General features: G+C 35.2%; 1 pseudogene; it reads left to right on the plus strand.

Annotated features, from left to right (window-relative positions):
* The first annotated feature begins 9,533 nt into the window (after positions 1 to 9,533).
* Positions 9,534 to 48,927, plus strand: LOC116591177 (annotated as a pseudogene).
* The last annotated feature ends 23,162 nt before the right edge of the window (positions 48,928 to 72,089 follow it).

Raw genomic sequence — 72,089 nt, forward strand, 5'->3', positions numbered from 1 at the left:
TACTTCATTCATAATCAAATAAACTATTACCAGAATTTAATTTGAATTGGGAACAGGAACATTTAAAAGAATGAAAGTCCTAGATTAGTTGACTTTCTGAATGGCATGGCCATCTTAGAAATTAAAAATGGAAGGTTAACTATTATTTAATTATCTATGGTTGTATGGAAATTTCATTATTGCTGATTTTGAGGGTTCTGAATATATAAGTCTGTGAACACACACACATTTCTGTATATTAGCCCTTCATAGTTAAAAGGGCAGGATGAATTATGTATTGATTCTTGTCTGAAACTTCTTTCTTGTTAGGCTGCCCCCTTTCCTGTTTCTTTGGCTAAAGAGGGCAGACTTTTGTAAGGACTTTTTAATGTCTACAACCATTAGCATTTCTGGGCGGCCAACTTCAGCTAGGATACATGAGGCAAAAATATAACTCACCATGCTATCTTTCCTTGGGTCCCTAAGTCATAGTTGGTCTGCCTTCTTCTGTAACGTTTCGAGTCTCCTTATTGCTATTTTCCATATAATTCCAGGGTTATTAATTGTACTTAGTGGAAGAAACGAGGTCTGTCTATTCCAACTTCCCAGAAGAGAAGTCCCAAAATACTTTTTTTTTTTTTTAAGATTTTATTTATTTATTTGACAGAGAGAAATCACAAGTAGTCGGAGAGGCAGGCAGAGAGAGAGAGGGAAGCAGGCTCCCTGCCGAGCAGAGAGCCCGATGCGGGACTCGATCCCAGGACCCTGAGATCATGACCTGAGCCGAAGGCAGCGGCTTAACCCACTGAGCCACCCAGGCGCCCCCCAAAATACTTTTTAAAAAGCTAATATGGTACTGACCTTTAAGAGATAGTTTCTATTAAGTATTAGCAATGAGTAACAATCTTTCTACACAGCACAGGATAATACAGTTAATTGTGCTCTTTAGTTCTATCTGAAAGAATCATTTAAATTAATGATGATGATCATAGAATATTTGAGTTAAAAATATCCTGAATGATCATTTAATCCTTCAAATCTCACACTTAATAGCAGCTCTATGATTAGAAACCAAATATTTTATACCTAGAAAGCTAGTGACTTTCTTAACTGTAGAGCAGCAAACGTCATAAAACTTAGTAAATGCTCAGTTTGTAGTTAAATGCTCAGTTTGTAGTTAAAATTATTGAAAAATACTCTAAGTTTGATTCCTAGTTAAATTTTCAAATTCTGCCCTCTCATTATAACTCTTCTTTTTTAAAAAAAAAATCACAGTTATAAAAATAAATATGTCTTGGGATGCCTGGGTGGCTCAGTTGGTTAAGCAGCTGCCTTCGGCTCAGGTCATGATCCCAGCGTCTCAAGTCCCACATCGGGCTCCTTGCTCGGCGGGGAGCCTGCTTCTCCCTCTGCCTCTGCCTGCCATTCTGTCTGCCTGTGCTCACTCTCTCCCCTCTCTCTCTCTGATAAATAAATAAAATCTTTAAAAAAATAAATAAATAAATAAATAAATATGTCTTTACCTGTCTAGGGCCCATTTGTCTTAAAAACATGCTTACATGTTCTTTATGAAACTCAAGGAATATATCATACCAGAGATATAACTTACCAGCATAGCTAAAGATATATATAATTAGCCATACAACTTATCATCTCTACCATTTATATTTATAAACACTATTTCTTATTTCTCTATGTCACAAATCAAAAGAGTTCAAAAGACACATCATTGGCACCATGTCCCCATTTACTCCCAACAAGTCTGTTCTCTACATCAATTAACTTTAAAATATGTGTGTGTGTGTGTGTATCAGATTATTTTTCATCAGTCCTGCTCAAGACTCCCTGGAAATTTAAATTCATACATAAAATAAAACATGCCTTTAAACTTTACCTGATCTGGATCTTGCCTCCTCCTTTGACTTCACTTCTTTCCCCATCTTCAGCACCCGCCAGTTCCCCACCCCAGCCACCAATGGTTACCATATTTCATCCATACTTGTATGCTCTTTGTCATGGAACACATCTAGGTTATTTCTACTTCTTGGCTTTTACATAAACATTACCTTTCATTCATATATCAGACCAAATGTCATATCTCTGATCTCATCTTTCTATTTCTTCCTAGTACTTATCATTATCTGAAATGACCTTATGTATTTGCTTGCCTATTTTTATTTTGTTTCCCTGACTATATAGTACAAGTTTCATGAAAGCAAAGAACTTGTCCATTGCAGGTACTGTAATTGACCGTGCCAGATATTTTCATATATGCTTCCCATGCCAGGTACTAATATAAGTGTTAATATAAAATGTAGTTAAATTAATTTATTGAATGAATAATTTAAACTTTTATTGTTGATTGAAAATTACCATGCTGAATATTTGTTACTCTATTATCTTACAATATGGTAAGCTGTTTTAAGAGCTGCTGAGAATTTAAGAACTTCATAACTCCAGATTTCCATACAATTTGAGTGCTAATGTGCTTGGTTTTCTTAGGTTCATTGACTTATCCTTCTGTTGACAGTAAATCTTCTTTAAGTAACCAATAATCCCACTCTACCTTATCTACTATTGTTTTGAAATCAAGAAAAGGCAGTTTGGTATGCATTGTGTTCAAAGTAAAGGTGAAAAGGCTTTGAATGTAGATCTAGGCCACTCTTGTGTAAGAAAAGCATAGAAGCTTTCCTTATCAGATTTTGGGGCATCTGTTGGTCCTAGTACTGAAAAGCATTTTAAAAAACTGACTTTTTCTGTATGTACACAAAAAAGATCTAACAACTGTTTGTTTGATAAAATTTTACCAAGTAAACATACCCCTGTAACTTCCTCCCAAACAATAAATATAAATATAATCTATAATTTAGAAGCTGCCTCCTACTTCTTCCCAGTCATTGGCTTGGTTTCAAAGATGAGAAAATTATTTGGATTTCTATCACGATCAATTATTATTTTTTTTTTTAATATTTAATTTATTTTTTATTTTATTTTTTTTTATTTCCAGCATAACAGTATTCATTATTTTTGCACCACACCCCGTGCTCCATGCAATCCGTGCCCTCTATAATACCCACCACCTGGTACCCCAACCTCCCACCCCCCGTCCCTTCAAAACCCTCAGATTGTTTTTCAGAGTCCATAGTCTCTCATGGTTCACCTCCCCTTCCAATTTCCCCCAACTCCCTTCTCCACTCTAAGAATTTAGAATCATAACTTTTTTTTTTAATTTGACTTCTTTGGCTCAACAGAACCTTTGTAAGATTTATCCATATTGTTGCATGTAATAGTAGTTCATTCTTGTTGTTGTATAATATTTTACTGTATATATATATACCACAGTGCATTTATCCTTTAAATTGTTGACAGACATTTGGATTCTTTCTAGTTATTCGTTGTTACAAATACTGCTCTATGAATATCCTGGTTTTATGCTCATATATCTGATAGATATTTATGCTGTATTAGAATTGCATAAATACATATATTTATTTATATATAATAATAGATTATATGTCAATTCTTGAAGTTATCAGTCTTCTTCATTTGCCATTATGGTACTTGTGAAATTGTATCACATTGTTATATTAATGGGCCAATCCCTGATAAAGTCAAACTTCTTTTTATATGTTTATTGGCGATTCTGATCTTCTAATAAAATTCCTGTCCAAGTATTTTGTTTATATCTCTATTTGTCTTTATAGTATCAGTGGGTAGAAAGTGTGTGTGTGTGTGTGTGTGTGTGTGTGTGTGTGTTTGTAGATGTCTTTTGTCGAGATAATGCATTGCAAACATATTCTGCCATTCTGTGGTGCGTTTTAACATTCTTAATAGTGAATCCTGATGAGGAGAAATTCTAATTTTTATAAAAATAGTTTTATTTTTTTCTTTTATGCTTAAGCAGTTTTGTGCTATGCTACTCCATAGTCATGAAAATATTCTCCAATGTTTTGTTTTAGAAGGCTTATTGTTACAGTTTTTATATTTAAGTTTATTATCCATTTCTAATTTTCATATTTGGTTTAAATATATGTTAAGATTCATTCACAAAGAAAACCACAGTGAGGCAAATCATAATCAAATCACTAAAAATATGATAAGGCTATGTGAAATTATAACTTATTTGAGAGATTTACATTTTGGATGGTGACTTTGAATAATAGTTTAAAAAGAATTTTGAGACTTATTTATTTACCGGCCTCAGAATTCCAAATGGAACTTTAAGATGATAGGAGAGACAAATATGTGTTTAATTTTTTGAGGAAATACCTGAGCAATTTCCAGAGTGGTTGTAAAGTTTTCTATTTCAACAGCAATGTACAAGAGTTTTAGTTTTTCCATATTCTTGCTAACAATTTTCAATCTTAGCTATTCCACTGTGTATCTCATTACACTTTTAATTTTTCCTGATAACTAATGATGTTGAGTACCTTTTCATGCACTTATTGGGAATTCATATATCTTTCTTTATGAAGTGCCTGTTTAAATATTTTGCTCATTTTAGAAATTAAATTTTACTCAGTACTTAGAACAAAGGTTGCCATTCTCAGTGTTACACAGTTGAAAGAAGAAAAGTATAAATAAAATAGATGAGGATATAGGTACAGTAAAAGCAGACTCAGCCTCATGGAATCCTGTTGGTCATAATATGGGGAAACAGTGTTTGGACAGAATCTCAGAGGATTTAGGATCGGAATTTAAGCTTATGGGTTAGTTGTTATTTACTACTTGAATATCAGCTTATTCACAAGAAGGGGAGGGTCCAGCTTAATCAAACACTGTGTTCTCTTTTTTTCCTCAAATAACCTGAGGTTTAACTATTTGTATTCAATTTTAGAAGATTTTTAATTTTTTAAACATTAATAAATTATTAGCATTTCAAATGACACTATTGACACTTAGTAGCTATTAATAAGGTTCACATACTTTAAAAATGTAAACTAATGAAATATTTGTCTCTTGACAAAATTGAAATTGAAGAATTGCCTTTATATAGTCTACCAGTCATCAGGTTCTCATCATGATATCCACCCATTGTTTTTCCTTTATTGTTACAAGTGAAATGATACATTTTACAAGTAACATAATCAAGAAATGGGGAATTAGATGTAGTTATAAGATACTCAGGAGTTCAGGATCCAATGGCCTATGATGTGAAAAACAATTGAGGCAATTTCACTTAAATCTAGATATATAGGGCACCTACACTGACATTCACGTTATGGAAATAAACATGTTTTGTAAATTTTTTTGAACATCATACGTCATCAGTATCTATTTTTACCAAATACTGACATTTTTAAAAAATGTGCTTCTAGAATGATATTTTAGTAAGTTAAAGCAAGACAAGGTATCCTGATACCAATAGTATCCTGACACGTTCATCTCAGAAGTACTCGGATACCTAACATCCTCTGTCTTCCTTTAAGTGATATTAATTCCAGGATGCTTACCCTTATTTGATATCATAGAAATTCAAAGAGAATCTCAATTTCCCAAATCATGTTACTGCCTTTGCCAGAAAACTACTTGCACTATAAAAAAGAAAAACCCACGGTTGGCTGTTATGTGTAGCTAGTGAATGAGAGTGCTATCATTTCTGCTTCTCTATTTTCACTATTCTGTTGTTATCAATTATCTATCAAAAACTATAAAAGAGATGTTTACTGAAATGTGTGAAGCCTCAGAATATAACTAAAGATAAATGCTAAGTTATATATAATGTAATCTGCTTGCATAAAAGAACGATATTGTAGATTATATTTTCGACTATGTCACACACTTATCATCAATGGAAAACAACAGAGTTAGCCATGGCGTTAAACCAGCCCATGCCAATTTTGTTATTTCATATGCTGCTCTCAAAGCAATAGCTCTGGAAGAAATCCAAATGGAAACTCAATTCAATGGCACTCTGTATTCCAAAGGGTTTATGATGGGACCAGAAGTATAACAAATGTGACTTGAGGGCACAATGTTCTAAGAAGAAAAAATGACATATCTTACATAAAGGATGAGCTGATTTTAACTAGTGGGGGGCAAATTATAATATGTGCACGGATATTCAGATAAATAAGAACACAACAACATTACAGCTACATGAAATAATATACTCTACATACTCAAAATCTGAAGTTTCACTATCTGATTTAATTTTACCTCAGAGGTTTTTTTTTTTTTTTGCACTTTACATATTAAATTTTATTACTACCAGTATAACAACCTGTTGCTTTGTTTTCCTTTCCTTAGAGAACATTTCTTCTCTTTCCATTTATTGTAAACTAAATGAAGCTATTTATTGTCAGATGATAAACATGTCAACAATATCTACTTGTACATAGTAGAAAAGTTTCTTAGGCAAAATGACCATTTTTTCCCCCCTGAGGTAACAAAATATGTAATTTATCTAAGTACAAATGTTTCATTTACATTAGTGTAAACATGAGGCAAAAATGTAAAATTCTCACATTTTTAGTGATTTCTTTGGGTATGAGACCAGCATGAGGCTGGGAATTTTAGAGTAATTTTGCCATAAATTTGCTACAGATTTACTAGGCAGATGTTGGGTAGAAATACTTGTGTAAGGGGCAGCCTTGATAGCTCAGGTATTTAGGCACCTGCCTCTTGATTTTAGCTTAGGTTTGTTCTCAGGGCCTTGAGATCCAGCCCTGCATAGTGCTCCTCACTGAATGTGGAAACTGCTTAAGATTTTCTCTCTCCTTCTCCCCCTGCCCCTCCCTTCCCACCTCCTGCCTACATGCATGCTCTTTCTCTCTTTCTATATACAATATGTGTGTGTGTGCATTATGTATGTATGTGTGTGCACACAGAGCACATAAGCCATCTTCCCTTGAGTCACTCTAGAATCTTGGCACTAAGGATAAAAATTTGGTCCCAATGTGAAACACGTGAACAAGAAGGAAGGAGTTCAATTGCCTTCCTTCCCAATTACACTTAAATATCACCATAAAACTGTCCGTATTTCCTTTTCTTAACAAAATACAAATATTTGATGGATTAAACTTGCTAACATGCACCAGGAAACGGCTTATCTTTCCCTCTATTCAACAACCTTCCAACTTGCTTTCTGATTTCCCTCCCCTTGGCTTTTGATGGCAACTCAAGCTTTTCCCATGAGTTTACAGCGACTTTCAGATATTAGACGTGTCTTTATTTCAGATATTAAAAACTTCAGCACAACCCATGCAAAAACATCAATTCTCCTTGCATTTGACTACTAGCCCCAATCTATTCTAACACATGGCCAGGCAAGTAGTATCAAGGAAAAGGACATGTATTATCTCTTCTTTTATCTAGGTTTTGTGGAAACTAAAGCATTTAAAACTTAGGGAGGAGCACCCCTTTACCAAAAAATACTACAAATTAATAATACAAAATGTGGTACATGGCATCCCAAGATCTGTGCAATGAGTGACACTGAAGTTTGAGTTTCATTAGCTTCAAGGTAAATCCACCCCTGCCTTCACCTTGCCCTTCCTCTCTTTCTCCTCATCCTCTTCATTCTTCCAGGAATTAAAGTGTAATGAAGAAGGCTTCGAGGAGATAAAAGGTCTTTTTAGTGGGTGGAATTACTGGCTATCCTTTCTTGGCTCACTGGTTAGTTATTGCCCTCTGTCACGGCATAAGTCCAAACACTTGTACTTTTATGAAGCATGTTACTGGATTCTTTATGAACCACTCCTCTCTGCCCACCCCATGGTGATATCCACTACTATATGTTCTCTGGCAAAAATGTGGCAATCCTGAGCTGACCTTTTGATTTCATTCTCAGCTAGTGCCTCTGGCATATTACACATGAAGTCCTCACTATGGCAAATATCCTTTTTTTTTTTTTTTTTTTTTTGGTGAGGGAGGGGCAGTACTTTCAATAGCTGTGTTCCACAGTTTTCACTTGACTCAAAGCAACGTAAACCCCCTTGATTGTCAAATTCTAGAATTTTGGCTTGCTTCTACTATGATTTCTCTTCTCTTTACCTTATTCATGTAGGGTGAGCTCAAGGCATCCTCCCGGCTTCAAAACTTTCAATGTGAGAGTCAAGTTGCTGTTTCCTGGCTGCCAAAACTCTAGGAGGCAATAGGTCAAGCTCTCCTAAAATGTCAATAGTCTCCACCCTGATAGCAAGGCCCTGGGTTTCTGAGCTCAGGAACACGCAATCAGGGAGTAAGAGGTTAATTTCTCCTCCTTGACCCCAACTTCTCCTGATCTCTTCAAGGATTTTTAGAGCTTTCTAATTCACTTGAAGGGGTACCTATGAGGAGGAGAGGGAAATCCTCACAGTTATCCTTATTCTTACAAATTCCTTCATCTAAAGAAATCCTGTCCTCACTGATACACCTTTAGCCTTAATCTATATAGGTTTCCGGTGAGTAATGGCTGCTGGGTTAGTTTGGCTTTCTTTTCATCAGTCCCATTATGATGTATGCAGTACCTCTCTTTGAATTATGGAATTTGGATTAGCAACCAAAAGCATAAACAGTGTGGCTTTAGCCAAGGTTATAACGGGAAAAGTCCCCTTCCCCTTCTAAATGTTGTCGTGCTTTTTCTTACAGGCTGTGAAATGACCAAGCCACTATTTAACCCAAATTAAATACTGGCTTTGTGACCTAGAAAAGTGATTCATCCAGAATTCTGTTCCTTTATGGTTTATGGAATACCAGTGTAAAGGCTTGCAAAGTGCAAACCTATTATTTAAGGTGAGAAATGGGCTTTTAGAGATGTCTCAAAATTATCATTGTTTAAGTTATGTGGGGGCTCGGAACTCTTTCTCTTTTTTGTACCTGGCTTCCTTTTTTAAATTTTTTTTTATAAACATATAATGTATTATTAGCTGTTTGAGCTTTATTAAATGAAGTTTTTATAGTTTCAAATTTTTCTTTCCCTTTTATACCAAATAAAAATCTTTTAGCAGCTATTCATTGTGCATTGGCCAGAGTCCATCTTTATTCACTTAGGTATTTTAAATCTCTTGCTATTAGAGCATAAGCCGTGTGGACAGTCTTATTTTTATTCTATTCCAACTTATTTGATCCATTTTCTATGATCAACTGCCCAAGCACTCTACCATGACTTTATTTATATACTCTTTACACCTGGAATTCTTATCCTTTTCATTCTACCTTATTTCTATTTATTCTTTAATAAAATCTCTCTAATACATCAACACAGAATGGATGGATGGTCCTTATACAGAATTGCTAGTATGTTTTTATTTTTTTCTGCTTATGAGACACAATCAGTTGGCTATACATTATTTTTTTTTCTTCAGTCACTAGTATTGAGCCACTACCCTATTCAGAATGCATGTAGTAATTTGTCTTCCCAACAGCATTGTAAGACTGTGAGACTTTGCCTTACATCCATAGAACTATGCCTCAAAGGTACTTATTAAATCTTATATTTTCATTGATTCACATATGAGAGAATTGATAGAGCAGCCAAGAAAAGAGAATTTTTATATGCAGACTAAACAAAATAGCTGAATTTTAAGAATAGAATTAAGAGGTTCTCTTGTAACAACCACTTGAGAGTCGCACTGTAAGAGGCAACAAGCTTTCCTCTTCTTCTCTGCCATCTGCTTGGCAGCCACAAAGCAGCAACCATGCATGAATGCATCTCCATCCATGCTGGCAAGGCTGGTGTCCAGATTGACAATGCCTGCTGGGAGCTCTATTGCCTGGAACATGGCATCCAGCCCAATGGTCAGATGCCAAGTGACAAGACCACTGGGAAAGGAGATGACTCCTTCAACACCTTCTTTAGTGAGATGGGTGCTGGCAAACATGTGCCCAGGGCAATATTTGGAGACCTGGCACCCATAGTAATTGATGAAGTTCACAATGGCACCTACTGCTGGCATTTCCACCCTAAGCATCTCATCACAGGCAAGAAAGATATTGCTAATAACTGTGCCCAAGGACACTACACCATTGACAAGGAGATCATTGACCTCATCACCTCTCTCTGTTGATTATGGCAAAAAGTCCAAGGTGAAGTTCTCCATTTATTCAGCCCCCCAGGTTTCCACAGCTGTAGCTAAGCACTACAATTCCATCCTCCCTATCAACACCACCATGGAGCACTCAAATTGTGCCTTTATGGTAGACAAAAAGGCCATCTATTACATCTGTTGTAGAAACCTTAATATTGAACGCTTAACCTACACTAACCTGAACAGGTTGATACGTCAAACTGTGTGCTCCATCACTGCTTCCCTAAGAATTGATGGAGCCCTGAATGTTGTTCTGACAGAATTCCAGACCACCGACTGTTCTGTCCCCACATCCACTTTCCTCTGGTCGTATATGCTACTGTCAACTCTGCTGAGAAAACCTACCATGAACAGCTTTCTGTAGCAGAGACCACCAGTGTGTGCCTTGAGACAGTCAACCAGATGGTAAAATGTGCCCCTCGCCATGGTAAATACATAGCTTGTTGCCTGTGGTACCATAGACACATGGTTCCAAAAGATGTCAACATTGCCATTGCCAGTGTACCAACCACTTTGTGGACAGATGCTCCTCTGGCTTCAAAGTTGGCACTGGTTCTCAGTATTCCAATGTGCTACCTGGTAGAGACCTGGCCAAAGTACAGTGAACTGTGTGTATGCTGAGTGGCACTATAGCTATTGCTGAGGCCTAGGCTTGCCTGGACCACAAGTTTGACCTGCTGGATGCCAAACATGCCTTTGTTCACTGGTATGTGGGTGAGGCCATGGAGGAAGGAGAGTTTTCTGAGGGAAGGACTACTAAAGTTAAAGATGTCACAAAGGTTTGTCTCCCTCTCTGATTTTTTCCCATTCGGTTTTCCCTCCCTTCCCCTATGGTCATATGTGCTATTCCTTATATTCTACATATAAGTGAAACATATGTTAATTGTCTTTCTCTGCTTGACTTATTTCACTGAGCATAATCCCCTCCAATTCCACCCACATTGGTGCAAATTGTACATATTCATCTTTTCTGATGGCTAGGGAATATTACATTGTATAGATGAACTGCATCTTTATCACAAATAATGAGTCACTGAACACTACATTAAAAACTATGATGTACTATATGTTGACTAACTGAACTAAATCAATCAGTCGATCAATCAATCAAACAGTTTCCTCTCCGTCAAAAAAAAAAAAAAAAGTCACAAAGGTGCTGCTTTTTACAGGGAAGCTTACTCTGTTTTAAACATTGAAATGTTGTGCTCTGACCAGCTAATTTGTATGTAATAGTGTACACTCTCACACACAATTACTGACCTATGATTTAAAATGTGACTTTTTGTTATATCTACCCAAGCTGGAGGGGAGTTCGATGGGGGGATGGGGTAATTGGTGATCTGTATTAAGGAGAATACTTGATGTAATGAGCACTGAGTGTTGTATGGAACTGAAGAATCACTGAACTCTATCTGAAACTAATAACACAGTATATATTAACTAAATTGAGTTTAAATAAATAAAAAAAGCAAAAAGTAAAAAAAAATAAAATAAACAAAACATGATGCTTTGTTATAGACTCAAGTTGACCATTTTTCTGGTGAGTTTGAATAAAGCATTTCCTGTCTTAAATGGAAAAAAAAAAGAATAGAGTTAAAATAATCTAATTTTTTCTTTTAGGAAGCATATGCATGAAAAAAGATATCTGGAAAACAATTCATCAAAGAAGCTGTAACAACTTGCTATGACATATTTTCTGTTATCAACTACTATCAACTGGGCAAGTGGCAGTCATGGGTCAGTGCAACAAAAGTCAGAGAGGATCGTTTTGTTTTTCTCTTTCCCCCTGCCCTCCTCCTCCTCTTTCATCTCATTTTGATTAGATCACATTATATAATGTTTAGTAAACTTTGTCATTCAGAGCATCATCATAAAAGACAAAGATGAGGGGTAGAGTCTTTTCTAAGACCACAGAGTGTATATCTAGCTTATTTATCTATTTATTTATTTATTTAGGCATTTATGCTATTAGTTAGAAAGACGAGTTAGTACAGATCAGTTATACCCAGAATGTACGACACCCACTGACTCAAGCTCAAGTGGTCATAATATTCTAACTCTTCCCTCTGTTTCCATCCTTGGCCCCCTTCAATCCATTACAATTTCAGAAACTGATGTGATACTTTAAATTATATTTCACACCATTTTCTTTTCCAGCCTAAATCTGACAATAATCTTCCATAATATTCAAATCAAAGCCAGGGTCCTTACAATTAACTCCAAGCTACTGTATGACTACTCCTCACTGTCCATTGCATCCACCCTATAATTCCATTTCATCTGGCACTATTCTCCACCTTTATCTTTCACCTTCAGGGCCTTTGCACTTGTTGTTGTATCAGCCTACAAATCTCTTCCCCCCAGGTGTCCCATGACCTTATCTTATACTTTTTTCAGCTTTCTTACTTTTCCAAATATCACCTTCCCCTCTGTCACCCTATGTACAATGACATTTCCCCACCTTTTTCACAGTTTTATTTTCTTCCCCAGTTCTACATATTTACTAACTTCCTTTATTCCTTATCTTTTCTCCTCCAACGGGATATAGATTCCATAAGCACAGGAAGTTTTGTGTGTTATGTTCATTATTACATCCCTAGCATGCAGCACAGCACCTGATACTAAATAGAAGCTCAATGAAGATTTGTTGGATGAATGAATGTGTACTTATAGGAATGCCAGAGTACCAAAGCAATGGGGGTTATACAGCAATGTATAAAACATAATCTTTATGTTCAAGGAGTTCACAATATGCTGGAGGAGATCACTATGAACACAATTGAAGATAAAACAAACCCCAAATAGGTTACAAAGAAGTATTACGGTAAAGACTGCCCCAATAAGTAATAATTGTCCTTAATCCTGAAGAACAAGATCTGGTGAATATGAGAAAATGAGGTAAAAACCAATTTTTGCCCAATAATAGAGCACGAGTAAAACAGTAAGTCAGTGTTAGGCAAATATGTTGCATATTGAGATAGAATTGATAACGGAGTTTGGTGAAGTGTTGATATGAGGAAGTAGAGTCCAGCTAGAAAGGTTAGATCAGTGCCATGCCAGAGAAGATTCTGAATGTCAGATGAGGGGAGTGAGTGATATTTTATAGATAGCAGGGTACCTTGTAAAATTTTTGAGCAGAAAAATGAGCTGGCCATGCTTGTGCTTTGGAGGAAAAAATGGGAGTCAGGGAAAGAACAGGACAGATTAGAAACAGAGAGATCAGTTAGAAAATTATTGAAATATTTGTGGAAGTGCATGAAGGCTAAAGCAGGTATTGGGAACAGAAGTGGAAGTGAAAGGTTAGATTTCAGTGAAAACAGAGGGTAGGATGGAAAGAACTTGGTGACTAATTTAATTTTTATCATAAAAGTGCTGTTCATTATCCATGCAGATAATGTTTTGCCCCTACTATCAATGAAAAGTGTTCATTTGAATTAAACATTTTATTTCTATTCAGTCCTACGTTGTGAAAAGATGTTTAGAAGCAGAAAGTCTAAGGACCCTTTCTTTGCATTGCACTAAGAATTCATATGGAATAAAAATGTACTCCTAGACTGAAATTTCCAGTGATGTCAGAGCTCTGAGTAAGACTAATTTGTGCCTGTAACCATCAGATCCAAACAATGGTCTGGCACATATGGGAAGCCAGTCATCCTCATTGCCTCAATTCCACCAGGGAATGATAAAAGAAAGAATATTCTTAACGTGAAACATTTCACGCTTACAAGAGGAAGATGAGCAGCTCTTTCGATGAGAACAAAACCTCCAAAAATATCTCTCAAATTAGAGCAAGAGGCTTGCATACTAGAAGACAAAACACAACAAACAAATAAAGGTGATCAAAACACGCTCAGAATAGCTGAGCAGCAAACAAAGACAGAAAGGGTTATGTTGGGGACACAGCAACATAATTGGATTCCTCTGCCAATCCTGGTAATTAAAATGGAGACACTCAGTACCTTAGTTGCTCTGCAATCCCATAATATGTTTGAGATTAACAACCCTTGAATCCTGGTTTTACTGCTATATTATTTGAATATACAATACGTATCTCTTGCCATTTTCAGAATACACAGATCAGGGTTCCTGTAGGGCTGAGAGGATTTAGAAGCAGCTAACGAGAGAGAGTCTGACTCGAGCTCTCCATCTCATTTTCTTCTGCCATGGATATTTGGGCCAAATTTGAACAGAAAACAAACAAACAAAAAAGAGGAAGTAGCAAGCTTGCTTGCAGTGATTTAAACCTTTGCTTTCCTATTTCTGAGGGGGGAAAAAGAAACAGTTGCTGTTTTGTAGCTTTGTATAGTCACTTCTCTGTTTTGCCAGCATGGGGTGTGTGTGTGTGTGTGTGTGTGTGTGTGTGTGTGTGTGTAGTGCAGGCGCGCGCGTGTGATCTCACCAGTGCCTTGTAAAAATGAAAGATATAAAATGCGTTGTTGGCTTGAGCTGCCTGGCTGGATTATCTGTGAAGGACCATTATCTTCACTGACACTGCCTTACCTGACGAGCTTCAAACCCCCTGTGTCTCCCAGATCCCTGCTGTACCCATCTGCAGAGGTGGGATGAGGTCTCCTCATTGGTCTGTGGCCTTACCTGGCTGGTGCCCATAGGTATCCCACAACCGACTGGCCATGCCAACCAGCCACATGCAGGAGACTCTGCACATACAAAGACCCCTCTGTTGCTGAAATACTTTTCTGATTTTAGATGGTAATTTTGGCTGAATTCCTGCTTGCAGAATGAGAGCTCCTCCAGGCTCTAGTGGAGGTGCTCGTCAGGCAGCAGAGATGGTATTATTACAAAGGAGATGGGAAGTACATGCCAGTAATTAAGATTGTGTCTTGCCCCGAAGGTATCCCTGGTCTTTCTGTATGTTAGTTAGCTGATCCTTCAAACCCTTTGAGAGGTAATGATGAAGTTCATACAAACACTGAGCTTTATATGTAATTTCTACTACTAAACGGGAGGGAGGCAAACAAACACATAAAGCACGTTGGTAATGCCTGAGAAAAAAATCTCAATGATATTGGATATGCAGCCCAGAAGACAGGGACTCCTGAACACTTGTATTTTAGGTTAAAGGGGTTGTTTCCAGAAGGTCTGGTCATGGTGACATGTATCACAAAGAGACCAGGGTAAAAGGAAGTTGAAAGGGCTTAAAGGAAAGCATAGGATGTTTCTGAAATATTTTACTTCTGTTTCCTCCCTGGACTAATCGCTCTTACAGAACAAAACCCAGCCAACAGTAGTAGCTCAGCACTAGTTCAGCATGGCATGGTGAGGAACAGAGCCCAGTTCATAGCTTACCTGTCTGTTTAGTGAAAGAGGAGGTGAGAAGATCCGAGGTAAATCAGTGATGATTTTCACCTCAGTGTACACATCTGTCAATCTTTAGTGGGCACTGGCCATAGCCAAGGAACAAGTGAAACTCACACTTTTAAAATGACTGAAATTATACATAACTACATTTTGTCATTAAAATAATAGGCATTCCTAGGGTAAAATTCCAGTCTAAGCATGTGGAAAATCCTATAATTCATGCTTTTTTTTTTAAAGATTTTATTTATTTATTTGACAGAGATCACAAGTAGGCAGAGAGGTAGGCAGAGAGAGAGAGGAAGGGAAGCAGGCTCCCTGCTGAGCAGAGAGCCCGATGTGGGACTCGATCCCAGAACCGTAAGATCATGACCTGAGCCGAAGTCAGCGGCTTAACCCACTGAGCCACCCAGGCGCCCCTATAATTCATGCTTTTAATCATTCATTTATTCAATAGATATTTACTGCAAGCTTTGCTGCGGCATTGGCCACTGCTGGGTGGTACATGGGATGATCACTGTTTTCAGAGGTTTTTTACACTAGATGATCCACTCGGTCAGATAGTGCTTGAGAAAAATGGGACACTGTAAGCAGATGTGAATGATGTTAGACTAGTAAAACATTAGAAGTACTTACAGGAGAGAAAAAGGATGGATTTCTTTTTAAAAATCAAAAAGATGTATCCCTCCACCCTTTCCCCATGTCCTTATTTATATTGTTGCAATTTTAAATGGACTAAGAGATTATAGTGGAAAGGGAGCCCAGCCACAATACAGTCTCATGAATGCTGAACACGATCTTCCCCCAAAGGCTCAAAATAGCCAAGAGAAATCTGATGGTTCTGTTATTCCTAAGAAGAAATTCCATCCTATCTTGTGATTTAATTTAGTTAAAAAATTCTGATTTGTGATTTACTGCATAAATTCTTCATTACTTCAAGAGGATCATGCCATCTCTTGATCTTCAACAGCCCAATATTTTTAATTCATATTCAATAAAAATAAAACATGACATGCTTTATGTTGAGGATGAAAACAGGGCACTATAAAATAAAACAACGGATGAAGTGTCAAAACTCCTCCAGTATGGACAATCTTTGCATTCATATGACCTTTATTTTTTTTTTTAAAGATAGCACCTATTAGAAAAATCAAAATAGATTTTTCTGCCCAGAAAAGTCACACTAACCTCTTGTAACTATTAATGTCAGTGCAAAAATACCTTTAATGAAAATAAGAGCAGTATTTCTTCTGAGCACCGGTATTGTTCCAATGGCCGCTGGAGTCTGAGTATTTGAGTTCAAGGAGAATTTTAGGATCTGAGACTATCAGGAGAAAAAGGCTCAAGTTTGGGGCTCCATGTGCTCAGCAGGAGTTACATTTCATAGCAGTTGCTCCAGGGGGAGAAGAGAAGCAGATGCAGCTGCGGAGAGAAGCCGGCCTCTGCTCTGGGATGCTTTCCACAGAGCTGGGGCTCCGTGCTGGTGAATGTGGGAGCCTCACAGCATTTTGACGGGTGCGGTGGTTCAGTTGTTATTAGGGAGTGTCATTGTGCCCTGATGGCAAGCACTCGAGTGTTCAGAGGGGGAATCACGGATATCAAATGGAGAAAAACAATACACAGGAGCCTACTATCTTTAAGCGGGTAAATTATCTTTTTCTTGAGAAAGCAGAAAATGTTAATGGCTAAGTCTGCCAAGACATTTTATAATAAAGGTAAATAAAGAAACAAAAGATTGTTGCAGTACTTTCGCGTGCAATTAAAGCATGTCATTCAGGACTCTGAATGAATCAAGGATCATGGATATAAATGTGTGGATATCATAAAAAGTACAATTTGGCTTGATTTTTGTCTTTAGGAAAAATGCTTTGTACCGGGGGATTTTTTTTTATCTATGCAGTAATATTTGATATCATATTTCTATCTTATATCAAGATTTGAGCAAAAGTACATTTTATTCCCATTTATTTTCTATTTTTTCCCTCTTACAATCCATCTTAGTGGAGTATCTTTTCATCAAGACTAAATTTTATTAGTCAAAGCTTCTTTTGTTTTAGATGATAAAATAGTTACTGATTTATAAAATTAGGTTAGGGAGGAAAAAAATAGAACCTGTGAAATAAGGAGTTCTCAGAAACAACAGAGCTGCTCAGGCTGGACAATGCTGGCTTCGTCTCCCTGTCTCCTCTGCCTTGAAGGGAATGCTTTTACCAGATTCACTGGAAAAGTTAGGCTTTCTTTCACCTCTGGGTTACTTCAGGACATGCTGAAGAAGAACTGACCTCCTTACCCCCAAACCGTGCCTGCACCCAGCAATCCACTGGTTAGATGGTAGAAAGCCATAAGTAAAAGTTACTTCTCTGATGTCACAATGGAGTACATTTGATTATTAAAATGATTTCCTAAGTATCCCACTGTCAGCCCTCTCACAAATGACAAGTAGATTGATAGAAGAAAATATGTCACATCCTTAAGATGAGGTGACATGACAAACTAGAATAAACATAGGATGTGTTGTCAGAACTCTTGGGTCTATGTTCAAGTACTGCCTTTATCAGCTGTAGAGAGTAAGGCATTTGGTCTTCCTGACCTTCATAATCCAAATATATGAAAGAATAATAATACCTCTTCCAGTTAACTTACAGTGATTCTATGGTGACTGAATGGGAGAAGGATATGCAAGCATACTTTCAATCCAGAAGCCTAAAATGTGCTACTGATATTTCCTTGTATGTGGCACATTCTCAGTATGTACATATTGAATGAAGGACTTGATATGCCATGAAATCCTTCTAGGTAAGGCAAGACAAACAGGATGGGCCCTCCCTACCACCAAAAAGAAGACAAAGAAGAAGGAGGAGGAGGTAAAAAAAAAGAAAAGGTGGATAGTGAAACTTCATAATTTTGTTAAAGATTTTACTACTTATTTGAGAAAGAGAGAGAATGAGAGCAGGGAGAGGGGCAGAAGGAGAGGGAGAGAGAATTTCAAGCAGACTCTGCTGAGCAGGAAGCAGAGAGCCCACCATGATGCTCTGACTGTGGGGCTTAATCTCACAACCCAGAGTCAAACTGAGTTGAACACCCAGCTGACTGAACCACCCAGGTGTCCCAGTGTAACCTCTTCAGAAAACATTTGGCTTATCTACTGAAGCTGACATTTTATATACCACATGACCCCCAAATTCTACTATGTATATACCCAGAATAAGTTAACATCTATTTTTATCAAAGGCATATACAAGGTTCATAACAGTATTATTTATAATAATCCCAAACTGAAAAATATGCAAACACCTATCAATAATAAAATAGGTAAATAAATCATGCTGTGTTTATCCAGTGGAATACAATACAGCAATGAGAATGAATGGACTATGATGACACATAAAAATATGAGTGAATCTCACAAACACAAATTGAGTGAAAAAAGCCATACACAAGAGAATATATCAGGATTCTGTGTATATAAGGTATAAACATGGGCAAAAGTAATCAATGATGAAAGAAGTCAGGAAGTTTTGTTCTTGAAGGTGTAGTGACTAGGCATTTTAGGATGTTGATAATGTACTGTTTTGTTAATGTGTGTTTACTTTGTAAAAACCCATAGGCAACACTTACAAATAGCACATTTTTCTTTGTGTATACTATATACTTCAATAGAAGTTTAAACCATCTGAGTTAGGTGAGATTTGAGGTGTTTGGGAGTTGTTTTTTGTTTAGTTTGGTTTGGTTTGGTGTGTGTGTGTGTGTGTGTGTGTGTATTTTAGATTTGAATTTAATCCTTCCAGATGCTCTGAATTCACTCTGATTCCCATAGAAGACATCTTGAGTCCTCATATTAAACCCATCTTTCTCTGCTTATCAATAGGAGAGACAAACTTAGCAAATTCACACAGTATTCATGTAACCTATCACACTTACCACACATATTTACGTCTTAAAAAGAGGGCCTCTAAGAGAGAAAAATGTCAAACATTTTTCATCATACACAAAGGTGTAGATCACTAATAGTTGGCTTTCATCGATCACTTAAGAAGATCATCTCAAGGGAAAAATCTCTTGATTTTCCTCAAATCATACTATGTAGGAGGAAATGTATTCTTTTTTTCAGATAATGCTAGATTACAAAAATCAAATTTAAAAGAAGGAAAGGAAAGATGCTGAGGTTACAGAAAGTGCAGGGAAGGATATCTATCCTCAGTCTATAACAAGTATCTCTCTTGAGCTTTCAGTTTGTATCAAACACTGTGCTATTCCCTGGGGTTTCAACAGAACAATATGCCCTCATAAAGTTCACAATCTAGTAGTAGAAAGAATTAATTTTCTCTTTTTTTTTTAAGATTTTATTTATTTATTTGACAGAGAGAGAGAGAGAGAGCACAGCAGAGGGAGCAGCAGGGGGAGAGAGAGCAGGGAGCCTGACGTGGGGCCTGATCCCAGGACCCAGGATCATGACCTGACTGAACCACCCAGACACCCCAAGAATTCATTTTTCAAACAGGGAATGTAAGTTACAACTTTGTTTCAACTTATAGAAGGTACACAGTACTATACAAAGTTGCGTCACTTTCTGACTGTTGAGGAAGTTACCTAACCTCTATGCTTGTTTCTTCTTTATTGAAAAGAACTATTAATTGTACACACATAGGATTGTCATGATGATGAGAAGAATTAACATTCATAGAGTGCTTAAAACAAGGCTTGGAACATTAGCATACATAGCACATTTCATCAATGTAAATTATGTAGCTTTCATATTTTGGGAATCAGGCTATCTTTATCATTGATGATGCCATATTTACTAACAGGGTGTGACAGTTATTATCTAAACATGCTTGGACATGTTTATTTTTGGTTGCTTGATTAGACATTTTTTCAGGTCCATTTGAGGAAAGAGTGAGTCCTAATAATATCAGGAAAACTTAATTTGAAACCTTCTGGTAAACTCAATAAATTACCTATGAAAGTCTTCCAGTGAAGTAGAAACTTGGAGCAAACTTTTAAAAGCCAATGACTTAAATCTTGGAGCAAACTTTTAGGAAGCACTGCACCAACAATGGTTCTGATGGCTTAAAAGACAACAGCATGTGGAAACACATGAGTATTGATCTTTCTGACTTGAAAAGGAAATGAAAGTTGAATTTTGAATGTGAACATTTTAGGAATATATTTATTTCATTTTAAAGTTCTTTTTTATGTATATGCAAGAGGGAAATATGGTAAGTAGGTCTAACTATTTCTGAAAGAGCTCTTTTACAAGGGTAAAATAAAAATTCTGAGTATGAAACATTGTGTCATAGTTTAATTGGCATCACATTGTCTTTCTAAGTGGTAACACATAACGTAAGGTATATCTTGCCATCGCCAGTGTCTTAATTCCAATGAAATATGGTAAGTATTCATTAAATAAATGAAATTATGTGATGAAAGCATAAAAGAGGAAATAGATCTTCTTAAGAAGCTCAAAGAAAACCCCTGAAGAATAATTATTGAGATGAGATCTGAAGAAAGGGCTGTATTGAAGAAGTAGGGAGAGAAGAAGAGTGTCCTAGGCAGAGACAACAGCATGTGCAAAGATCCTAGAGCAAGAGGGAACATGACACTCAAAAGGTATAATTAAGAAAACAGTGGTCATGTAACAACCGTATTTCAACTGATTTCCAAGATTTAGCTTCCATAAATTGAAAGCAAACTCTTCCCTTACACATATTGAAAGTATATTCAATTTCCAGAACTCTCATTCTGGTTTGGAAGCTGATGTCTTTCCTCTAGCACATCTCATTTTTATTTTTAGCTGAAAAGGGAAATCTGCACTCGTTGACAAAAAGATATTTTGTATTAGCTGTTAAATGTCTACACATGGTCATTAATTCAATATGATTTTATAATGACAGCTTTTTAAAAATTGAATAAATATCACTTGATTATGATAAATAATATAATGAATCCTGATACAAAATATGAAAACTGAGTCACTGCACAATGCAAGTTAAATCATAATGAAATACTTTGAGTTTAATTTCAATGTAATTCAAATTACATTGTCACTTTTACATTGTCATTACATTGTTACTTTTTTTCTTTCTTTTCAATATAATGAGCTAATTACCTCCTTAAGACCTCTATATAATAACATTTATAGGGCCAGAAAAGTATCGTGCTCTATGAACTCCAAAAACACTTATGATAAGTATGTATTTAGGATAAATTTGGTAGATTGTGGTAGAAATTATTTTTATGTGTTTCACTGTCATGTTGAAAGTGTAATATTCATTCTTATTGTTTTCAGATTTTCCAGTCACTTTTATCTTGTTAATATTTTTTACCTTATATTCTTCCCTTTTTATGTTTGTTTTTAATTCTTTGGTGATTTGAAGAGTAAATAGTCTGCTTTAATTCTCCTAGAATATTCATCAACAATTTTAAAACATAGACCATTCTCTAATTATATTATCACAAGCCATCGTAGTGGTTGAGTTCCCTTTTCTATAAGATGAGGAAATTTTATTTGCTTTTTTAGATTCTTTACTTGTTAAGCAGGTTCCATACCCAGCATGGAGCCCAACATAGGGCTTGAACTCACAGCCTTCAGATCAAGACCTGAGCCAAGATCATGAGTCGTGTGCTTAACCTGACTGAGCCACCAAGGTGACCCTTAAATTCTATTATTTTTTAACTGCTGCCCTTCCAACTTCTGAATTTTAGTTCATAATTAACTGATATTTTGACTGAGTATATTTTCTACTGATGAGATTTTTTCCCCAGAACCACATTATCATAGAGTTCTATTAGAATTCTCTTATGAACTTGACTATTTTCAGTCTTTCAACTTTTCTAATGAATACACTGGCAAGTGTTTTCTGATCTTTCTCAGTGTTACATGGTGAAAAAACCCCGATAACTTATTTTAAATCATTTGTCTCTTTTAGGTCATTCATGCTTTCTATTACCTTATTCCATATTTGATGAACCTGTTGGTACTGCTTATAGAGATCTTTGGTACTTTTTAGTAAAGTACACAGAAAAGGTAGGAAAAGGAATGAATGATCACTGATGGTTTTGATGTGAACAAGAATTTAAATCATAGACTACCCTTTAAAAAAATAATACACATTTTATTACGGAAGAGATCAATTTCAGGGAAGTTGGTCAGGCAGTTTTTGTCCTATAGAACCTCAGTAATTAAATTTAAATCTGAAATTTGTAGATACAATATCCTCATTTGCAAATTGGCAAGGCTCACTAAAAAAATGAGAACTTCAATGCAGTTCTGCTTCCGTGACCCTTGTCACTAATGCCACCACAATATTTCTTATGCTTTTCTTAAGATTTTTGTTTGTTGTTTGTTTGTTTTTGAGAGAGAGTGCGCATAGAAGTAGAGGGAAAAGAAAACTCTGCTGAGTGGAGCTCAATGCAAGACTGGATTCCAGGACACTGAGATCATGACCTGAGCTGAAGGCAGAAGCTTAACCAACTGAGCCACCCAGGTGTTCCAGAATATTTCTTATGTTGAACACAGATTCACATTATACCAATTGTAGTTAAGAAAAGACAATCACCTTTCATAGGTGCTTCATTTTACTGACCTTTATGGTGCTACCATAGAGCCAAAGATTCTTGATTATTATTGTTAAATTATCTTAAAGAATGTATTTTCCTCTTCAAGAATACTTTTTAACATAGGCTTTTATTTTGGAGTTATACCTGCTTTGGAGTTACCTTTTTTTTTTTTTTTTTTTTTTTTTCCTTAAGTAGGCTTTATGGCCAGTGTGGAGAATAAGGCATGGCTTGAACTCACAATTCTAAGATCAAGACCTGAACTGAGATCATGAGTCCACTGTTCAACCAACCAAGCCACTAGGTGCCCCAGAGTTACATCCTTTTATAACCATACTTCTTTTTCCTTCTTGTAGTTTATCTCTGGTTTAACTGCCACATGTTTTCATTAACTTTTTATTGGGTAACATAGCAGAATAGTTTCTGAGTGCCTATATATGTATGGTTGTCTTTCAATTAATTTCTCATGTGATCAAAAACTCAGACGTATGGAATTTAGGGTCAAGTCATTTTCTTCACCAAGAATTCTCTAGATATCACCAAATCTTTTGAAATTTTGGCTGTAGAGCAGGCATTTAAGGCAAATCTGATTTGCAGTTTCTATTAAGGCAAATGTTCATTCAGATGCCTATAGGATTTTTAAAAATATATATTAAATTTAAAAATTTTACCAGGGTAAACCCAACACTTCTCCATGGTTGTAGAGAGTTGACAGCAGAGCAGTGTGTACCATGTTAATTATTTATGTCATCTGTCTATCATGCTGAATTATAACTTCCTGCTTTCTAGTCTCTGTCAACTAGACATTGTCTTCTTAGTCACACTGGCAGCTTCACCTTCAATCTGTACTTTTAGCACGCTGCACAGTACTTGGTACAGCATAGCTCCCAATAAATTTTTGTTGAGGGAATGAGTAAGCAAGCAAATTAAATTTCCCTTCAAATTCCAGAATGCAACTAAAATTTTTCAACTGAAGTGCAGGACGCACCGACACATAGATATAAGTAGGAACGAGAATTCAAACTCTTTGTATTTTTAGAGATATTTTGAGAGAAAAATTAAAATGGTGTAATAAATATGAAGATATTGTTCTTATTAACGCATTGGCTCTCAACTATTAAGACTGAATTCCAGTTGCCTTATCTCTGTTCCGCCTACTGATTTTTCCATAGATGTTGACTTTATGCTGCAGTTGGCAATTTTTGGTGGTTTGATTATTTCCAGTAGGCATCGTCTTTCCAGGGAAAACCTGTTTTACAGACGTAAGCATACACATGATTTTTACCCCTCCTGAGAGGGGCAAAATTCACTTTCAAAACATTGAGAAAAATTCGAATCTCCTAGCTGCCTGTGGGTAGGCTTCGGTTTCCATTCCTTCCAGGTGGCTTTCTTCCACCAGAGCTGTGGATAGATGGGAGGCTCCCATGCCATATTCCGGGATACATAGCAGAGTATACCTTTTGGTTCCTAAGTATATTTGAAGGCTTCAGGCCTTTTGGGCATGAGGGCTTCATCTTGAATCCTTACTTGGGCATCAAAATCCATGGTCCAATCTCATCAATTTAAATCTCTGTTGGGAAACCATACACCCACCTTGATTTCAGCTCTGCACTGACTGCGTTCCTGCCTCATTGGTAGCAACTGACAACTTTCTTAACATTTTTATTATTTGAGCTCAACCATATGATATTTAATAATTTTTATCTCTATAATATTTTTATGTATTTGATGCAGAAGTGAACTCTGCCATGCTCAACATGGATTCACCTTTGTATTCCCAATGCCTTCTCAAAGGTGGACCACAGTTGCTCAAATATTTGTTGCGTTAATTATTTGTAAGTGAATAAAGCAGATGTGAACACCTGAGGTACTGATGTTTGTTAGAAGGGTGGAGAATAAGCACCCATCAAACTTGTATGATCAGGAAAAAGGAAATAATTAGAAGGAATAAAGGGAAATACGACAGTATAAAAAAAGCAGACAACAAAGTATTAAGGAATAACTTCTGTGATTTGCAAAATTTGGCCTGAGACCCGACTTGTATAGGGAAATAAAAAAGAAGTCATCATTATGACCCCAGGACCTTAATTTTGCCATGTTGATACATCACTTATTTTATTATATTAAGCTCCCTTCTGTAGCTCTTCACAAAATAAACACTGGAAAAATTCTGCCAAAAACGAAGGAAGATGTCAGCGAAAATAAATAGTGAAAATGCCATCTAATGCAAATTTCTGGTAGCAAATTCCTCTCTATGATACCCCCAGCTTGACAAATTTGGATCATACTGTGGATGTATAATTTTTTTGGCAATAATGCCAGTTTTCTCCCAAACAAAAACTATGTGTTCACCGCTTTCCAGATGTACAACTCCCTCTGGTTAATTCTCACAAAAATGGCTTTCATTGTTCAAAAAAAAAAAAAAACAATTTGAACAAGTTTCTTTGTGTCTTTATTGTTTCATTTGATAAAAGCCAGTTTATCTACTCGGCACATACATTGCTTTCTCACAGTACCTTGTGGCAGCCTAGCTATTTTTTTTTTTTTAATCTGCATTTGCTAAATTTAGTATGAACGGTAGGATAATCCTTGCTAGGAAAGTGGATTATAAAGATAAAAGAAAGAAGCATTAAGTTCTTTCCCCAACCAGTTCCAAATGTGCCTTTATGCCTATAATATCCCATAAACACCAGGGCAATTGCGCCAGCTGCTCTTGACTCTCGGAGGGCATGATTTTTCCTCTCATTCTGGCACCAGCCACCACCCCAAAGGAAAGAAACTCTCACAAGCCAGAAGTAGACAGGCGGAGCTTTCACCAGGACTATCGATAAACACTAGGACCTGATAGCTCTCTGCTGACAGCGAATTCCTATAAAAATAAAAAAGTAAAATATAAAAAGATACTAAATCCAGGCATAAAAACAGGCTTCTGGATTTTTTTTCATTATATTCTGCTGATATTTTATAAGTGTGACATCCAGAACTCTTGGCAGTGATGCATTAAATGGGAGTAAGGTTAAAAAAAAAAGGTGGGGGGGGAGAGATTTAATTCCCTGGTTAATACATGGTCGGCTCACTTCTATTAGCATGTGTATTTTCTTTTGTGGTATTGTATTTTCATACAGCTGAAAACAATCTATTTGCTCATGTGAAAGTAAGAAACACCATTCAAATACCATAGCATATGAGGTATACATCATGCTTTATAATCTGGTTTTATTTCATTCTATCAAATGGTGAGATTAGACATTTTCTTACTCTTAAACACAAAGACAAAACTGCACTCCCAAGAAAGACTAAGAAGTGCTGTCCTGAGGAGAATCATCATCCCAACAGTCTTGAACCCTGGCCACAGATTACTACATTACTGTTTGATTTTGAAAAAAATAAAAATAATAATAGCTAAACAAATGAAGGATAAAAAAGGAGTGCTTCCTCATCCCAAGCTTGAGCTACTAGATAATGATCATACAAAGGGGTATCCATATATCATGGCAAGACTCCTACATATATTCACCTCAACTTGTTGCCAAATTCCCATCACATTCCCCACCTTATTCTTCAGTGAAAGCCTGAGGCTGACTACGTGCTGGAGAAAGGCAGAAAATCCCAACCCACTGACTCCTCATCCAACATCATGAGACCCTATTCACCTCTCTAGAACAGGTAGATGAAGCTTCAGAAAAATTTTCACAAGAAACCTTGATTTTAATCTTACCCTGATACTTAAGATCAAATAAGATTTGATGTTTGGTATTTAATTTTTTTTAAACCTCTGCTTTTACTTTTTTTTAATATTTTATTTATTTATTTGAGAGAGAGACAGTAAGAGAGAGTATGAGCGAGGAGAAGGTCAGAGAGAGAAGCAGACTCCCCGTGGATCTGGGAGCCCCATGCGGGACTTGATCCTGGGACTCCAGAATCATGACCTGAGCTGAAAGCAGTCACTTAACGAACCGAGCCACCCAGGCACCCCCTCTGCTTTTTCATCTGCAAAATGCAAATACTGTAATATAAAATACCCTCTGCCATTTCTTCCTCAATGCTTTTTGCCAGAGTAAGATGAAATACTATGTGTGAGAAGCTTTTCAAGATTGTTTACAAAAGTGAGATTTTCCTATTTCTGGTAGGTTTATATTTGGCATATACCACTGACATCTAGAACTGCCTATGTGCCAGATGCTGTTCTAAGTGATTTAAGTATTCAACACATTTAATCCTTACAACAACCATGAAGTAGAGATAATTATTGTCCCTATTTGACAGATCAGTAAACTGAGACACTAAGAGACTAAGTAAATCATCCGTGTTGTTAATCCTTACATTGGACCAAAGTTTTATAGATACCACTGACTGAACTGGTACAATACTTGTGCTGAGACAAGCAGACTGGAGTCTGAAGAGGTTTAGCTATACCACTGTGAAATGTAAGTCCTCAAAATAAAATACCAGCCAATCTTAAGGTGAAGTTAGAATAGAGACTTCAAATGTCTGAATTGTCTGTATGGAAACAATGGAAATCAGCCATAGAAGGACAAAGATTAATGATAATAACCTGCTCTTGAATGGCCCATGACTGTGTAAGATTGGACTTTTATGCCATAATCACTTTGTTAGTGTTATTTTCATAGTCCATGGAAACAGCAGCAGGAAAAAAGGGTGGTGAAGGAAAATTTGGAAAATCCTAACCCACCACATTCTAGGAGTAGGATGATAAAATGGAAAGGTTACCAATAAAATTGTCTGAGCAGGGGAAGGTTGGGAACAGGAAGAAATACGTATTACTAAATTGTTCACATAATCTGGAAGGAGGACTCAAAGAATGCATTAGACTCATTCTATCTACTTTGTGCTCTTTGACTAGAACAGTAAGTCCTTAGGAGCTGATCATAAGTAATAATGGCAACAATAGCATTTTTATGGGAAGGCAGAAATTTGGATGCATTTATGGGGTGTATCATGAGGTGTCTGTTCCTTCCTTCAGCTTTTTTCCCCTTTTTCTTAGACATTCTATTGTTACTTCTCACTTAACGACTACCGAATTGCAAAACATTAGTTCCCAGCATTCATGTCAGTTTCCAGAGAAACAGATGACTTTCTTTTTTGGCCACAGATAATGGCATTTTTTTTTTTTAATCCATTGCTGAATAACAAATTGTACCAAAGCTTAATGGCTTAAAAAACAACTTTTATTATCTCACTGTTTCTGTGGGTCAGGAATCTGGACACACTTAGCTGGGTACCTCCAGCTCAGGGCTTCTTACAAGATTGCAGTCAAGGTGTTATCCAGGATTTTAGTCATTTCAAGGTTCAACTGAGGAAAGATCTGCTTCCCAGCTCACTCCCATGATCATGAGCAGGGTTTATTTCTTTGCAGGTTGTTAGACTGAGAGTCTCAGTTCCTTGTTTGCTATTAGCTAGAGGCTGCCCTCAATTCATTGCCACATCACCTTTTTATATCACAGTTTTTTTGTTGTTGTTGTTTTGTTTCTATCACAGCTCAAATATGACAACTTTCTGAGAAACAGCTTGAACATGAGTGTCTTCTAGATTTGGCCCTTCGCTTGTGAGATTTAGAGGGTTGGTAGTTTCACGTATTGGTAAAATAAAAGGTTAAAATAAAAACAGTGGAAAGTGATAGCTAACCTCGAGTGCCCAAGGTCTTTGGAAACTAGAAGGTCAAGGAAATGAGAGTCCATATATCTGGGGTATCTTTCATGTAAATGTTGAAGTCATTACAATTGTTGACAGGAGTCGGAGTGCACAGAAAATCATGAGAATCAAAAAGTAAGGTTCACAAATTTCAGATAGGGTCGCAACATGACGTGGGAAGCCAGGAAAATCCTTGATCTCACTGGGGAGATAGATTATGTGGAGTGTAAGAGATTAAGCTCTCTGCTTGGGTACACTTGGGAAGAAGTGGTGACTGCTAGGGAGGCTCAGATTATTCCAGTCAAGGAGGTGGAAGGCTATATTCCTTGCAGCTGTTGTGAATAGAGAGGAGTGTCTTTTTTTTCTTTAATATTTTAAAAAAATTATTTATAAACATATAACGTATTATTAGCCCCAGGGATATAGGTCTGTGACTCACCAAAGCACAAACCCTCCCCAATGTAGAGAGGTGTGTCTTTATCATAAAATATGAACTCTGGAATTGTTTGAATAAGTGGCCAACTTGATTAAAAAAAAAAAAAAAGCTATAGTAAATGTACCTCCTTCCATAATTTTCCCTATATCTCGTATCTCCTCCGGGAAAATCTCACACACACTCTTTTACCTCAGGCATTGTTTTCTAGAGAACCCAAGCCAAGACAAAAGGAAAGGGAAATTTACAACACTTTTATCTAAAAGAAGAATCTATACAATTATACTACATAGCAGTATATTTTTAACAAACTCTTATCAAACAAAAAATTTAAGTTACAAATATCCTGTTTCTAGCAATTACCATCACCACCACCATCATCATCAGTCTCTCTCCCTGAGACTTACAAAATGGAAACAGACCACATGATTTAATTGTGGGACACCTGCAAAAAAAGACCAAGGCCAGCCTACAGGTGGGAATGAAGATGTTTATTTTCACACAATTGACATTGATTCATTAAAGTTATGAACATTTCTTTCCCTTTAAATTTGCATATTCTGTCTAGAAGTCCCCAAGTCCCCAAGGTTACTAGAAGTTTTTTAAGATATCTCTGCATAAAAAATTGGGAGCTGATTCTTTTTTTTTTTATGAGGAGAAACTTAAAAAAATTATAATAATGAGTAGATAATGTATAATCAGGGAAAAATTATAGTTTGAGCATGTATAGATTCTTGCCGTAAAAATTTTCTACAAACTGGATGGCTTAAAACAACAGGAACATACTCTCTCACTTGTCTGGAAGCTAAGTCTAAAAATCAAGGTCTTGCCAGGCCCATGCTCTTCCTGAAAGTTCTACAAAAGAATTCTTCCTTGCCTCTGCCTAGCTTCTGGTGGTTGCAGGCAATCACTGCCATTCCTTGGCTCATAGCTGCGTCACTACAATATCTACCTCTGCTTTCACATGTTCTCTTTCCTTTGTGTGTGTCTTTCTGTCTCCAAATCTTCCTTCCCTTACAAAATGTCCAGCCATCCAACTTAGGGCCTAGTCTGATCTTATTTTAACTTGATTATATCTTCAAGACCCTATTTCCAAATAAGGTCACATTCACAGGGACCAAGGTATAGGACTTCAACGTAGCCTACTGAGGGAACATAATTCAACCCACTATAGATAATTATCAAATAATTCTTAGACTTTCAACTCTAATTTCCATAAGCGAAATTACTTACTAAAAGAAGGGTGAAGTAATGAACCTTGGATATTTCTTATTCAGTTAAACTACCAAATCTCATGACTGAGAAGCAACTGAAAAGAATTTATTTCCTCAACCCCAGTTAAGTTAGTTCTTTTTCATAAAGTTATTCAGCCCTTAATTGTGATATACTCACTCTTTAGAAAGTGTTATACAATTAATGACTAAATGCATATGAACGAATTTAGATTAGACATATCCTACCCTCGGTGATATTTCTGCGGTGCTTTGCTCTTTACACTTCTGGGTTGAAAACACTGTAGGGGGCTGAGCAACGGAGGAAAACAGAGAGAAGAAGGGCAATACATCAGAGTTGTTTTCCCACTTCAAGTGACTTGACTCAAAGCTTTCCCACCAGCTCGGGGTTGTCTGGGGTGGAATGCTTAGCATCCAAACAACGTGCAAATGCATACTGTGAAACAATACTCAGCCTCCTTCCCATAAATACCACTGGGAAGAAAGGAAAGGGTGTTTTTTCCACGTTGTCAAATGACTTCTGTCACAAAGGATGTGTGAAAGCAAACAGGTTTTTTTCCCCCCCGGCCTCATCACTGCAAATATGTGCTGCCATGTAGACCACCTTCTCGGGTCTATAAAATATAAGACCTCTGAATAGAGCTGCTATGCACAGAAAGTACAAAGGGCAAGATGCTTGTAATGTCTTCTCACATGGCCAACTGGAACACATATTAGTAGTTTTTTTTAAAAGAAGCTACCATCTTGGGGTGCCTGGGTGGCTCAGTGGTTTAAAGCCTCTGCCTTCAGCTCAAGTCATGATCTCAGGGTCCTGGTATTGAGCCCCACATCGGGCTCTCTGCTCCGCGGGGAGCCTGCTTCCTCCTCTCTCTAGCTGTCTCTCTGCCTACTTGTGATCTCTGTCTGTCAAATAAATAAATAAAATCTTAAAAAAGGAAAAAAAAGAAGCTACCATCTTTCATTATTTTTTAAGCTATTGGGAACAATAATTCCTGGGGAAATATCAATGTGGAGTTTGAAATAAACAATGTGTATGTTTATACAAAAACATAATTAAGAGCCAATCTTAGATATTTTCATCTTTAACTATCTTTTTCTCTTTGATGACAAATTTTTCTTATTTTTTTTAAATTATAGACTATTTTTCCCTTTTGAAATTTTGACATGACCGATTTCAATGTCATGAGGCTATCTTTAGAACTTAATATATGAATACCTGATGTGATTCCTACTGTTTTTCTTCATCACATTTTCATCACCGTAGTATCTCCCCAGATCCCATTTAATTCACTGATGCATCCAATGTAGTTATGTTCTCACAGGTAGCCTTGGCCAGATTTCTCCCATCATTAGTCCATTTTGTCAGCCAGCATTATCACAAACTATGCAAATAAGTCATAATGAACTTTCACCATGCCATTTCTCAACTGATACTCTTCTCCCAATACACTAAATTCAATTTCCCATTAGCTTTCAAACCAGCCACTAGTAACTCAACACTCCCCCTCATGAGTATTTTCGGAGCACACATGATTACCTGGAGCACAGTTATTTTGTCCTCAATGGTCCTGTCTGGAGCACTTTTCTCCAACAATTTCTGAACCTAAAAATCAAAGCCCTTTCAGATCATTCTTCTGTTATACAACTTGCCTACACTATCTCAGCTTCAGTTTCTTTATCTGTAAAATGAGTGGTAGAAATAATTATTATAATCGATGAATTTATGTCTTTTGTGGTCTTTTAAACTTGGAATTAAGTACTATTTTAAATTAATCATATGGAAAACTCAGGAAAAAATTTGATTTAATATAAGAACATACTGCTTCATCTCCTTATTTATAATCTGTTCGCAAGTAAAAAATCATATTAAAATAAATTTAAAAAGTAAAAATATGACTTCACCAAAAACAGATGTTTTGAGAGCTTTTGCTTACACTCTGAGCTCCACTGCTGCTGGCATATTGTTGAGAGTGAACTATTCAGTTTAAATTTTAAGTTAAAACAAGTCAGTGATTTTTGCTAGTAATAATTCATGAGTGATGAGCTATTTTATTTTTAAAGAGTGAAGTGGAAATTAATCATCTGATTAGACAAAATCTTGACAAGAATGTTGGTGGTATACTGTAATGTGTAAAATAAGAAAATCTACAACATTATTTTCTTCTTTTCCTTTTTTGACTATGTGAAAAAGAGAAACCAGAAGCTCTTAAAGCAGAAGTGATAAGAGGAAGGGTGCTGATCTTTTGACTGAAGACATGTATAATGTGGGAAATACAACAATTAAATAAAAATACAACAAAAACTATCATTATTAGCATAATGGCTTAAATAAATATTTAAAGTATATATGCATGATGTAAGACCTTTTTGGCAACTAAACTAAATATGATGTTTTTACTTCAAGATAATCTGAAACTAGAAAGCCAGTCCCAAGATGATTTAGTTTTAATATAGGATTAAGGGTAATAAGAAGTCAGTTTATATCTTCGATATATGAAGTAGGTCAGATTAAAGGTAATGATAAAGAAGTGAAAAATATTCATTTCTATATATTTACTAAAAAGAGATGGATGTTTCTATATAGAATTGTTTCCTTAATTGTGACATTAAGTTCAATTGTTTAAAACATTAATTTTTTAGTACAAAAGAATGGGTAATTTATCAATTTGCCTCTCAGCAACATCTCTCTTAAATTTTGTTTAGTGTGCTGGTGACCACCCAAGATATTAAACTTAAATTCATTTATTCAGTCAATTATATTGATTTAAGAAATGTTTGTTTGCCTAGATGTTGTCATTAAATTTTGAAGGATGAAGAGATAAATATTTATTATCTATTAATGTGCATGACATTTTGCTAACCACTATGGAATATTTGTCTTTGTGAGAGCTTGCAATTCTCTAGATCCATGGTGTTATGGGCTGAGTTGTGTCCTCCACAAATCCTATGTTGAAACCCTAACCCCTACTACCTCAGAATGTGGCTGTATTTGGAGATAGAACCATTAAAGAAGTGATTAAGTTAAAAATGAGGCTCCTGAGTGGGTCCTAATCCAATCTGACTGATGTCTTTATAGGATGAAGGAATTTGGACACCCAATAGGACACCAAGGATGCCTGTGCACAAAGAAAAGAGAGTGAAGACGCAGTAAGAAGGTAGCCATTTACAAGCCAAGGACAGAAGCCTCACAAGAAACCAAACATGCTAACACCTTGACCTTGGACTTCTTGTCTCCAGGACTGTGAGAAAATAAATTTCTGCTGTTTAAGCCCCATAGTCTGTGCCATTTTTGCTATGACAGCCCTAGAAGACTAATACATACAGGTAAAAGCCTGAAGCAACTCCTAGGAGTTGCTTCAGAAAGCTGCCAATTTAGAACACGGCATTGTCAAGGTCTAGATAGAAGGAATGATTGCACCAAAAGATATCTGCACAGATACTCCTGTTTCGGCTTTCCTGGTGGCCCGCTGTTCTTTTATAAGGATATGCTCCTGGTGACCCGCTGTTCTATTATAAGGATATTCTATTATAAGGGAAGGGAAGGTCTACCTGTCCTGGCTTATTTCTGCTCTTTCTAGACACCAGTTCTGTTTCCATGAGTTTGATTCTCCAGGTAATACATAGGGTCTCCCTGGGCAGCCAGACTTCAGTAGGCATCACTACTGAGAGCTAATCTTGCTGAACTTCAAATGGTCCCAATGAGCTACCTATCTACCAGCTGCTCTGTGCTTCCCAGAGCCAAGGCTGGAGAGAGGTGACTTTGCATTGGCATGACCCTGGACGTGAGTGCCTCCTGGACTTTTGCACCTTTGACATTTCACTCTCCTCCCCTGAATTCCAGGCCTGCTGGTACCACACACTTCCTGCACATTCCTTAATCCAGGTCCTTGGCATTCCCTCAGAACATATATAGTCTGGTTGTGGGTACATAAGAGAGATTTATAGGTGATTAAAAGCATATATAGAGACCTTGAAAATAAGGGTCAAATGAATAAGTGAGTTCTTCAGGAGTTGAGGGAAAACTTTGCTCAACCTTGATGTTATAAAAATAGCTTCATAACACAAGGAACTTGAAGAATAGAATTTTAACAATGCCTAAAAGGTGGAATCTTCAAAACCAACCCTTGAGGAGAAGGATTATAAGTACCACAATATCTAATTCAAAAATTTCAGAGAAAACCCTGGTTTCAAGCCTGGCTCTGCCACTTACCAGCTCTGTAGCATGGAGCAAATTACAGCCTCTCTGAACCTCTATTTCCTCATGGGTTTATTTAGATGATTAGAAAAAACCCATGTAAAATGACTTACTTCGAGCCAGGCAAATGGCCTGGACTCATTAAATGGTTCTACACTTATTATCATTGTTTCTTGATTAATGCAAATCTAACCACCATCATCTCAGCAGGCCTCATTTTAGCACTCACATGACGGACATCAGAAATCAAAATTGACCTTAGCAATGATTTAGTCCAGTCTCCTCATTTTTCAGAGAAAATTAATGCCCAGAGAAATTAAATGACTAGCCCCAGGTTAGAGAGCCAGTTGGTGGCAGTGACAGTGTCAGCACAGAGCATAGGATTTCTTACCCACGTTCAGAATACTTTTCATTTCGGAGAATTTCTTTAATAGCAGTACACATATCTTAGTAAACACACGTTTTTATATGTATACTAATTATATACTGTCGTTGAACTGAAATAAATGGCATAATTATTGAATTGGAGAACTGAGGTAGTGCTGCGCATTTATACTCAGGACATGCCAACGTACAGAGTAATTGAGGGTTCTTGACTGTCTAACAGATCTCATCTTTATCACAAGCCCTGACCCTGCCAAAGAGGGACAGAGTTTATGGTGGAAATTTTAACTGGCTAATTAATAGTATCGCAGACTCTGGATTAAATGTGTTTCCCGGAAATTGCTTTGTGCTCCAACTGCCACACACAAGGGTCAAAATGGCAAATGGGAACATAAAGAGGGGACAGAAGGGGACCTCCTGCCTTTGCAGAGGTGGAGGAAAGACCTGGGGCTCCTGGGTTGATCCCTGGGCTCTCTAGATCCTCCCAGTTGTCAGCTGAGGATGGCTGGTCCATCCCCAGGATTCTTGCACGATGTTCTGAGGTACAGCATAAACTTGTGACTTGTTCTCTTAGACACTTCAGGTCTTGATGGTCCTCTCCTTTTATTTTCAAAAATATACCTTCCCCACCCCCATGTGGTGCCCGATTCGGCTATTTGTGCTCTGGCTTCTGCACCATGATCACCTGCCTCTTGTAAGGGAAGCTATAGGTCGGCCTCCAAACTCTGGGCTCAGCTAACTTCCATCTCCTCCATGGTGCATGCGGGCACTTCTGAGTCCTAACCATGTCCCACAAAACAAGGGCAGCTCTGGGCATTTTTTTCAGATACCCTCTCTGCTTAATTCTGCCATTTTCTGATACTCTGTCTGCTTAATGCTGCCAAGTCTTCATTTTTTTCTGTGCCATGTCTGACCCATGTTACTATAAATACCACAGTGTAGAGGTTGTCTTTTCAGAGTTCAAAATAGAAGTGGGCAAAACCCCTTCTGATTTGTCTTTCCCCTCAATTAACTCCACACCTCTGACTGGGATTTCACAATAGCTGGTGAAAGCTATGACCCTTTTGTCACACTCTGCTTTTTTCTCCACCTTGGTGTCTGTCTTTCTTCCCAGACTTCATTGGATCATAAGGAACTCTCATGACCCCTTCCCTTCAGTCTACTTCAAACTCTTCTTCTGACATAATTTCTTGTGCCTTCTCTGCACTTTGGATATTAAATACCTGCGATTTGAGTCATATAGGTTAGGATCTCGATACTGGAGTTTCAGGAATCTAAGAACTAGTGTTTAATTAGGACAAATAATATTACTACTTGTGTCAAAAATTGCTTAAAACCCCTCAGATTTTTCTTTTCACTTGGAATAAAATACAAACTTTCTACTATAACCTGAGGGCCTCGTATCCTCCCTCCCCTCCACCTTCCAACCTCATTTCAATGCTCTCCTTCTTGGTCACTCACCCCAAACACATGCATTATATCCAGGAAGCTGGTGCCCCATTCAAAGTCTTTTTTTCTCATTCTCTTTTCTGGATCTTTGCAGACCCAGCTTCTTCTCTTTTAGGTCTCAGCTTAAAAGTCACCTCTCCAAAGGGAATTCTCTGAGCTTCTTACAGAAAACTTTGGAAATAAATACTCATTGCCTCCAGACATTTGTTGCTAGCACAGGACCTTGATTATATCCCTCATAGTACTTAAGACAATTTCAAACTATTTTGCTCACTAGTATGTTTGTTTTACCATTTCTCCATAGGATAGAAAGCACATGGTACCAGAGAGTGTGTGCTTTGCCTGTTCACCATTTATCCCTGGAACGAAATAGTGTCTGGAGCTTAGTAGATACTCAATAAGGAAGGAATTAATGAATTAATGTATATATGTTGATGTGCAAGGAGTCATCATAAAGCTGGCATTTCCTTATGTGCTAGATTGTTTATACTTTTCAGAATATTATCAAGTCCATAATACAGAATTATCGCACAAAACCCGCAAAATCCCGAGAATTTTTTACCTAAGGATGAATTTTCAAAAAAGACTATAAATGACATGTATTAAAAAAAGAAAAACCTTAGACTTAAACTATATTTCAAACTAACATCTTACTATCTGATTACCTAATCCATTTTATTGCTACTTATTTTGCAATATTTCCATTCTCCATTGTGCTTTCTTTTATATAAAACATCTGTTATCACAGTTGCACAAACTTGAACATACTCTTAATAAATGACAGTTACAGCTGACCTTTGAACAACAGGGGTCTGAACTGTGCAGGACCACTTAAATGCAGATCTTTTTCAATGAGTACAGCACAGCATTATAAATGTATTTTCTCTTCCTTAGAATTTTACTAACATGTTCTTTTCTCTAGTTTACTTGATTTTTAGAATATAGCCTATAATACATATACCACACAAAATATGCATAATCAACTGTTTATGTTATTGGTAACCCTTCATCTCAAAAGTAGGCTATTTGTAGTTAAGTTTTGGGGGGACTCAAGAGTTAAGCAAGGACTTCTCACTATGTAGGAGTTGGCACCCCTAACCGCTACATTGTTCAAGGGTCAACTACAATCAAATGTCTGTTTCTCATATTACAAACACATGCAGAAGCACATTTATGGAATTTTTACTAAGAACTAAATTTACACTAAAATGGTACAAGGATTGATTACTCTTATATAGGGATCCAGAAGCTGTAATAAAGGACAATAGTCACCTGATGTTGTTGGTACCTTGTAGTGAATTCCATCAAAGCGTTTTTTTGTTTTGTTTTGTTTTGTTTCAGTTAAAGCTGGTAGAAAAATGAGCGATGGCCGTTTCTTCATTATTTCCTTTTTCCTCTTTTCTTCCTCTAGGACAAAACAGAGACATGTTATTAAAATACCAATTATATTATTCAACTTAAATATACATAAAGATAAACTCACAAGGAACCAGATTTAATAGAATTTTGTAAATCAGCTTACATTGTAATTTTCATTTATTTGTCCATTATTCAGAATTAAACCTCTGTTTTTCTGCTATAGCTCAATTACCTACTTAGAAAGTCATTTTGTTGTATGGCAGAAACTATTCATTTCTATACATTTTTTTAATTAACCATTGCTTCATGTGGGTTCTAGATTTACAGTCTGAATCTTGAAACAATAGATTTTACATATGTTGGGTTAGATTGGAGGTTAATGATTTTAATTGCTCAGTTATAATTTGGCTTCCTCAGTGCAAGTTTCTATGGTGTTTTATACCAGTGTTTTTCTGTGCCTATATCCTCTCTCCATACCTAAAAAATTAAAAATCAAATCTTAATTTTACCTTTGTTCCCTGCATGATTCAACAGAACTGAAATTTAAACAAAGAAAAACCATACTGAGACAGAGGCTGTCCTTATTCTGTAACAATATTTATTCATTAAGAAAATGCATTATGCCTCTGCCTTTTATTTCTAGGAGTTTATTCATTTACCACAATCTTATTTGAAAAGCAGAATATGCAGGTTTTAATTTTTTAATTATAAACATAACTGGTTATTTAAATTTTATTTTTTCCATATTGATTAAAAACTTTGTTTTTTTTCCTTTCAAAATGTATAAACATATTTATTTTATGAATAATACATGGATTGTTAATTTCTTCACAGTCTCCCATGGCCAATTTAACTGGAAGATAAGTCATATTACCTGCTTTCAATGAATGTACAAACTATGGCATATATAGGTTAATTTTCTAGGTTTTTCTTTTATCCATGTCTTTTGCACAGTACATTATAAATTTTATACATTGTAGAAAATTAGTTTTTAATAGTTTTTGCTTCATGATTTCTTTAATGCTCATAAAATATTGACAGATAAATGGAGAGTAGTCAAAATGTCTGATTGTTTTGTATTTGGAAGATTTTCTTTAAAGGAAATTAAAATTGCTGAATATATTTTAGCTCTAATGCTAAAATGCTATTATGTTAGTAATGTTCCATACTTTATAAATGTTTTCATATGATTAATTAACTCTTTAATTATAGCACAGGTAGTCATTTTGTTCCCTAACTAAATAATTGAGACATTGACTTGTGAGGTTAGCTTCACCTTTTTACTCTCAGTCTCTATATGAAGTTAGTGAAAATCTGATTATATTTTATTTTTTGTCACTAGTTTTTGCCTTCTCCTCTTTTTTCCTTCTTCCTCCTTTTTTTTTTTAATTCTCCTCCTCCTCCTTTCTCTTTGCTCCCTCTCCCATTTTTTTTCTTGATACCATTTACAGTGAAGAAAACAACACCTCTGTATAAACACCTGTGCTATTCTTATACTTGGTCTCGTGTATGGAGTAATCCCTACTGGGTTATCATTATTGCTTTAGTTTTCTGTATGAAGAGTTTGTTTGCTTGTTTATCCAGCTACATTTTAACTAGGTAAAAGTTAATGATGGATTTTAATAATTAAAATGTTTTTAATTGCATCTATGTCCCCAAATTTTGGAGATTTATTGCTATTTTTGATGGAGCCATACAAAATTGTTAAGGCAAGTTTTATAAAGATAGATTATAAAAGTTTCAAATTTCCATTGAGGAATTAAATTAATACTTCTGTATTAATTAAGTATATTAATTAAGTATATTAAGTATATAAAGAAAAAAGCCAAAGTTCTTCCCTTATCATCTTTAATTATTCACACAAAAAGCTGGTAAGTGTATGCTTCTATAATAATTTTAAATAAGTATATATTTATATATTATATATTTTATGTAATTTATATTTATATAAATATATTATCTATAAAACATATTTATATAAATATATGTTTATATTCATATACTTTGCACATATAAATAAATTTTTAAATATATATACCTGTACAAATATAAACACATAAATATATATATGTATATCCATTTATATTTTTTCTTATTTTAGAAATTTATTTTTTAGGCTCCACAACCTGGGTGGAGCTCAAAACAGGGTTCAAATACACAAGCCTGAGATCAAGACCTGAACTAAGACCAAGAGTCAGATGCTTACCCGACTGAGCCACACAGGTGCCCTAACACATACGTATATATAGTTTTTTTTTTTTTAATTTTTTATTTTTTATAAACATATGTTTTTATCCCCAGGGGTACAGGTCTGTGAATCACCAGGTTTACACACTTTTAAGCAAAAAGTGGATCAGACTGTTTTAAATGAATATTTTCATATGAATATAATATTCTTAAATAAATATTTTTTCATAGATATCTATATTTTAAAATTGTTTAAAAAGTAAGTGCTTAGATGAGTACTATAGATATAATAATAAGTGATATAGATATGACATTCATATTATTGAAATTATATGCTTTTTATCTTTACAAAATGGAGGAGCAAAGCAAAAACAAAAACCTAAGCATGTTTTAGGTGAAATCACATTAAATTGCAATGGGAAATCTATTTGAAATCCAAAATTTGTTACTTTGGGGGCTTAGTTTCTTCATTTGATAAATATGGGATGAGGTGAGAAGACATGGGTCTGGTTGATGTCTGATAATCTGTAATGATAGCGCTTTATCATACTGTAATAAAGGTTACACACACAATAATAGTAATAGTGGAATAAGTGACTTGTACTGTATTAATTAAAATATCATTTTAACTAATGTTACCCAAATTAGCTATATTCTCAAGAAGATAGAACTCTATATTTCTTTCATATACAGACTTACGCTGTGTGGTAGCTTAATCCTCGAAGTTGTTAGGGGTCTAGAATCCTTCTATTTCAGTGTCCTGCCAACCTGAACAGTAGCTTTCATTTCATGGTCCAAAAAGGCTATTCTAGCTTCTGCTGTCATGGCCATATTCTAGCCAGTCAGATGAGTAAGATGGGAAATGGAATGCAGTCTCACACCTTTTAAAAGCATTGTCCAGAAGTGGCATACACTTCTAATCTATTCCCTTAGCCAGATCTTTTTCACCTGGTTATACCTAACTTCAGGCAAAGATTTGATACAAAGTATTTCTGTGTGTTTAGCAAAAAATTGTATTGCATAAAAAATGATATGACGGGATATGAGGGACAACTAACATTTCTTTCACATATTGACATTAAAAATTAGCTTATCTTCTTTCACCCTGGCAATTTATCTCTTATGTCAATTATAATTTGACTGTTTTCATCCTTTGTGTATGCCACCACTCTCCCACTATCATTAGTAGAAAGGGCATAATAGAATTATCATGCCTTTCCTACTCCTCTTGGTTGAACCACTTAACTCAATTTTCTCTGAGTTTCTCCACCCGTTAAATGCTGAGCACAATGTGTGCTAATTCTGGAGAAGGGCATAGAAAACTAATTCATAAAAAATAAAGACAATTACAAATATTAAGTAATTTGATGGATGATATGCTTAAAGCAAATAATTATAGACCCCAATTATTTATTGTCTACTATGAACCAGGCACTCTCTTAGATCCTTTAAATATATCTTATTTAATTTAGTCTCCACAACAATCAACCATATGGTTCATTTCATAGTCTCTTTATTTCAGAGTTGAGGAAAATGAGGCTCAGGAGAGGTTAGATGATTTACCCACAATGTCACTTTTTTTTTTTTTTTAAAGATTTTATTTCCTTATTTCAGAGAGGGGAGAGAGAGAGAGAGCACAAGAGTACAATAGCAGTGGGAGGGAGAAGCAGACTCCCCACCACGCAGGGAGTCCAATGTAAGGCTCGATCCCCAGGATGCCTGGATCATGACCTGAGTTGAAGGTAGACACATGACCGACAGGCACCTCCACAATAACACTTTCACCATGTTCAGGCTTTACTATTTCAAGCTTTTAGTATTTTTGTTCTTTTACACTTTTGAATAAATGGCTAGAATATCCATCTGAACTGGTTTAGTGTAGTGAGTTACATAGTATGTAATGTAATAACTACATAGTATGTCATAACTAAATATTTCTAAGACTGATGATATTTTCTAAGACTGATGATATTAAAATCAAATACTTTGGTTCCTTCTTCTGAAGGTCATCCTTGTCACACCATTTGTGTCCTCCTCTAATGACTGACAAGTCATACTGTTTGAAGTCCACTGCACTCATCTTTAACTTGAATTGGCGTCCATCTTAGTCCACCCCTTTGCGAAATCAGCATTGAAACCCAAGGATACTTCAGCATGTTGTCAGTCTGGTTGAGTGAATGTTGGGGCCTATAAAGACATGGAGGTTGAATTCTCATTTCTGTAGAGTATTACCTTGTAAGTTGGGCAAGGTGCACTGACATGGAAACCCAGAGACGGTTTCATCATAGCTAATGACAGTGTACCTAGCTGGTAGGTAATTATAGGCCTTCAACCTCCAGTATTCCATTCTTCATGAGACTAATGTTTATTCAGAACAATAAATATAAGGTCTATGACACCTTTAAATTCATGCTTGAATGTGTTCTGATGAATGACGATAGCTGTTTCATGCCTTGATGAATGACGATAGCTGTTTCATGCCTTGCTAAACATACTTGGTTTTCACAAGCAATAGCTTCTGAAAGGAGGAATATTCACAATGGATGCCAAAAAAGTACACATATTAATTTTGCAAACTGTAGCTCAGACTTGAGTCCTCTTCTTCAGGGAATGATGATATTAATAGTTTTGCAATCCAATCTTGACTCTCATAAGTGCTGAGCAGCTGGGGACAGGGGTGTTTTCTCTACATCCAATTCTGCACTATGCTTGGGTTTTGTTTCTGACAAGAAAGCTAAAGACTGAGGCCTGTGGGCCCTTTTAAGGATCCTGTGAGATAATGTACTTTTTTTTTTTTCAAGATTTCATTTATTTATTTATTTAGGTATTTATATATGGGGTATGGGCAGAAGGAGAGAGAAAGAATCTCAAGCAGATTCCACACTAAGTACAGAGCCTGACAAAGGCTTGATCCCACAATCCATGAGATCATGACCTGAGTCAAAACCAAGAGCCAGATGCTTAACCAATTGAGCCACCCAGGTACCCCAAGATAATGTACTTTAAAAAACTCCTTTTCTGTTTAAAATAATCACAGTGGACTTTCTTATTTGCAAGAACCTTGAATATACAGCCATGAAATCTGATTTAAATGTTCGGAAAGTGAGTTTCATCCATTCATTAGATCAGATGTTACTATTCCATTTATTAATCTTCTTTGCCTTTCTTGAGTAAATAATTGCCTCATTTAAGATATTTATTGAGTCCAACTTCATGCATGCCATTGTGGGGGAGGGTAAAGATAAATACATTAGATAGGGACCCTGCTCGCAAGGAATTTGTGCCAGGTTGATTCAACCCTGCTAAAAAACAGAAAGTGGCCAGTGCTCTGGAAAAGGTGCAGAGGTACTTTGGTAATGAAGTTTCAGAGGAGAGAGAGTGATTTTGTATGGCAAAAGAGAGTTGCATTTTTCAGAGATGAGATATCTTAGGAGATGGAACTGAAAGTTTGGAAAAATTTGGATAAGAAGATGAAGATATAAGTATCTCTTGGATAGAGAAGGCATGAAGGGGAGAAAATATGTGGCATATATGAGTAACAGGCATACCTAGTTTTAATGCAGCAGGAATGGACCCAAAAAGAAACAAAACAGAAAGGCCAGATCAGAGAGCATTCAGTTTAGGCAATGGCATTTTGACTTTAATTTGTAGACCAGAGAGAACTCTTGGAAGATTTTGACAAGGGAGTATTTTGAGAAGATATTCTTTCATATATTTATTGGCTTAACTTAGATGTAATTCATATATCCTATCATTTATCAATTTAAAATGCAAAATCTATTTTTTTGTATCCACAATGATTTGTAGTTTTCACATTATAGATTTTGCACCTTTGTTAAATTTTTCCTCAGCATTTTATTTTTTGGTGACATTATGAATGAAATTATTTTTCAATTTCATTTTTGGATTGTTTATTATAAGTATATAGAAATGCTATGGCCTCAGGGCGCCTGGGTGGCACCATTGGTTAAACATCTGATTCTTGGTTTCAGCTCAGGTCCTGATCTCAGGGGTGTGATCTCAGGGTCTTGAGATCAAGCCCTACCTTGGGCTCCATTCTCAGTGTACACCCTGCTTCAGAGTCTATCTCCCTCTTCCTCTGTCCCTTCCACTTGTGTGCTCGCTCTCTCTCTCTCAAATAAATAAATAAATCTTAAAAAAATAAACCAAAACTTTAAAAAAGAAATGCAATGACCTCAAAATGAATTAAAGAACTGAATGTAAGACCTGAAACCATAAAACTCCTAGAAGAAAACAGGCAATAAAATAAGCCCCTTGACATCAGTTTTGGCAATCATTTTTTTTTTTTTATTTAACACCAAAACCAAAGGCAACAAAACCAAAATAAGTAAGACTATACCAAACTAGAAAGCTTCTGCACAACAAAGGGAACCATCAAGAAAATGAAAAAGCCAACTATTAAATGGGACAAAATATTCACAAATCATATATCTTATTAGGGGTTAATACCCCTAAAATATAAAGAACTCATACAACTTAAGAGTAAAAAAAAGTCCAATTAAAAATGAGCAGAAGATCTGAACATTTTTCTGAAGACACACAAATGGCCAATAGATACATGAAAGGATGCTTAACATCACAAATCATCAGGGAAATACAAATCAAAACCACAATTACATATCATCTCAAACCTGTTAAAATGACTATTATCAAAAAGAAATAACAGGTATTGGGAAGGCTGTGGAGAAAAAAGAACACTTGTGCACTCTTCATAGGAATGTAAATTGGTGCAGTCATATGAACAGCACACAGCTCCCTCAAAAAATTAAAAGCAAAACTACTATATGATTCTGCAATTCCACTTCTGAGTATTTACCCAAAGAAAATGAAAACACCAACTAAAAAAGACATATGCACCCCCATGTTTATTGCAGCACTACTTACAATAGCTAAGATGATAAAAGCAACCTAAATATATGCATAAAGAAATGGAATATTATTCAACCATAAAAAATAAGCAAATCTCAGAGAATAAATTTTAAAAGTACTCATCACAAGGAAAAAAAGTTTTTGTAACTATGTGTGGTGAAGGATGTTAACTAGATTTATTGTAGTAATTATTTCACAATATATACAAATAATGCATCATTACACCTGAAACTAATAGGAAGGCAGGAAGACAGGAAGGAAGGAAGGAAAAAAAGGAGGAAATTTTACCCTTTAGGATGACATGGAGGGACCTTGAGGGCATTAAGCTAAGCGAAGTAAGTGAAACAGAGAAAGACAAATACTGTATGATCTTGCTTATATGTGGTCTGAAAGAACCCAAACAACAACAACAAAAAAAAAACTGACCTTGTAGATAAAGAGAAGAGACTGGTGGCTGTTGAAGATTAGAGGGGGAGGGATCAGGAGGCAAAATAGGTGAAGGAAGTTAACCTTCCAGCTAGAAAATAAACACTAATGGGGGATATACATACAGCATAGTAACTAGAGTTAAAACTGTATGACATATGAAAGTTGCTAAGGGGATAGATCTTAAAAGATTTTATCACAAAGGAAAAAATACAATGGATTTTGTGCATTCGTCTTGGATCTTGAAGCCCTGCTGAGCTCATTTATTAGTGAATAGTTTTTTTAGTGCTTTCCTTAGCATTTTCTACCAATGAGATCATGTCATCTGCAAATAGAGATATTTTTATTTTTTTCCTTTCCAGTATGGATTTCCTCTCTTTTTCTTGCCAATTTCTCCAACTAAACTTTCAGTAAAAGATTGAATGAAAGTAGCAAGAATAAACTTGTAAACTTACTGCTCCTTTTTTTCAGCATTAAGCTTGATGGCAATTGTTTGTTGTTCCATAGATGCTATTTTGTTAAGTGGAGGAAGTTCTCTTCTCCTCTTAGTTTGTTTTGTTTTTTGAGTATATTTATTATGAAAGTTCTTCTGATATTTGTATATGCAAGGGATTGGAAATTGACAATACTGAAGCTATTATGCAAAAATCAAGGCGAAAGGTGATGATGGTCTAAATTAGAGCACAAAATACAGCGCAGCTATCGAGGAGAGGGATATTGAAGAAATACAAATACTACGGACTGGTGACTGAGCTGACAAGGTGAAATACCCCCTTGGTACCTGAGGATGGTAAACATAGAACATGGTGACGAAGAGTCTGGCTTAAAATCTCCAACTGGACTCTCATCGTTATGGGACCTTAACCAAGCAGCTCAGCCTCTTGTGGCCTCATTTTCTAAACTACAGAATCTAGATAAAGAGAACAGCCTTGCAGATTTTCTGTGAATATCAAATGCATCCTCAGTAAAGTCTTTTAAACAATGGCTGTCCCCGAGTGTTACCTGCAATTATCATTATTTCAAAAGCAACTATTTTTCCCCTTAGTTTATGAACAAATACAAATATGTAGTCATCAAATTGGTATTTTCCAGCCAAAAAGTAAACATAGAAATAATTTTCTACTCACAATGAAATGGAAAATGCATTGACTTCATTGGTGCAAAACATTATTTATCATAGGTTAGGTAGGGAACACATCTTTTGAAATGATATATTCACATTTTAAGGGCAACAGCCTGTTTCCCTATTCAAAACCATGACTATTGATGAGCAGACAGCACAAAATGAAGAAAGATTAGAAATGTTTAGAAATGGGTATCCAGTTAATATATATAAAATTTGTCTTTATAGAGTAAAAATGCATATGAAATAAATCTAGTCAAATACAACCACAGCTAAATTGTCTCACACTTGCCTAAGACTGCACACACCTGCTAAGCAAAAGGAATAAAATGTTTCCTTTCTAGGAAACTACTGCAGTTAATTACTTCAAAATATTTTATATTTGAGCTTTTCTTTATCAAGTCCAGAGTAGCATTTAATTAGAACTTAGAAAATGGTGATACCATGGATTATTTTATTTAAAATGGCTACAATTAATCCTTATCTCAACCTCTGTGTTCATATAGTTGCTTAATAATGTAGAATAATTCCTTAATACATACATTTGAACATTATTATGAAATCATAGTTTATGAAGTGAACTAAATCAAGCCTATAATGGCCAGAAGAAATATGGCACCATGTGAAATAAGATTCCGTTTACTTATTTATACTTCGCCTTGATAAGAGTGTAACTTGTTTTCATCTCAAACTTACAGGGATTAAAACCTTGGCAAATGTTTTCATCGATAGGTCAAACTTTTCCTTTTAAGAGAGAGTTTAATACTCTCTCTTAAACATCACCAGTTTTATTCTAGTCTGGAAAATTTAAATAAACAAAGTAGCATATTAAATGAACTTGTTTATGCAGTATACTTTTTATCTAATGATATTGCATCTGAAAAGAATACACAACACCATAGAATGTATAATTGTGGTGTTTCAAGTTCCAAATTATAGTTAATAAAATTTTACAACAGGAATACTGAGAATAAAGAATAAGTGAGTATTACTATTAGAAATAAAACGAATAAAAATAATTTAATTTTCTACAAGCAGTTATATTTAGGTTTTAAGAACTTAAAAAAAGTCTCATTAAAAAAACCAGTCCTCGGGGTACATGGGTGGTTCAGTTGGTTAAGTGTCATTGGCTCAGGTTGATCCTGGGATCCTGGGATGGAACTCCACATGAGGATTCCTGATCACTGTGGAGCCTGCTTCTCTCTCTCCCATTGCCTCTCCCCATGCTCAAGCACACACTCTCTCTCTCAAATAAATAAATAAAATCTTTAAAAAAAATCCTCTATGTTTGGGAATCTGTATTATAAAAATAGAGACAATGACAGGGATATATGTTCAAAATTGCCTAGGGTCACCTGGGTGGTTTAGTGGTTTAAAGCCTTTGTCATGATCCCAGGGTTCTGGGAGAGAGCCCATCGGGCTCTCTGCTCAGCAGGAAGCCTGCTTCCTCCTCTCTCTGCCTGCCTCTCTGCCTACTTGTGATCTCAGTCTGTCAAATAAATAAATAAAATCTTTAAAAAGAGAAACTGTCTAGGGGCGCCTGGGTGGCTCAGTGGGTTAAAGCCTCTGCCTTTGGCTCAGGTCATGGTCCTGGGGTCCTGGGATGGAGCCCCACATCAGGCTCTCTGCTCAGCAGGGAGCCTGCTTCCCTTCCCTTCTCTCTGCCTGCTCTCTGCCTACTTGTAATCTCTGTCTGTCAAATAAATAAATAAAATATTTTTTAAAAACTGCCTAGAAATTTCACTATGAAAAAGAATATTTTATGTGTTTACAATGGATATGCTTTAAATGTACTCATATATAAATATCTATAACATATAAAAGTTGAAATTAGCCTATATAGTTGATTTGAACAATGTGGGGTTAGAGCGCCAACCTCTTGCACAAAGAACCATATATAACTTTGATTCCCCCAAAACTTAACTACCAATAGCCTACTGTTAACTGGACACCATATTGATAACATAAACAGTCGATTAACACATATTTTATGTTACATGTATTATACACTGTATTCTGACCGTAAAACTAAAGAGAAGAAATTATAATTAAGGAAATCATAAGGAAGAGAAAATACATTATAGTATTGTACTATATTTATTGAAAAAAATCCACAAGTGAACCCATATAGTTCAAACCTGTGTTGTTCAAGGGTCAACAGTATACCCCAAAATAGGGACTTCATAGCACAACAGGAAGACGAAATATTTAGCAACTACTCAATAATAGTTTATTTGAGGAAATTTCTCTGGCTTATGAAATGATTCACAGTATAATAAAAAGGAAACACAAAATTCTATTTCCTATTTTAATTTATAATATTCATATATTTTTAATCTGCATGTTTTCTTAGTTATGATTAGCTATAACAAATCTTTTTCTCTGGGGCCCAGGACTCTTCAAGCAAATATAATGTTATAAGGCAAAGTTTTAGTCCGTAGACACTCAACTAAAGAATTTCAAGCCCAGGAATCTTCCATTTTAAATTGATTTAGCAATTTGGTTACTATATAACCAGCTAAATGTAAAGACCAGCACAAATTTAGACATGTAAAAATGCTGATTGGCTTTTTGCTTTGTTTTAGGATTGCTGTTGCTATGAAATTCACAGCTCCTGGATCACCTTGGATGTGATCAAGGAGTCCATTTCATGTGGCCGGCCACTCTTGACCGGTGTAAGAAATAAATCCGGCTGTCCTCATCAAACGGAAGACCCTAGGATCATCTTTCTATAATAATAAAAAACAAAAGAGTCTGCACTGACCCCTGGGCTCAAGACACCACCTTTATGCCTCGACCTGCTGATATAAATACAGCTCCTTCTTCAGTCAAACAAGAACAAAAAAGCATGCAGCTCCTGCTCACCTCTCTGTGCCATTAGTAAAAAAGGCCAGGATTAGTCAGTCCAAGCTATTATAACAAATACCACAGACTGGAGGGTTTAAATAATAGACATTTCTTAAATTTTAATCCTAAACAATAAAATATTTCTTAGAGTTCTGTATGCTGGAAAGACCAAGATCAAAGTGCCAACTTGGTCAAGCTCTTAGCGAAGGCTCTCTTTTTGACTTAGAGACAGCCACCTTCTCTTTGGGTCCTCACTTGGCGGTGAGACATACAAAGCTCAAGTCACTTCCTCTTCTTATAAAGACAACCTCTTCTTATAAGGACACTAATCCCATCATGGGGACCCTACCCTCATAACCTCATCTAAACCTAATTACCTCCCCCAAACCCCACCTCCTATTATTATTATCCCATTAGGAGTTAGGGTTTCTACATATATATTTTGAGGAGACACAAACATTCAGTAACACTAGGGACCTTTTTTTCCTTCCCTAATATGTATCAGAAGATTGAGAGCTGTCAAAGCTTGTATGTTTCTATGGCATTCCATGAGTTAATTGTAGAGGTTTAGGAATTTTGAGAAGATTCTTCTTCTGATTGTACTTCTGGACCTAGAAATCATCCACTCAATCAGATAGTACACGTACTTACATACGTATAGATGGATGTGGAAATAATGGAAAGAATTCATCAACATGTCTCTTGGAAGTAAAATTTTGAGCAAAAATGTTCTCTTCCACTTTTAAATACTATTCTAATAAAAAAATCATAAACTTAATCATAAAATATATATAATTCCAATGATGTAGTGTCTGGCTATAGCCATTAAGGGCTGGAGATTAGACCTAGGTCCATGGTAAAATCAACCATGACAAAGAAGGGATCCAAAGAATAGATTATAACATTATTTCTTTGTGTCTTCAATTCTGAAAACTTCACATAAAGACATACTAAATGGGACACCAGTTTATATCAAACTAATGCTAAATCAACTCAGAATTCTGTCTCTGACAGTGGCAATGAGTGTTACCTCACACATTATATAGTACCTCTAGCTTTATTCTTGGAGACTGAGTCCAAATGAAGTGAGACACATTAAAAGATGTGAGAAATGTCCATGGCATTTTCCTGTCATCATCTTTAATTCAATATCATTCCATATTTAAACACAAAGCTTTGAACGTACTTGCACTATTCTCAGATGAATAAAATAAAGTAGCTCCTTTATTATGTCTATAAGTTACTTTACCATTCTCTTGAGTCACCTGAATCTCAGTAAATCAAATAGTTCAACGCAATAATGGAAATAATCACCTTAAGCAAAATGCTCAATTTTGTTGTTTTACTTCTCTTTTCCTTTTCCTACCCAGGATGGCATCTGATATATGAGAATGACTTTGTACTAGCAGAGAAAATTTCTGCTGTTGGCGTTAATCACTGTGGCATTTTCTGACTACTTTAGCCACCTCTCTCCTAACATGTATTCAGCCTTGCCTAATGAGTGTTCACCTTGTTGCTATTTTTGGCACCAGGGTAATGTCTGTTTCAGTGTACCCATCTGAGCTTTGTCAGAGCCTGATTTTTATCCCCAGGTAACCCAGTCTTCTCTGCATTCATAGGTGACAGAAATCTTTCTAATGCTCCCCTATACCTTCTGTTGAGACCAGGGCCAAGATGTTCTCTCTTTAGCCTCTTCATGGCCCTTGGAAGGCTCTGATTGCTCACTATACACCGTGTCCCCCATGAGAGACTGGAGTCCCTCCATACAAGACAGGAATTAGGTGCAGTGTTAGATAGTTAAGGATTAATCTTACCTTTCCTTAACAACACTGAGATTCCAAGCTTGCTTTCCATGGAGCTATTCTCCAAGGTCATGGAGGGGTAGGATTTGGGGAAAAGAAGTGGGGGAAGGGAGAAGCTAATGTTAAAGGAAGTGTCCCCAAATTCTAAATCTTATGTGGAACAAAGTATTCTTCTCTTTTCTTCTTATTTTCTTTTTCTTTCTTTTCTTTTCTTTTTTCTTTCTTTCTTTTTTTTTTTTTTTTGTATTTAAAGATTTATTTACTTGAGAGAGAGAAATTGAAAGAGACTGGGATGGAGAGGCAGAGAGAAATAGAAACACAAGCATACTTTGCACTGAACATGGAGTCAGACTCCGGGCTCCATCTCATAACCCTGAGATCAGACCTGAGCCAAAATCAAGAGCCAAATGCATAACTGACTGGGCCACTTAGGCATCCCCAACTCCTCATTTTCATTTTAATGTATCTCCCTTCACTAGACTAAAACTCCAAAAGTAAGGAAAACTAGGATCTACTTGCCTCATCCTCTCCTCTTCCTATTCCAATGATTATTTTTTACTACTAAAAGGAATAAGAATCTATTTTAAAAGTTTTGTGCCATATTCTCATACCATTTTCTTCCCAATATCAATGCATTGCAGCAGTATCAATCAACTGGGTATGCTAGAAATCTAGGAATCATTTCTTTTTGCTTCATTCCCTACATTGACTTCTACCAAGTAATTTTGACTGATCCTTGTAAGACTCTCTCAGTTTTATTCACACCTCCATTTTTACTGCCCTCAATATCTTTTTTTTTAAGATTTTATTTATTTATTTATTTATTATTTATTTATTTGACAGAGAGAGATCACAAGTAGGCAGAGAGGCAGACAGAGAGAGAGAGAGAGAGAGAGAGAGAGAGAGAGGAGGGCAGGCTCCCTGCTGAGCAGAGAGCCTGATGCGGGGCTAGATCCCAGGACCCTGAGATCATGACCTGAGCCAAAGGCAGAGGCTTACCCACTGAGGTACCCAAGCACCCCAGCCCTCAATATCTTACTTCAGGTAATAATCTTCTGCATGTACTACTGCAGTGTTCTCCTCCTTGTTCTTCTGGCAACTACTTTTGTTCTGAACGTAGAGCTGACACATAATGCTATTTTAGTTTCAGGTGGACAACATAGTTATTTGACAACTCTATACTTATGCTATGCTCACCATAAGTGTAACTACCATCTATTACCATATGCTTTACAATACCCTTAACTACATTCCCTATGGTGTACTTTTTATCTCCATGACTTACTCATTCTATAACTAGAAGTCTGTACCTCCCATTCCCCTCACCCATTCTCCCCATCCTTCCCCCATTTCCCTTTGGCCACCATCAGTCTGTTCTCCATATTTATAGGTCTTTTTCTGCTTTTTTTTGTTTGTTTATTCATTTGTTTGTTTTTTTAGATGCCACATATAAGTGAAGTCATATGGTATTTGTCTTTCTCTGTCTGACTTTTGTCACTTAGCACAATACATTAATACATTCTAGGTCCATCTGTGTTATCACAAATAAAAAAGAGAATGAAATCTTGCCATTTCCTGCAACTACTTTTGCCTGCCACTAGTCATACTTTGCAGCTAGTGTACTCTAAAAACCTCCTGTTCTTTGAGTCTCTCCCTGACTAATTCCTGTCTCACCTCATACTATTTCTCTCCTCATTCTCTGTGCTGACCTATAATGACTTTTTACCCATATTGAATGATTTCCTTCATTGTTCCTTATTAACTCTAATTCATTCTTCTGATCTGAGCTGAAAAATAATTTCTTCAAGGAAGCCTTTCTCAAATTTATTGGACTAGATGAGGTCCTTTTATTATAGATCTTTATAACTTTTTTTTACAGCACATTCGGCAATTTATTTCTTTGACAGCTGGTAAACTGTAAGTTCTATAATGGTAAGGATCATACCTATTTAGATTTTTGTTACTATACTTATTACTATATTTTTATTAGTCTTAGAATTTTAGATTAATTGGAATATAATAGGTGTTTAACAACTATTTGTTAAATAAATTAAGTGGTATTGACATGATTTTGAATTTTATTAGATGTAAGATATAAACTATATAAAAAAGTCAAAGATGGTTGCAAGTGATAGAAGGCTTATATGTATAAAATTCCTATGTCAAATATTAAATTAAATATTTTGCTTTCCCTGTCATAAATATTGGAAAAATACTTTTATGCTGGTCTTAACTAAGTTATAATTAACTTATATAAGATATTTTGAGGTTTATCATGAACGTCAAGTAATTAAAATTGGAATTAAACACTTTCATGAGTTATGTGTGTATGTACAAATTTATATAGGAGCTGGGTTGTGATTATTTAAATATCTAGAAGTACTTCAAATGTTATGACATAAATAGATACATGATCAATCCCAGATTTCATATAATACTATAACAAATAATCTAAAATTTTCTGCATTTGCTAATTTTATGTTATCAAAAATAAAGAAAACAATTATATGCAGTAACAGAATTGATTTATTATTACTAATTAATTCAGAGATAACTTCAAAGTACTTGAAAAGATATTCAAGTTCATTATATGAAATCCCAATTAAGATAGATTTTTGACAGCTGATAAAAACCCTTCTTCGATTGTCTTCCCTAAATTTTATGATAAACTGGTACTTCTTAAATTATGATACTGGAAAGAGATAGAGTGGTAAAAATAATTTTTGTAAATGACTCAGGTTTTATAACACTACCATTTTCAATTCCATAAGAATATGTTAGTTTTAATTTCATCTTATGATTTTTTGAAGATTTTTCTCAGCAACTGTGAGAAACTTCATATTTCATAAGGATATTAAAATGTCGATCTAGTAATTTTTTTAAAAAAATGTGGATGGGTGTACTTACTAAACTCCAGGAAGGCAAAGATCATGTCACACAGCATAAATTTCAGCCTAATCACTACTTAAAACATATAATTTGAAAACTTTCCAAATTATTGTTAAGGTTTATATTTAGAGTATTAAAATCAGCTTGAACGAAGTTGGTAGTATTTCTTTTACACACGCACACACACACACACACACACACACACACGTAAGCATATACACACATCAAAATAAGCAAAGTATATATTAAAATTGACTTGGGTATATTTTCTAGTTTTCGTATTAGATTCAGATGAACTATTTTTTTAGGGATCCTCTCATTTTTATATTTTAAAAGGTTACACATAACTCTTATATAAGTAAGGATATGAAGTTTGCCTTCTTGGAAAGTGTTTTTCCCATTAAAAAACAAACCAAAAAACAGATGCACCATTGCCTGTTTCACAGCCAGAGCCAATCTGAAATGGCTGATGCTAGCTCAGGGAAGTCATAAAGAGATCAAATGACTTCTGGGCCAATGGAAAGCCCTACTGTCTAAGTGCTTTTCAGGCCAATTTGAAGAAGTAATTAGACTTCCTGCAAACTCGTGTGAATAATACTGCAAGTACAATTATGAATGCCCAGACATACTGCTTTCAGTATGGAAGACCCTGACTACTGATTCTGATGCGAGATATGTAAAAGTCCAAATCTTGATATTAGAATGAGTAAAATGATGGGGGATGTGATGATATATTAAAAATCGTGATTCATTTCTGGAATTAGCTCTCATTAGGTAAACAGCCAGCTATTAGACAACTGAAATATAATCAGGCCGTCCTCCTTTCTGTCTTTAGCACTCTGCTTTTCTTGTTCTAAATGTAGAGGAATGACTGTAAATCTAAGGAGTTTACAGATAACAATAGAAAAGGCTTCTAAGAAGTAAAAATCAATAAACACATGGCAATGGCAGGCCATTGTAATGCAATTAGGGGATGTTGTGTGAATGCCTCTGAAGTGCCGATAAATGAATGTGACATCAGTACTGCTGCCAAATGAGCCCAATGTCCCACAAATGAACTGAAAACAAAGTGTCTGGAATATTGTATCTGCAGTGTCACTTGAAGATGACTGCTGTGCTGTATTACTGCAGTGATTTGCTGGAAATAGCATGGCTCATACATCTACCGAGATACTGTATTTAAGCCTCATCTCATTCTAATGAAAAGCATGTGCACCATTCATGAGGGTTTGTATGTCACCAGAGTTAGTATTCAGCATGACCGAAAAAGATGGAAAGGATGTTTTATTCAGTGTCTGACTACTGGCCGATTCTGACAATAGTAAAAATATTCATTACAAAGTTGTAATAATAAAGCGAAAAGAATACAGAGGGCAATTTTGGTTTCTATTAATTTCAAACACAGAATAATAGCACAATGTTCCATACTTGGATACTTTCTGGGGAGTTTTGTTTTTCTCTTGCTAAAAGAAAATCTGTGCGTTAACTATGATCTGGCATCTCCAATAAACGTGCACTATTTTCATTTTCCTTTTACAAATTCCTATTTTGTTAGTACTTATTATGTGCAAGTAATAATTACTTTACAAATATTAACTCATTTAATCCTCGTAACAATCCCGTGACATAGGTACATTTACCCCATTGGCCATTAAGGAAGCTAGAACAGAGAGTATAAGTAATGAACTCTGGGTCACAGAACTAAGTGAGCACAGGAGCCTGGGTCGAACCCAGAGAGTCTGCTTTAGAGTACTGGACTTGAGGGTTGACCTGCAACGTATATCATAGTATGTATGCAATGACAATCATTGCAGAGTTTGCAAAAATGTTTTGATACCCAGATCCACCTGTGCCCACCTCACCACCCCAGATTTTGATTTAGTGAGTGTGAGATTAGGCCTGGGCATCTCCAATCTTAATAAGACTTTAGAGAGATTTTGGTGCTGCTATTTTGTTGGTCACCCTTTGAGATGTACTGATTTGCAAATGCCAGGTTATAGTCATAATTCTGGGTCCTTTATTCTTGTTCCACTTTGTGTTCATCCACAGTAATTTGTGAAACTGATTAAAGCTATACCAATACTCATTCTGCTCCTAAATAGAGAGCGTTCAGAGACAAAAAGCCCATAGGGCTCATGCTGCCATTTTCAATTATCACTGAGTTCTGACCCCTCACAGATCAAACACTTTTAGGGATATTATTTATTAATCTACAGTAATTAGTGAGCCAAGAACTATATAAATTTTTGTTAACAGAAACAGTTTGTGAAAATCTTTACTTAATATGACTAAGATGCATGTCTTCCAGAGCCTTTGTATTCTCTTATATTAAACTTTTTTTTTTTACTTCATCCACAATGATCTAGGATGAAAATTTCTTTTTGTTTTTCAAATGAATACTCCCTACTAGCACTACAATAGTTAATTGAGTATTTCCATTTTATAAAATATCTTTGAGTGTAATGACTGCAAGTACTTTGTTGAATATTCATTAACCATCCTTTTCTCACAGGGCATATAAATCCTCTGAAATGCAATACATATACACTTTAAACTTTGACATAAAATACTCATATTTCTAAGATAAAGGAGTTTTTCTTCTTTAAGCACTCTCTCAAATCATATATAATCAGGAACATTGGCAACATTGCTGCTATGAGAAGGACAGAGAGAACATCAAGAAATCCAAATGAATTCAAACCCATTAAATGTAATGGTGTGGTAAATCTCAGTGTACCATCTGCTGTGGAACACTGATACACTATTGGAATTCCACATCTTATTTACATAACAGATAAGAATGTGGTAGTAGATTTATATGGTGAATAAATACCCGGAGACAAAACTAAGTTTTTCCTATATTCACATCTGGGGATATCCAAATCTGTATAAAATCTAACCTATTTCTGATTAGCTATTCTGGTAAAATTTAAAATGTCACCTTATCCAAATATTATCAGTAATGTTGTCAGTAAAAACTAAATAATCAATAAAAGAAACAAAGAGTTCACATACAAAACTGTGTAAACTGTGAAATTTACCCAAAGAATTCTATCCCCTGACTACTGATATACATATTTAAAGAATAGAATTATGAGACTATAGTAGATGCTTAATATATCCGTGCTTACATTTAACAAATAACTTGGTAGTAATTCTTTCTGAGGGATGTTAGACTCGTATTTACTCATAAACACTCTAAGAATTAGGATAGTAATTAAAATCACATTAAATTTATACAACTAATTAAGTTCAAATGCTTTGAAACTATAACATTTAAGTGAGATACTAAAAACTAAAACAAGTTTGAAAGAAACATAAGATCAACTTTTAAAATGAAGTAGTCTCCTGCCCTGGAATTCAAATCAGCTACACTGATTGGTGTAGCTTTCTTCTTTTGCTTTTACTTATGGATTTACCTTAAGTATACATGAATCACAAAGCCTACAGATGCTTTCATGAGGCATATCCTACATGAGATCACATTATCTATCTCTACATGTATCTTTTTCAGCAGCTGAAATTAACAAGGTATTTTTATGAGTTATGCCTACTTTCATCTGTGTTATTTTAAAAGTATTTTTGTAATTGAAAGGGGATATAGAGGAAATTGATATTTTTTCAGGATTATACCTCAAAGCTCATGAGATACCAAATTTCTGCTGGAGCCTCTTGCGTGACTTTCCTCACTAGCAATGTTGAATAATTAAGCACTTTTGTATTTACATTCAGCAACCAGGATTTAATTAAATACAGTTCTCATCTCTTCAACTGCTCTTACCAAACCTCCAGAAGTTGAAGAGTGTTGCTGTTGACAATGGCAGTCCACCAAGTGGAAAATTATGCAAAGAAAATTGGGAAAGTAGGAAAAATGCCAGGCCTGGTGCCTTAGGGAAGGTGGAGAATATGAAAGTAAATACAGTACAGAGTATTTTGGTTATTGCTCTTGGCACTCTCCTTGATTATGTAATTGACTTTGTAAATTGATATAGTACATGTTTATTACTTATTATCAAATCACAGGAATAGGAAACAATTTTGTTCTTGAAAGAATGATGGCCCATTAGACAAGTCCCATCAAGAATGTATTTGGCTATGTAATTGACCATGGTGGTAAATTGAGCTAATTTTAAAATGGGCTTTCTAAAGCAATATTTATCTGTGATTCCCAATAGTTAGAGAGAATTTTTTACTATGTTCACATATTTCACATCTTACAGAGGCCCATTTCTTTTTCATACAATTAGAATTTTGCTAACAGGGACAATTAATTATTATGTAAGTAGACTCCAGATTCTCATTTTAAATACTGTGAGACCATGGTGTTCTACTGATTTGTTAACTTTAATAAATTAGTTTAACTTCATTATTTAACAAAATTCTACAAAAACTTTAATTATTGGTTACAAATGCTATTCCAATTCTTTCAATAATTATTAAGTACCTACTGTGTTCAGACATGCTGCAAAACACACAATACCACAAAAACAAAGAGGAGAGAGTCTTCTCTTTCAATATGACCTCAATTCGTTTTTAAATTTTACTGAAGTATAACTAACATAAACTATTATATTAGTTTCAAGTGTACAATATGATGATTCAACAGTCCTGTATATTATTTAGTGCTCGTCACTTATTACATGTTCTTTGTCCATTTGTCTATGGATGGATACTTGGGTTTCTTCCATATCTTGGCTATTGTAATAATGCTTTACAATGTTGCAATGAACATAGGGGTGCGTATGTCTTTTCAAATTAGTTTTCATATTCTTTGGGTAAATATCTGGTTGGAATTACTAGATCATATGGTAATTCTATTTTTAATTTTTTTTAGGAAACTCCATATTGTATTCTACAATGCCTGTACCAATTTTCATTCCCACCAACAGTGCACACAGTTTCCTTTTTCTACCCCCCCTCAACATTGCTATTTCTTGTATTTTTGGTTCTAGCCATTTTGATAGGTGATATCTCATTATGGTTTTGAGTTTTATTTCCCTGATAATTAGTAAAGTTGGACATCTTTTCATATATGATGGTCTCAATTTAAATGTGCTTAATTCATAAACATATGTGTAGTGGGTTGAATGGTGATGCTCTCTCTCCAAAATATATGTCCATGCTTTAAAACCTGTGAATGTGACTTTATTCAGAAAAAAAGAATTTTTGAAGATGAAAGATTTTAATATGAGATTGTCCTAGATTATAGTGGGCCCTAAATACAATAACATCTTCTTATAAGAGAAGACACAGAGTCTTATTAAAAAAATACTGAGCCCTTATAAGAAAAGACAATATTATGGTAGGTACAGAAAGACAAATACTATACAATTTCACTTACAGGTGGAATCCAAAATTGTTAAACTCATAGAAATAGAGAGCAGAAGGGCTATTGATAGGGGCTGTTAGGCAGGGAAATGTAGGGGTGATGGTCAAAAGATACAATTTCAGGTATGATAGATAAAGAAGTTCTAGAGATCTACTATGCTATGGTATTGTGCCTATAGCTACAAATACTGTATTGTATACTTAAAATTTTCTAAGAAGGTAGCTCTTAGGTTAAATATTTTTACTACACACTTACTATCATCATCAGTCACCATTGTCATCATCATCATCATCAAGGGAGCCAGAAGTAATGGAAGGTAACAGATACGTCTCTGACCTTGATGTTGGTGATAGTTTTTATGGGTGAATACGTGTCCCCAAACTGAGTTTATATGGTAAATATGTACAGTTCTTTGCATGTGAATCATACCTCAATGAAGTGGTTTAAAACCAAGAGAGAAAGAGAACAGAGACACAGAGGAGAAGGCCATGTGAAGATGGATACAAAGACTGAAATTAAGTAATCCCCAAGTAAGTAATTCCTGGACCTACAAGGAAGAGGAAGAGGTAAGGGAGGACTTCATCCTAGAGTGTGTCCAGAGGAAGCACGTTCCTACCAACACCTTGACCTTCAGACTTCTGGCCTCCAGAACTGTGAGAAAATATATTTCAATTGTTTTGATCCACAAAGTTTGTAGTAGTATATTATGAGAAAACTAATAGGAAACTAATACAACATATTTAACACAAAGCATATACTGCCGTGACATGGAAAGATAATGGGCTTTGGAGTTATAAAATCGAGCTTTTAACCCAACTATTTATATTTGTGACCTAGGCAAGTTATGTGACTTTTACAAGCCCGTTTTCTAAACTGTAAAATGGAAATGGCAATGTTCAGTTACTGTGAGAATTAAATGAAATTAGGCTGTGGCTGTAGTATGCCTGGAACAATTGTGCCAATAAGTTCTTAGTACATTCTCGCCCCTCCATTCTCCTCTCTCTTCCTTTTTGTTTTTCTTCTTTGTTCCTGTCCAAAGCTAAAATATTAATTTGTTAGCATTTCATTTGTTATTAGCTTGGAGGAAAATGGTAATAAGAAAGAAAACATAAACAATATTAAAAGAAAATAAGACATTTTAAAATCTTGTATTCTCTGAATAATCATATATAGTGCTATTTAGGAGTAGGTGGAACAGATAGAGAACATTTTCTCTACTCTCCTGAGTGAATAACATAGTATCTCAAGATAATTTTTATACTATTTTAACTCACAAATAAATAATGCAATATAAAACTTACTATCCCTCATTTAATGAATAAATGAACTGAGTCTTTCACCTCAGTGAAAGAGGTGAAAATAAAAATCAATAGAGAGTTTTAGAATCTCTGATTGGTAGAATAGTGGACCCCAAGATGTCTACATTTTAATCCTCAAAATTTGTAAATATGTTACCTTACATAATAAAAGGAATATTAAGATATGACTAAATTAAAGATCTTAAAATTTAAGATTTTCTGGGAATATCGATGAGGGCAGGGGCAATGTAAGCACATGGAGCCTTATGAAAGGAAGGCAGGGAAGTTAGAATTAGTAAAGGCAACATAACAGTGGAAGCAGAGATGAGAGAGATGAAGAGAGAGGAAGGGATAAGACAATAAATTTGTGTTATTTAATATATTAATTTTGTGGTAACTTATTAAAGCAGGAGTAAGAAACTAGCAGAGTCCATGACTCCTTTTTGTAATTATTATTTATTCCCCTCTCAAAAACTTCCCCAAAATGTGTTTGGAGTAATACATTTCATCAAGCAGTAAAAAGCTATTTTTTCTTTCAAATTTTTTTTTTTTTTTTTAGTCCTGGATCTCAGTTTATGAAAACAAATCAGAGGATTAGGTATAGGTAGGTTTAAGTAGTAATTTCTGTAATGAGATTTGGGAAAGGTCATATTTATCTGGCCCTTCATGTTTGACATTGAATTCAATCAATTTCACATTTTCCAAAATTTAGGTTTTTTTGAACATTAGCCCTGGGGTAAGGAGTCTGGGGTCATACATATTTGAGACATTTTTCATATCACCTGTGAGCCTTCCAGGGAATTTCCCTATAACTTTATATACATATGAAAGATTCTACATTACCACTTTTTCACTTCCTGTTTACCCTTAGTGACCACCTACTCTGATTTATGCCCTTACTCCTCTACTGAAATTATTCTTGTTGAGGTCACTAAAGAAGTCCATGATGTCAAATCCCAGGGATATTTCCCCCTCTGATGTTTCTCAGGTTTTCAGGATCAATGGACTTAAGTGATGACTCCCTCCAATTATTCAATAATTTATGTTTTATTTACATATATTTATCTAAAGAACAGAGTTGACTTAGATACACTTACATTCATGGTGGACATGATTAGCATCAATTGATATAGAACTCTTTATTTTTATTTATTTTTGTCTTCTTCTCTAAATCTGTCCCTATTCTTATTACCAAAATAGGCACCCACTCTAATATATCAGGTATATGCTTTTGAGAAATACATACTGTTTTGTATAAGTTCTTCAAATGTACATAAATTGTATTGTGAAATAGATTCATTCAATAGAATTCATTCTGTTTCTTAATTTTTCTCCTAACATTTGGTTTTAACATCTATCCAAGTTGTTGAATGTATTTGTAATTCACTATTTCCAAATGAAGCAGGTTATTTTTCTAAGGAATTCATCTATTTTTACTTATTCATTCCCTTTGTAATAGTCATCTAGGTTACTCGAGATCCTCACTATCACAAATATTGCTCTGATAAATATCTTTACAGTTCTTCCCCTAAGACCTGTATACAGGGTTTCTGGGATAGATATCAAAGAGTAGAATAACTGGAAATGAAGATAAATGAATATATTTTGACTGGGTATATAATAAATCTGTAAATAAATCTGTGAAAAATGTAAGTCTTAAAATATTGACTTTTCTAACCCAAGATATTTCATATCTCTCTTACTATTTAACTTTTCTTAATTTATCTCAATAAAAATTTGCACTTTTTTGTAAGAAGTCTTAGAAATTTATATTGGATTTATACCTGTGTATTGGATAATTTGTAGACAAGCATAAATGCTGTATTTTTTAATTTCACCTTTGATTTTGTTGTTGTTGTTGTTACAAGGAAATGAAACCAGAGGTGGTCTCCACTGTTTCCCCTTTACTGTAAGTCTTTTAGAAGAAAAACTGACCCCTAATTCTTTGCTGTATCTACAGGGAAGAACACAATGTAAGTGCTAAACAAAAATGTTGGATAAATAAGTGAAAATTTTGCAGGAACACAGATACTGATATTGTCGGGTGCTTGTTCCTGGGCTTTGTTGTGCCCTTCTTCTGGTTTTAATCAATAAGTACTTAGCACTTCCTGTCTTCTGTCATCCTAAAATTGATATGATTTGGCCCAAATACGTAGTGTTTACTTATTTCACCATAAATCATAAGCCTACTATGTCCAATAGTAAACACACAAAAGAGTGTAATGAACAAGAGCCACATAAAAATTACAGCCTTGTCTATTGTCAAACTTTTTCAAATTGACATCTCTGAAAATTTCTAGAGACTGTCCAAAAGCTTAAACCACAAACAGGGCAACAAATCTCAAAGTTACATTCTCTACAACAAGGCACTTATCTTTTAACTGAAACTCACTGTTATAATCTACATTTCTGAGAAAGTCCCAAAAAGGAATTCCTGATTCCCTTCATTCAGAACCCAATAACTCATCCAAAGTTCTGATTGTTTGTTATAAATATTTTCACATATTCCAACAAATAGAAAATGCAAACAAGTTGGTCATGGCCATTAAAGTGAGACAGTTTCTATGTGACTATTCAAATCAAATATTTGGCTCTGCTTCTTTGGATGAGGTATCTGCCAACTGTCAAATGTCAGGCTAGATGAGGTTGGAGGGGAGGAGAGGAATAGCAGACTGGAAAGAGGTATTCCTTCTGTTTACATCGTTACATTTCGGCACCATCCAGGCAATGCTGTCATGAAGTATCAGTGTCTTTTGTGTAATATTTAGTCCAGTCCTACCATCTGGACATCTCAGCCCACTTCTGCAGATGAAATCCCAATGTAGTCAGGGTTTTGGGTTTTGATGTTTGCTTGGGGTTTTGCTTGTTTGTTTTTTTAATAAAAAGGTGAATCATTTTTATTCTTAGTTCTACTATTCTTGATTTCTACATCAATATAAAAGGCAATAATCACTTGTTTTTCTCTCAGAGATTGTGCAGGAAAGACCTCTTTTGGCATTTCATTAGATGAGATAGTTTTCTAATGAGAGATATGGTTACCTGTTCCCTATTAGTGCAATTCTCATTTGACTTAAAAGTTAAGAACAGGTTACCATTTACTGTTTGATATATTGTGTTTTCTCTGAAAATTCCTAACTCCCAAAAGTTTAATCTGTTAAGACTTCATTTCAAATAACAATTGTACTGGATATATGGCAGACATTTCTGACCTCAAGCATTTTGTTAATTTTTTCCAAAATTCAGAGATTTTTACAAAATAAAACTGAAAACAAACTAGATGAACTGAGATATAAGACTTATGCACATATCTGACAAAATTTGTATTCATCATCAAAATTGTGATCTAAAAATATCAAAGGGGATCTTCCCATTACATTTGATAATATGACATTGTGCAAGGAAAAGGATTATTTGTTTTACTACAAGCTTCATCAGTGGTGGAAAACAGTTAAAACCTCCTCAAAAGTTCAGGATCAAATTTCACCTTTGCAATACACATAGAAAAGACCTGAAATCAACTATTTTGGTAGAAAAATTTTTAGAAAGGAAAATGAACTTGCCATTTGGGATGGCTCAGAACTTTTCAAATGTATGAAAATATCTTGTGACTCAAGATAGCATGCCACAATTTATTACAAATCCAGTGGCAACTTCTTAAGAACCATTATTGGCATGCAATCCTACAAAAACACTCTTAAAATTATTTTGTTGTTATGATATAGACAAGTGTACCAGATTGCTTTCGGTCATATTATATTAATTAATGACTTCCTGAACATAATCTGAAGGTAATGTAGAAAATCTTGAATAATGAAATTATACAATATGTATAATATTATATATTAGTTACATATTTATATTATATATATTTATATACTCAATAATTATTGAATGTGAAAGTTAATTTATGAAAACTTTTTGGTATTTTTAATCGTAAAATAGCCCTCCCTTTGTTATCTGCTATGCTTTACTACACACTCAAAAGATATTTTCATGACTTTACATTATAAAAACCCCATAAAATTTTCCTTATTTTGAATGTAAGAATTCATCTTCTTTGAAGAAGATGTTATTGACACTACTGTCAAATGCATTTGTAAATCCCCTGGTAGAAGTCAGATAGGGCAGGAAGGGAACACTAATTCAATGTCCTGGGGGGAGTGCCTATACCAGGTCATGTTAGCAACAAGAGGAGCCAGAAAATAAGAGAGAGGAGCCTTCAAGAAACCTAAGCACTATCCTGGATTTGGAATAGTAAGACAAGAGTCTATAAACTTCACGGAGATTCCCAGTGGTTGGTTGAACATAAACCTAGGACAAATTCCAAGAGCAAGAAATATGTAGTCAAGAAGGAAATCAAGAAATTGAGTATTACAGATCAGTAAACAAAATGGTAGATATAGTGAAAATTGCCGCAGATAGGATTCCTATTACTCCTAGGTCTTAAAGACACTGTACATAACTTCAGATGGGTACTTTTGATTATTACAAAACCCATATTTGTGTTTTCATTTCTAAAATGGCATGTTACTTAATTAGATACTATTTTGAATAGTCTTATTTATTTTTTTACATTAAGATAGCTGCATAAATACTATGTTTCACATTTTATTCCCATTTGCAAACAAGTGCTGATAAAATCTCAATACTGTTGAATATTACATAAATCAATTATACTTTAAGAGTCTCAAAATCTGTACTAGACAAGATATTTCACAGTTAGAAATATTGGCAGGAGCAGTTTAGAAGAAGCAGCATTCAAAATTTAGGAATTGAACAATATTCTGGGTCATGAGTAAAAGCCATATGAGGAAAAAAAATTAAAATGTCAGATCAAAAACAAGTTTTATTGTGGTGACGTCTGAAATTTTTCTATTTATTTTTTCCTCCATGCCTTCAAGCAAGATACCTGTCTTCAAAACTTCCTATCTGAAAGCTATCTCAGTGCATTTCTTATAAATCTGTTCAGTATTTTTCAAGTCTTCCCAGCTTTTTTTTTTTTTTTTTTTAGGAGGGGGAAGATGGACTTTCTTTTTGTGACTTTGTCTGATTTTCTTGTTTGGCTTCCAAAGAGTAAGTAAAACTGCCAGGGATTCTCTTATAGGCAAGTCTTCACACTTCCTGCTTATCAATTGCCAGGGATATGGAATAGATCAAAAGTGTTATTCTTCCCTAAGTGCCCTGATGTAGTTCTTCTACCACCACTCACAGAACAAGATCTTTCCATAAAAACTGAAAACCTGAGAGTTGCTGAAGTGAGCTATCCTACTGTTCTACTCAGCCTTTCTGTGGTATGCACGTTACTGTTATTTTAGAATTTAACTTAGTGTTTAAATACTTCAATTAGTACTTAAAATGTGTATAGCATTTGACCTATTTTTCTCATTTCTTAGCATTATCAAATAGAAATAAAATTACCAGGATTCAAAGATAAATGTTGGTATGGTATTTATTATAGCATTGTTGGTAAGAGCAAAGACTTAAAATAGTCTGAACTTTCTCCCAAATTGGAATGATTAAATTACATCCATTGCTTCCTTGGTACCTATGCAACATTGATTATTATATATTTATCAACACAAATGAAGTTGACATATGTATTGTCTTGGAAGGAAATCTAAAATATACTGTTAGGTCCTAAAACTAAGCTCTAGAATGTACATGTATTTTGTGTGTGTAGCAATCTCACTTTTAGAAAAAGTGACCTTAATGTTTGGAAATGTTTTGTATGCAAAATGAAATGTACAAATAGCAGTCAAATTGCTATTACTGGCTATATTTGATAGAAGAAGAAGATAAAACTATTAGTTTTATTTTAAATATATCTATTTATTTTTGAAATGCTATAGTAGTTGTTTTGTAACTTAGACTCCTGAGAAAAAAGGCAATTAAACATTTTCAATTTTTAATTCCATAGTCAAAATAACATGGTTTTCTTATTTACAATGATGATATGGGTATTGACATTTACATTTTATCTATGAAAAATCTGAGTTTCAGAAAAGATCAATGATATATCCAATGACACATACTAGAAAATAATAGTGCCAAGACTCAAAAATAGGTATTTGTCTCTCCAAATCCAGGTACTTTCTAATTCACCCTATTGTCTCTTAACTCTGTGTGTACTGAATTCTTCACAGCTGGGTAATTTAATGTGGCTATACAAGTGATCTACTTCATGCTTCTTAGATGTACAGACCCAAAAATAGGGTGAAAGTTTTAAGTATCTCAGAGAATCACAAAGCTAAGCAGAATCTTAGTGCTTTAGTGTTTTTCCTTTTTTGTTAAGAAAACCTGAGACACAGTGGGGACAATTTTTCAGCAGTAGTGCAGTGGTTAAGATCAAGTACTTTGATGTCAAGAAGATCTACCATCAATTCCCAACTAAATAATCTATTAACAAAGTGACATTCACTACTGAACATTTCCGAACCTCCTACAATTCTCAACCATCCAGGACAAAAACTCTAAGATTTATTCTTGATTTCTACCTTCACTAACACTTCACATTAAATCCATCAAGCCCTACCAATTTGACTTCCAGAGTATCTCCACTCAGTGTGTGCCCTTCATCTTCACTGTAAATCAAGTCACCATTATATTCTGATTCATCCACTGACATAACTTCCAAAAGCTTAATCTCTTTTCCTTCTTGCCCTTTTCAATTTATTCTTTGTAATACTCTCTACTTTTAAAATGATACATCAAGTCAAGTCAAAAACAACACATCAAGTCAATCCTCCATTTTAAAGACCTTCACGGAATATACATCTTAGAAGAAAGTACATGCATTCCCACAACCTCCAGCCCTTTCTCAGCCTGGTATCTGCCTCATGCTTGTCTCATCTCTCAAACCCACTCACTAATCTGAAGTTACAGTTCCTCAGGTGTCAAATTCTTTCTTGGTTCAAGGCCTTTCCCCTTACCTTTTCACATACCTGGAAGTCCTTTCCTTTTACTGTTCATACTGGCAATTTCGTACTCTTCAGGTCTTTGATTAAATTTCACTTCTTCACAGTTCTAGAGGTCAGAAGTCTGAAAAGCGACATTCATTGCCATGTTAGTTTACATATTCCTGACATTTAGTGAGACAAGTATGTTTTTTTTTTTTGCATTTTATTACCCATGTGTATTTCTTCTTCTGCGACTTAGTCATACACAAATTTTGACTAATATTTAAAATGTAGTTGTAATTTTTCTTTTAATTTTTAAAAGCTTTTAGAGAAATTATGCATGACAAATATTTGTTTCATTAATGTTTCAAATATTTTTTCCAAATTTGGTGCTTTTTGTCAATGGTGTGTTTTTCTCCTACAGTGTTTTAAAAGCTATATGATCAATGTTACTGTAATCTCTGCTTTATTGTATCATGACAGTTGAAATGTACTTTCCAGATTCAAAGTCATGCGGAAGAGACTCCACTTCTTAAAGAGAAAGTCGAGGTCTTGCAACAAAATACTGGACCAGACATATTGCTCTGGACTTTTTTTGAAAATAATTTGCCACAGGATACATTTTAAAAACTGTTCCTCATATATAGGTAGATAGGTAGACAAGCAATCAGACAGAGATAAATAGATGGATGTAAATAGATATTGGAAAAGAATATAGGTTTAAAATAATTTTCCCTCAGAATATTGATGATACTGCTTCATTGCCTTCTCAACTCAGTTTTGCTGAGAGAAATCTGATGCTACTTTGATTCCTGATCCTCTGTAGAGAGCCTGCTTTTGTATGTGTATGCACACTCACTTAAAAGCACATGCACGTGTTTATTTACTTGCTTTCTTGTTTTATTCCACAGAACTATTTTTTTTATACTTTAACCATTATTTTCTTTGTTCTGAAAATTCACCACATTGAATCAACTTGTCTGTTTTTTTTTTTATTCTATTAGCCAACATACAGTACATCATTAGTTTCAGATGCAGAGTTCAATAATTGATCAGTTGCATATAACACCCAGTGTTCATCCCATCATCTGACTTCCTTAATGCCTATCACCCAGTTACCCCATCTACCCGCCCACCTCCCATCCAGCAACCCTCGGTTTGTTCCCTAGAGTTAAGGTCTTCTTTTTTTTTTTTTTTTTAATTGTATCTTGGTGGTGGCTTTCATGTGAAAACATGTCTTCCTTCAACTCTACCTCACTTTCCTTCTCTCGTTTAGTATTCCTGCCTTGTGGAATGTAACTCAGTCAATGCTGGACTTTTAAATCTGTCAACATGTCTTTATCCCTCTCTTCATGATTTTTTTTTTTTTTTGCAAGTTGGGGTATATTTTCCATCTTAATATCCAGATTCTGTTCCTTTAAAAATTGTTCTGCATAAAAATACAAACCCAGAGGCTAAAATTATTTTTTAGTAACCTTTTTAAGTATTCATTCCCTTTGTGACGTTGTATATTCTTCAAAATGTCTGCATATGATTTTGACCAGTTGCCAAATAATAACTCAAAATCTTCCCGCATTGCTTTGTTGAAATGTTGTATTTAGTTTGGGGTAAGTAAATACACATTTTTACTATATAAACATCAGACAAAATGGTAAGGTCTCTGCAGTTTGGATATCAGAGAGGCATTCTGTCCTGCATGGTTCTAATTTCTTAGCACAATCTTTCAGTTCACTAGTTTTGTCTCCTGGTTTGACACTTTGGCCCCTTTTTTCCGTAATTAAAATTTTATGGTTTTTTTTTTTTAAAGATTTTATTTATTTATTGACAGACAGAGATCACAAGTAGGTAGAGAGGCAGGCAGAGAGAGAGAGAGGAGGAAGCAGGCTTTCTGCGGAGCAGAATGTGGTGCTCGATCCCAGGACACTGGGATCCTGACCTGAGCCGAAGGCAGAGGCTTTAACCCACTGAGCCACCCAGGCACCCCTAAAATTTTATGTTTTGATGATCAGTTTCTTCCCTCATTTTATAGTTTATTCTTCTTATTGCTGTTAAATGAATGTTTTATTTTACTGCCTTCCTTTCTCCCCCAAAGGTTATTGCATATATTTATTTTAAAAATTTCTATTTTTCCTAAAAACTCTGTTCATGGGGAGCTATTTCCTATTTTACTCACTTGGTCCCTTTCACAGTATTTTTTTCTCAAAAGGTAAGTGTTTTTGATGACCTGTTCTTACTTTCTATTGAGGTTCTAATTTAAATAGTGCATTTCTTCAACCAAAATATAATTGTATTATGTCTTTTTAGAAAGTTTTTCTTGCATATATCCTTTGCTGTGGTTTATTCAGTTCTGGCTTTTTTTTTTACTAAAAAAAAAAAAGAATCTTATCTGTAGATAAGATTCTACTTATCTACAGATAAGATTCTGTATCTATTCTTATAGATATATTCTGTATCTATTCTTACAAGAATTCTTATAAGACTTTCTCATAATTTCTGGTTTACCTAATATATATATGTATATATTTGAGAAAGAGAAACTAAGTATATATTTGCTTTAGCTTTATCATTCTTTAAAACATTTTTTATTAAGTACATATTTTTAATTTTAATAACTTAATTGTACATGAATTTGTATGCAGCTGACATTTTTAACCAATTTCCACCTACTTTGCAACCTGTTAATAAAGTTGTTAATATAAATTTTGCTTCTTTTCATTATACTATTATAGAGCTCTTGTACCAAGTTCCCATGTGTGTGGTGTTTTTCCCACACCTCCAGGCAATTCTCTAACCAGCTAGGTGTCCTTACAATTCAACTCTATTCTAATACTAACTAACTACCCTGAGAAACATAAGATCCCACAGGTTAATGGCTTATTCCTATAAAACTGCCTGCCTCTTCCATTTCAGAGGCCAATCACAAGTTCCAGTTGTCACCTAAGTTTTTTTTATTTTTTAAAGATTTTATTTATTTATTTATTTATTTGACAGACAGAGAGCATAAGAAGTGGGAGCAGCAGGCAGAGGGAGAAGGAGAAGCAGACTCCCCATGGAGCAAGGAGCTGGTTGTGGGTCTTGATCCCAGGACATGCGCAAGTCTTGACCCCAAGACCCTAGGATCATGACCTGAGACAAAGACAGGCACTTAACCAACTGAGCCACTCAAGAGCCCCAAGTCACCTAAGCTTTTGATCAACCAACTACTGGAGGTTCTAACAGTCCCTCCTTGGGTTCGATTAATTTGTTTAAGTGGGTCACAGAATACCGAAACGTTTTATTTACTTGACCATTGGTTTATTAGAAAAGGATGTAACTCAGAACAGCCAGATGGAAAAGATGCATATGGCAAGGTGTGGGGGAAGGGTATAGAGCTTCCACACTCTTCCCAATCACAGTATGCTCCCCAAACCTTCACGTATTTACCAACCCAGATGTTCTTTAACCTGTTCTTTGGAGGTTTTAGAGAGGATTTGTCACTTAGATATGACTGATTAAGTCATGGGCCCTTGGTGAACTCAACCTTAATCCCTCCCTCCTCCCTGGAGCTGGGGGAGAGGGGAGGTGGGACTAAAATGTCCAACCTTCAAACATCAGGCTTGGTTCTCCAAGCAACCAATCCTCAGGTGCTTCCCCAAGCTTACTTCATTGACTTAAAAAAAAAAAAAAAAAAAAAAAAAAAGATCCCTTCCTGCTCTCACTGGTAAGGAAAATCCAAGAATTTTAGGAGCTTTGTGACCAGAATGGGGATGAAAGCCAAATAAATATTTCTTACTACATATCATGATATCATAATTAATAATGATTTTTTTTTTAAAGTTACACATCTCTATTGGTAATTTGGGGATCTAAGGGGAGAATTGTTGAAGTATCATTTTCATTAGAAGGTGATTTTTAATCCAGATGCATTTTTTTTTAGCTGGAAGAATTGGACATCATTTAACATTTTGTTGTTTGTATTTTCAGATTTAAAATATAGATGTAATCTATGAGAAAAGGCCTGTCCTAAATTCCTCATTAAATGATCTGCATGTCAAATTAAATTTCACAGGAGTGAAATTCTGCTCAGTTGTAAGATCATATATATGAAAAGTGTTATTTCCTTCTTTTAAATCTGTTTAGGGAGAATTAGTTTTCATTTTTCATATGCATCTACTGTCTATATCATGGTCGAATTACTTAGAGCATATCAAACAGTTAATATTTTTCTCTGTTTGATGCCTTCACCTAAGATGAGCCTTTGCTTAGAGTTTGCAAACTCCTCCCCTCTTGACTGACTCATAGTCTTCCGGACCCAGTTAAATGTCTGCCTTCTTATGGAAATTGTCCCATATAGCCCAACCTTCATCACCAATGCAACCTGTAGGTTAGATTGGTGTCCCAGTCTGTGTGCCCTTTGCTAGCTAGAGCATAGTTCTATCACTTCACTTACTGCATCACACAGTTAAGCCTCCCACCTGTGGCTCTGAGCACCTTGAATTGCACATCTTTGTGTCTCTAGTGCCTAAGTATGTGCTAACCCTCAAAAACATCCAATTATCTCCTAAGCTAGTTTTGAGCTTCTTGAAAGCAGGGACTCCGGGTCTTTTATCTTTTTTTTTCATGGCACATAATAGTAACAATTACAATATTTATACCATATCATCACTGTTCTAAATAATAATTGCATCTGTTTTTTTCTTCATCTACTCATTACAACAAACCTGAGAGATAAGTAATATTACCCCATATATTTTAAAGAGAAAGAAAAATGAAGGCACAGAGAGATCAAGTAAACTCCCCAAGGTCACACAGCTAGTCAGTGTCAAAACCAATACTGAAACCCAAGGAGTTCATCTC

This window comes from Mustela erminea, chromosome 1, assembly GCF_009829155.1.
Source record: "Mustela erminea isolate mMusErm1 chromosome 1, mMusErm1.Pri, whole genome shotgun sequence".
NCBI lineage: Eukaryota > Metazoa > Chordata > Mammalia > Carnivora > Mustelidae > Mustela > Mustela erminea.